The sequence below is a fragment of the Lissotriton vulgaris genome, chromosome 2_1 (assembly GCF_964263255.1).
Source record: "Lissotriton vulgaris chromosome 2_1, aLisVul1.2, whole genome shotgun sequence".
Classification (NCBI taxonomy): Eukaryota; Metazoa; Chordata; class Amphibia; order Caudata; family Salamandridae; genus Lissotriton; species Lissotriton vulgaris.
This window is the reverse complement of record NC_141687.1, coordinates 1,151,668,628-1,151,740,716: the sequence shown is the minus strand read 5'-3', so window position 1 is coordinate 1,151,740,716 and position 72,089 is coordinate 1,151,668,628.

The window sequence follows — 72,089 nt, the reverse complement described above, 5'->3', positions numbered from 1 at the left end:
ATGTTAAGGCTACTGAGTTTGATTGGGTGTGATTTAGTTGTGTGTGATAAGACTTGGAAAGAGCGATCCTCTAAAAAAGAGACCAGCCACTGCAATGCCACACCTACAATTCCTGATGCTTCAAGGCGATCCATCAGAATGGAGTGAAAAACTGCGTTGAAGGCTGCGCTTAAATCCAATGGGATGAGCGCTGCAGTACCACCAAAGTCAAGCTGATGCCTGAGGTCCTCCGTGACCCCAAGCAGATTAGATTCGGTACTATGACCAGGACGAAAACCTGACTGTGACGGATGGAATAACTTGTGCAATGTCACATGTGCCGAGAATTGAGAATTAAAGTGTCTTTCCAGTACTTTGGAAAGGTTGAAAGAAGAGATATGGGCCGGTAATTTGACCAACAAAGAGGATCCAGGCCAGTCTTTTTCAGCAAAGGGAGCACGAGAGCGTGTTTCCAATTTCGGAACACCTGCCCAAGATTTAGAGAGGAATTGAGGAGAGTAAGAATCATGCCACGGACAGACTCATCCAAAACTTTGAGATGGATGGAGGAGCAGTGGGGAGCCGGATTTGATGGTTCCCAGCAGACATTGTGGAGAAATCAAATCAAGTGGGAACCAGGCCTTAACTTGACAGGACTCAGCAGATGAGAGGTCAGGGCGGACAGTATTGACCTGATCAGAGAGTTGAGCGTTCGGGAAAATTAAGTTGTCTTCAAGGGAGGAATCAGAATAAAGATAGCGGTGGATAGACACAACTTTGTTGTGGAAAAACAGTGCAAGTTTGTTACATTTATGTAGTGAAAGAGAAGGGGACGGCAAGAACGTACTTGACGCTGAAAGTTCTGACACAACTATAAAGAGAGTTTTCTGGCGGTTTTGTGCAGTCATAATCCTATCCGTGTAAAAGGAAGCACAAGTTGATCTGCATAGGACATGATAATTTTTCAGTGCCTCTAGACAGGCAACCATAGCCTCTAGCGCGTAGTGGTTTCTCCACTATCTCTCCAAAACTTTACAGTGTTTTTTATCAAAGTCTGAGAGAGTCAGTAAACCACAGGGCAGGGGGAAGCACTTTAGGTTGAGATTTGTTTCTAGAGAGGAAGAGTAGAATCAATAGCCTTCGACAACCAATGCTGTATCTGGGACCAGTTCTTATGTAATAGAGGGACTTGTATTAGTGAGCTGCTTATTAAGAGTCTCCATATCAAGTTGAGACCAGTTCCTCATTTTTGGCAAGACAGAAGGTCAAGGCAAAGGGGCCGGGGAAGGAATAATAGAGAAAGGAACAGCAAAGTGGTCTGAGCAACAGAGTTAAATAGGAGGTGTGGTGTACAAAGTTAGGAGATTTGAAAAAATAGGGTCCAAAAGATGCCCCGCTAAATGGGTGGGTAGGGAATTGATAAGTGAGAGGTTCAGGATCTTCAGATCATCCATGAGGGTTAAAGCTTATTTATTATTAAGATAGTCAAGATGAAAGTTTAACTCACCGAGCACTGAGAAATTTGCCACCCGGAAAACATGGGAGTTAGTGATTCGCCAATAGCAGAACCCCAATTGTTAGATGACCCAGGTGGGCAATAGATAAGAGCACCGGAAAAGGTCAATTTAGGGGAGAAGGAATAGAAAAAAGCAAGGCTTCACAATTAGGAATTATGAGTGCCTGAATTGAATAATTATAGGTTTTTTTTAAACAATGGCAATCCCACCACCAGTTTTCTGTGGTCTGTTGATACCTAGCAGGGCAAAGTTCTTATGAAGCGCCACAATCAGGTCTGGCATGAACCCATCGTGAAGTCAGGTCTACCTTCAAAAAACCACATCCAGATCCATGTCAACAAGGAAATGAAATAGGTGCAACTGATGTTTAGAAAGAGAACGACAATTGAAACTGAAACAGCGAAATACCTTGGGTGAACAAAGAACGGACTTGATGCCTACTGAAGTGTTAGAGGCCTCCATACCAGAGGGAGGGTGGGTGCTAGTCCGAGAATGAGAGGAAAGAATATTATCAAATTGGCAATGAGAACAATGCCTAGCACATGTTTCTGGAGCAAGAACCTGACAGCAAGTGTTAGGAGTGAGTATCATTTTAAAAAGGGCCTGAGAAGAGTAGGTGAGACAGGGTTGCAAAGGAAATTGGGCAGGGGTTCTGACCCCTAGCCCTGGCCGGACGTGGATGGGCACAGACGGACTTGCCTTTGGCACGCCTTCGGCATGCCAGCGGCACGCCTGCTGTGCACATCTGCTGTGCTTTGCCATGGCATGAATTTAAATAGTGTAATGCCGGAAGTGTCATGAAACGCTGGCCTGTCTGGTTTAGTGACGTCCTTGGTACAAATGGCACACAGCCGCGGCGGAACGGGGCAGAGCCAGAAAAAAACGCAGGAAGCTTGAACACAATGCGCAAGGAGGCAAGAAACATAAGTAAATCACACTACACTTATGATCTCCTGAGTCTTACTTAATTTAATGACTTAGAACTGCTACATTTTTCTGTTAAGTTTTCTTATTTCCACTTTCACCGTTTATCTAAAAAATAATTTAGAATAACTTTTGAAATTATACTTTTAAATAGTGTCAGTATTATCATTACTTACAATATTTGATGTTGCTTGTAACTTTTTAATATACCTTTCCAAAATCTTCACTTCTTAGTAGTTACTTTTGGAGTGAGCAGCAAACCTGAAAATTACATGCACTCAAAGCTGCTCAGCAACATGCATAGCAGGACATGGTGAGTTTGAATCCCAGCAAGGTTGTTAGTTTTAAATCCTCCCTAAATCGATAACTTGAGTATCGTTACAATGGGAATGGGAATAGTAAAGTATGTAATTTATAGTGCTTAGAAAAGACAAAACTGTACACATTGTTCTGTATAGAAACATTGATGAAGCACAGGTATCTATATCTCAATCTCTTAGTAAAATCATCAAATATATTTGCTAGTTGGTCGTATGGACCTTTGTAAGTAGACTTGAAGTGTAATAAGGGAGTAAACATCAGAAATAAATTTCAAATTTGTGAAGCTAATGTGAATCCATAATAAGACCAGGAACCAATAAAACCAAATATAAAGGTTTATTTTAGGACATAAATCCAACCAGTATAAAAGCAAAGCAGGAATAAATTCGAAAGATATGGCAATATGGTCTGGAGAATAAAATGTCCCAGTAAGATGATGTAATAAAAACTAACAACCACAATACCAAAAACACAAATAGATGTGATCAGGTGTTCCGTAAAGAAACTTTCCCTCTCTAATCTAAACATGTACTAATGAGGAGTTCTAATGATAATTTCTATATGGAAGCACAGAAGGTATCAGCATAGGTTGAACTTCAAAAGAAGCTGGAAGTAGGGGGGGCGTGGCTTGCGCGCCGCTGTAGCATGGCGTGTCGCGCTTGAGCTCCGGGGAGAGTTGGTCCCGTAGAGCGTTTCTTTCCGCTTCTTCGTGCCCTTTCGACCTGCAACCTCACTCACCAGCGGCGGAACATGCAGTGACCTTCACGACACTGTTTTTACCGCGTTCGCAGCCACCGAAGAGATGTTTCCTGCATTATCCCTCACAGGCGCTCGCATTCCTGAAGTGCGACCGCCATTTTGTCGCGCATGACGTTCCTGTCATCGGACTTCTGAGGCGCCGCCGCGGATACAAACTTGCGGTATTCAGCGCTCGGCTGAGGGTTTCTACACGCGACGGCTGAAATGGTAACATTTATGCTTTTCCTTTAATGTTACTTTCTTGCTTCTTGGCTGGTTTTTTGAGCTGCTCGCTTCTATTTTTTCTCTCGCATTCTTCATGGAGGTGTCCGCTTTATTTTATTGAGGAGATTTCCTGCGCAACTTTGCCCATACTTTACAGCTACTCTTCCTTTGCGTGTTTTGAACGTAAACTGCCACTGTTTGACACTGAGTCTACATATTTTGCGCACCTGTGGTGTTCCAGCCTATTCCAGTGTTTTCTCTTAGGCTCTTACTACGTCACCTGTCAGTATGAATCGCTCATTGAACAGCAAAGACTCCAAGGACCTGGGCGCATCCTTAAAAAGACTTAAGTCAGTCTCTCCGACGCCTGAATCTCCTCAGGCAGACAATGCTTCCACATTGGACACCATTTTGGCGCGCCTGAATGAAGTTCATGACATTGCGCAGTCAACAAAAACTAACACTGACTTATTGCAAGTTGAAGTATCTGCTATCCGAAATGACTTTAAAGCCCTTTCTCTTCGTGTGTCAGCGACAGAAACACGAATAAGTTCTGCAGAGGATGGGATGCAAAAGCAATCTAGGTCCCTCTCTCAACTGGAGCGTTCTATGGTGGCGTTGCGCAGAGACCTCACGGAACAGGAAGACCGTAACAGGAGATCCAATCTTCGTATTTTTGGCCTGCCGGAGGATTCAGAGAAATCTTCCTCCTCTATGATTGAGTTCCTGTCTCATTGGATTCCGGATACACTCCAGCTATCTTTTCACAGAGATTTTGAGATTGAAAGAGCACACCGTGTTCCAACGTTTCGTTCCAAGGCAGCCACCCAGCCAAGAGCAATCATTTTTAAGCCCTTACGACATCAACACACTGAGCTGATTCTGTCTCATATGCGCAAGATTAAACAACTCATCTGGGAGGGTCATCGCATTTCCATTTCTCAGGACTTTGCCAGAGACACAGTCATAAGACGGAAAGGCTTCTTGAACCTTCGGAAACGTCTCACCGAGTTGGGCATTCCTTTTTCCTTTTCAGGTCCATCCAAGTTTCGCATCACTTATAAAGGTCGTCCCAGGATCTTCGATGAACCGGCAGACTTGACAACGTTCTTAGACAACCAAGAGGAGATAGAGATGGAGATTCAAAGAGCAACGACACAGGCTCCGGGGGCCTCAGGGACCTGATTTGTTTATCTCTCTACTTGTGGTTGTGCTGTTTTTCAAGATGAATTCCTCTTCTTTCTTTCTAGTGGTGTTTACACGCTAATTTACTCCTCTGCTATTGTATGTTCTTTCTTTTCTTTCTCTTCTTCATACTACTCTTGATTCTCTTCTTACTTCTCAATTTCGTCCTCTGAGCCTCTTTTTCTGGTCTATCCTTTACATGGTACTTGCCTTGTTGTAGTTCTTGGGTACAGATTTCTTGGTTGTAATTAATATACTATTTCTTTTTTCGCTGGCACTTTTCTTTTTCTCATCTTCACCTTATGCTTGATATCGTTCTAGTTTGGCGGTGTAGAATTCTCCTTACGGGTTCTGCTCCTTTTCCTCTTCCATCTCTGTCTCTGCCTTGTCTCTACATGCTCCTCTCTGACACTTATCTTTTTTCCTTCTACGATTCCACTTTATAGTATAGTTATGTAATTGTTGTTATTATTGATATGTGATTTCGCTGCATATTCGTTATTATATTTAGAAATGTTACATATTGTTTAGGCTCTTTATTGCATAATTAAGTTTCTTTTTGCATTTTTTATTCAATTGTTCTTCATTATATGATCTTGTTCATGTTATGATATTGCTAATCTACCCTGAAGTGTATTATTCCTCTTATAGCGTCTCAGCTCCTCATTTTCAAATGATATGTGTACTGAGTTCTGCTGTTTCTCATATTGTATTATTTATTTTCATGAGATTTTTTCTTTTCTAATATTGGGCTGTTTCTCCTTCCCAATTTTTGCTCTAATACGGGCCCCCTACTCGCCCTTTCCACGTTCTCCCTTGCATGATATGGGTCTCTTTTAGACCTACCCCTCTGCCTCCTCTCTTTTTCTCTTCTTGTCTTTCTTCTCTTCTGCCCTTTCTTCTTTCCTGGTTTTCCCACATGGTCGCTCCCGTAACATCGACTTTGCTTAATAACTGGTCCACTGTTTGTGTGTACTCCGTTCTTTCTCTGTCTTCAATGCTGTCTCCGTTTGTATCCCCCTTTGTTCCATGCCAGGTTTAAATGTATTATCCCTTAATGTTAAGGGATTAAATCATCCAGTGAAACGATCTAAAATCCTGGATTACTGTAAGTCGCTCTCGGCAGACTTAGTCCTCTTTCAAGAATCTAAAATTACCAGTAGAGAAGCCTTATTTTTAAAGAAAGACTGGGTGTCGGATGTGTCTTGTTCTGATGCTTCTGGTAAACGCAATGGTGTGCTTATGTTAGTTTCGAGGAATTCAGGATTATCAATCATTTCTTCTGAGCATGATTCTGAGGGTCGCTGGCTTCTATCTAAATTGTCAGATGGACAACATGACTTGTTTGTTATGAATATATATGCCCCGAATGTTGATAATCCAGCCTTTTGGAAATCCATTTCCAAAAAATTGCATGACACCCCTCATGCTGGCAATCTCATTGTTGGTGGAGATTTTAACTTACCAATGGATCCTTTATTGGATAGGAACTCTGCATTCCAGTTTCGTCCGCCTAAAGCACATAAACAGATGATTAACATGTGTTCCACTGCTCAATTGCATGATATTTGGCGTCTCCATAATCCCACTGGCAGTGACTTTTCTTTCTTTTCTTCCCCTCATTCCTCATTCTCTCGTATTGATTATCTCCTGGTTCACTCCTCTCTTGTCTCTGCTTCTGCCTCTCCGCTGATTCATCCCATTGTCATTTCTGATCATGCCGCGGTCACTTTTACGCTTACGTCCTTTGCGCCGAAACCGCGTGGTCGTTCCTGGAGACTTAATACGGAAGTGTTACATGACTCTGCCCAGGTAGATAAATTCTCCACGGAAATAAACACTTTTTTCCGTGAAAATGAGGACTCTGTATCTTCTCCAATAACTTTATGGGACTCTTTTAAGTGTACTTTTCGGGGCCAAGTTATAGCGTGCATGTCCAAACGTAACTTGGCGATTAAGGGGGAACTTACTGACTTATCCTCTACCATCAAAACTCTGGAGGCCTCCTTTAGACATACCAAAGATCCGACTATTCTACAACAAATTAAGCTCCTAAAATACAAATATAACACTATTGTCACTAAAAGAGCTCATATTGGTTTCCAGGCGCAAAAGTCCAAGAAGTTACTTTTAAAGAATCGCGCTGGGAAACTCTTGGCTGCCACATTAAAATTCCAAGATTCTTCCTATAAGTCCTCCCAGATCTCTTCTATCAAAGATCACACTGGTTCTACTAAATTCCAAACTGAGGAAATTCTTGAAGTCTTTCGCGATTTCTATAACAAATTATACACCCCCTCTAACCAGGCTTCTTTTGACAAGTGCCAAGACTTTTTAAAATCAATTCCGATTCAATCAATCTCAGAAGGAGATCGATCTACTTTGAATGCTCCTATCTCACCGGAGGAAATAGCGGCTGCTATCAAGGCCACCCGCTCGGGGAAAGCTCCTGGTCCAGACGGATACCCGATCTTATTTTATAAAACCTTTCTTCCGCTACTTGTTCCTAAGCTACAAGCTGTCTTTGACACCTTTGTTCGGAATGGTTCTGTTTCTGGTACAGCTGCCGATGCCACGATAGTAGTGATCCCGAAAGAAGGTAAGGATCATTCAGATCCTAAGAACTTCCGCCCTATTTCGCTTCTTAATATGGAAGCGAAGATCTTTGCTAAAATCTTGGCTAAACGTCTAGAATCTTTTATTCCTAATTTAGTCCATCCCTCCCAAACTGGATTTGTTAAGGGTAGACTGGCAAGAGACAATATCCGCACTTTCTGTCATATTATTGGAGCGGCTAAGCGATCCCAACTACCTGCCGCGGCCTTGGCCCTCGATGCGGAAAAGGCCTTCGATAAGGTCTCTTGGCCTTTCCTTCGAGCTGTCTTATGTGCACATAACCTCGGAGACTCTTTTATTAACATGGTAATGTCTTTATACTCCCAACCTAAAGCTAATATTAGGGTTAATGGTGCTACATCCTCTTCCTTTAATCTCTGCCAGGGTACGAGGCAAGGATGTCCCTTATCCCCTCTCTTGTTTTTGTTATCTATTGATCCTCTCCTTCGGCTGATTGATTTGCATCCTGATATCAAAGGTTTTTCTTTTGGTACTCATTGTCTTAAAACCGCTGCCTACGCTGACGATGTTCTCATCTTCTCTGACGATATAGCGTTGGCCATCCCTGCTATCTCTGATACCATTTCTTTGTTCTCTAAAGTATCCGGATACACTCTAAACAGAGATAAGACAGAAATGTTCCCTTTAAATGCCTACTGTTTTCCTGCTCATATGGGTTCGGCTGGCTTTAAGTGGCAATCTACCCATCTCAAATATCTAGGCATCTATTTCTGTTCCACGCTACATACCACGGTTGCCTACAATGAATCTCAAACTCTTACTAAGGTTCGTCGTCTTCTGGATACATGGTCTCCGAAACATATTTCGTGGTGGGGTCGACTACAAACCTTAAAAATGATGATCACGCCGATTATTAATTTTGTCTCATCTATGATTCCGATGAAATTATCCGACTCTTTTTTTCGGGAAATCGATGGTATCACCGCCAAATTTCTTTGGAATGGCAAACGCGCTCGATTAGCATATAAATATTTACGTAGACCCTGTGATATGGGAGGTTGTAATTTCCCAGACTGGGAAAAATACCAGACGGCTTTCTTGGCCTCTCAGGGGGCCTTATGGTTTTCTCCCCCATCCCATCATATTCCTTTATGGCTACTCATAGAACAGGACTTAGTTGCACCTCTACCACTTGCCTCTCTCTGTACTACTTCCACTTTGCACATTCTGTTTTCCCGCTCTATAATTATTGATACAATTACCGCAATTAAGAAAGTGGACAGGAAGCTAGCATTTCCTCTGCACAAAACTAGATGGTCTTCCATTTGGCGTAATTCCAAAATCAAATTTAATATCACTCCCACCCTCATGTCATATTGGGCTACGAAAGGTGTCTCTCTTGTACAACATCTGTATAGTGACTCTGGGGAACCCCTACCTTTTTCTACCCTAGCGCTCAAACACTCTCTAACTAATCTAGACTTCTATACCTTTCTTAAAATCAAGGTTGCCATCTCAAAAACTCGTCTTCACCCCTCCTCCCCTACCATTTCGCTATTTTGTATTTGGCTCAAAGCTGGTCATGTTGCCTCCCACATATATAAGTTTCTATCTTCTACTTCGCTTCCTGACCAGACAGTTGCACAACAAAAATGGATGCGTCATTTCGATCACAATATCACGGATCATTTATCATCTGAAGCTTGGCAATCCATCAGCAAATTTGCGCTTCGTAACAAAATAGCTCCTTCCCTAATACAGTCCAAGTTTTTCTCGATTAACTTACTCCACTGGACACCTGTACGTCTTCATTCTCTCAACCTTAAAGAAGATGATCTCTGTTGGAGTTGTGGCATGGAGGCGGGGGATTTCCCTCATATGTTCTATAATTGTTCCTTACTTAAACCTTTCTGGGCCCTTATTCAGCAACATTTATCTCTTATTTTTGACATTCAGCTCCAGCTCTCTTTCCCTCTAGTCCTATTAGGTCCCTGGGCTGCCCCTACGCCCCTTCCCCTTGATTTGTTACAATTACAGCTGTTAGATCTTCTTTTATCTATTGCGGTCAAGGTTATCCTTATGGATTGGAAATCTTTCTCGTCAGTCTCTTACCATACGTGGTGGGCATGGGTTTCCTTCTTACGTAGTGCTCACACCTCAGTAGATCTAGCACACCTATCGCCCTCCATTTCGAGTGGGGTTTGGGAATCCCTGGATAAATACATGGAACTCTCCTCGCAAGGTGTAGTCCCTCGTTTTCCTGTTGGTTTGTCTACGTAATGTTTGGTCTGCTAATTACGTTGCATTGGGCTATTCATGTGGGATTCCTTCTCTCTTTCTCCCTCTTTCCTGTCCTCTCGTCCCGCCTCTTTCTTTCTACTGCTATTTTTTCCTTTCTTTACTTCCTTCCTCCTTTTGCTCTTGTTTCTTCCCCTGCCCCTACCCTCATCTCAGTGGCTGATATGTTCCATGTTCTACACGATATACCCATTATTGACTTATATTGGTAACTCCGCATTGATTCCCCTCTTTCTAATTTTATTTACATATAATTGAGTTGCTGATCGAATGATATCCATGTTTGTTTTTTCACGTTCTACTCATATTGGAATGTATCACCTCTTTGTATTTTGACTGCTATTATTTGGATCCTTATTTCTTTTAATAAAATCTTGTTGAACTAAAAAAAAAAAAAAAAAAAAAAAAGAAGCTGGAAGTAGGGAAGGAATGTCCAGCGAAAAGTCCTACACTCCGAGAAGTCCAGCAGAGAGAGGTCTGTTCCCTCTCCAAGTAAGGATACTGGGGCAGATTACCAAGGGCAAGTATCGCCGCTTTTTCGGCGAATTGTGCCGAGAAAGCGGTGATACTGCTAGAGCCCTATTAACAAGGGCATTTTAAAGCCTGGCCCAAGCCCACTTTGTATGTCGGCGATAAACATCGCTAATGACACGCAAAGTGGGCGTTCCCACGTCCAACCACATGAAAAATGTGGTTGGAGGCGAGAACACCCTATTACCAAGGCAGGCGTTGGGAGGAAAAGATCTGCGATAAACTCATTTATCGCAGGTCTCCCAACGCCTGCTCTGACCAGGCGTTAGGCATTGATAACATGGGGGTGTGGATAATAAAGCTGAATCCACCCCCCCATATTATCAAGGCCCACATTAGCGCGTGAAAACAACGTTTATTTTCATGCCCTAATGTGCCATATCGCCGACTATCGCCGGATTTCAATTTGCCTACCTGATGCGCATTGATAATTGTGCGCCAAAACGGCAATGAAATCCGGCGATACGGGAATGTGCGTTGTGCGTTTTCCAACACACTCCTTGGTAATATGCCCCTCTGTCTTTTGCTACCTGCGGAACCACGATTTAAATATCCAGCAATAGCTCTCTCCTCCCACGAACAACCAATCAGATCCCTGCATTCGAGGGGAGTCAACACACTCCTCAAGTTCTCCTCGCAGCACCATCAGTAGTGCATCTGTTGTCTGTGAATGTTTCATTCCTCCTGGTACACCATGAACTGGAGGTTTTCTTTCCCAGTCACCATTCCATGTTCGTTGCCAACTTTCTTCCCACGAGCCTCACTATCAATAGCCTAATAAATTCAATAAGCCTTTCTCCAACTAACAAGAAACATGATAACACACCTGCAGAAGAAATAAAACAGCATATTGTCAGTGTGAAGGCAAACAGTTTCAGCTGAAGCATAATGTTTGGCTAAGTTAACACAAGAATTAAATGGATGCACGTTACAATATCATAAATCAGTGAAAGCAAAAAATCATTATTTGTTGTGAATATTCAATAAGCACGATTTTATGAGTCTATTGATCAACCTAATACACTTATATGTGAATTCTTAGTGGCTGCAATGTTTACCTACTTTGAATCCAGTTAAATGCACCACACATGTTAATGAAGTTAAACCACACGAGGAATACAAATGTTGTATATGAGTGCATAAATGTATATACATGATGTAAATATGGTGAAGTTTAAATGATGCAGCTCCCATTCCCCCTCTGATGGCTGGATAGCCATCACAATATGCACATGACTCATCTCTTGAGACCAGTCGAGAGCCTTGTTGTTTTCAACATAATACGCTTTGTATTTTTCAAGTGTCTCATTTCATCATAGAACCTACACTGACTCTCCTCCAGTTCTACATCCCTTCCTTTTCTCTTGATTCGCCTTCCATGTACCACTTCTTTCTTTGGTTCCGAACACATGTACTCTTGAAACATGAACGAACAAGCAAAAAACACAGATTACGATCATTATGATAGGTTACAATATAGCGCCTAAATTCTGAAACCAACTACCTATGTCAGCAACCCTTTCCCAATTGCTTTCCATGCATCTGTAGCTTCCAACTCTACAAAATTCTCCTGCAACTCCGTCACGTTTTCAATGAATGGCTTAACTCCTCACTCTTGTCAGCAATGATGGTACAAAATTGTTGAACCTTCAACAACTTACAGACTCCACCCTTCTTTGCAAGAAGGATATCTAATGCAAAGCAGTCTTTAGGACCATAGACCTAGCAGTTACCATCTTGGTGACCTTTAACGATCCCTCTGTACTAGTAGGTAACTCATTTACTATAGAAGAAAGGTTTTTAATCTTTACATAATTTAAAACTACTCCAACAGCTGGGATCATTGCACCAATAATATCCTCTACTCTTTTTGAAGCACTACTACATTTTGTCCTACTAGGGAATCCATATGGATGATTATCTTAATTATCTGCATAATAGATTTTTGGGAAGACTATAGCTAAATAGCAAGAGCCATGCCAATTTCTATTCAACGAAAAGTATGCATACACACCGCATACTTAATAAATTCCAGGGATAATCAGATCTTTCCCTTCTAAGAGTTGCTTCACGTTTCCTCCAAAATCAACAATGAGCTCACAGTCCCTTCTCTCCATGCGTTGAATATAAATGACAGATTTTACCCTGAGCACACACAGCCTACCCTTATGTTGCCAGTCTAAAATCAATGTGAGTAGAACTCCTGACTCTTTATGTTCCAATCTCCATTTGCCCATCTATTACTCCCTTGGCTTCACCCAGATATTCGTCTTTCATTAGCTTTCCTTCTCCTATCTTATAATTGATCTATACATTTCTTCTCAACATCAGCAAGAAAACAGGCCAAAGTCCACCTATGACCAAAAGCAGCATCAAACTTACTTATGGGCTTGACAACCTTCCAAACAGTGTCTGTCTCCTTAGCATTGGGCTGTGGATTAAAATATTTGGACAAAGTAACTTCTGAAAAAAACCAAATCATAATTTGAAAGATAATACTCGATATGACATTGTCTATATAAAAGACTAAGCAAAATACTGCAGGAAATACCATAAGTAAGAGGAATACGATGTTCGGTAATTCTATCAGCTACTGAAGCAGGCGATTGAGTACAAACATGGTGCTGAAGGCCTAAGAATCGTTGGGACTGGCCTTTTCATCGAAGACATCAGCCAGTGAGCAGTGGGCCGGGTTTGTGGCACCCGGTCCAGTGCCATCAGAGCAACACAGCCAGCTGCGAGTGCGCGGGGGCCACCCTCCCCACCGTGAAGAAGTACAGTACTTGCCTCCCCCTCCCGTCCCGGGGCGAGCACCGGCGACTCCTTGATCACCCCAATTTGGAGGACTTTGCAGGGTTGGGGTGGAGTGATGATCTGACTCTGTGCCCCCAGCCCCTACCTTGGCGCTTGGCAAGCAAGTAATGCTATCCCCTGGAGGCCCTGGTAAGGCATCGACTGGGCAGCGACAATCTCCCTCCCCCACCCAGGCCAAAGGAGGTGAGAGGACTCGGTCAGCACATCTAGCATCAGGTCAGCAGCGGTAGGTGAGCTGGACGGCTGGGAGCTACGAGAATACCCAGAGCCCCCCCCCCATTTTTTTTACAACTAAGCATGAGCCTCAATGACCGGGCTGGCCCCCGAGCTATGGGTACAAGCATAGAGCGCAGAGACTGTTTTCTCCGGGCCTACCCTATCACGAAGAGCGGCAGAGGGGGTGAGTAGGACTGAGTGGTCTCCACCAGGGTGTAGAAACCGTCCGGCACCCAAACCAGTGCAGTGCTCTTAGGAAAGCACTGTTGCACACAGAGTGACAAGGTTTTCTCTCCTCCACCCCCCCCGTCCGGTCTTACCCTACAATAGTGGCTGAAAGACATCATTGAGGAGTTTTCACCTGTGACAGTCCAGGAGACTCCTGAAGAAGCAGCAGGAATACCCTAGGGAACCCTGAGAATACAAATGGTAAAGATAAAGGGGACCGACCGCATGGAACACCAGGGGCAGAATCTCTTGCCTGACCTCAAGATGTCCGCCACAGTGGTCCTTTACCACAATGAGCTACATCTCTCACATTGGTGAGAAGACGCACATGCTTACTCTGAATGGAACACCAAGGGCACCATTTGTTTTGCTGACTGTTGCACTGTACCTGCCATTCACGGCGTTCGGTCCCGAGATGCTGCTTGTACCTGCCTGACTCTAAAACAGTGGCTTCAATTTCCCCATCCGTACCTCGTCTGCACTCACCCCGAGATGGAGGATGAGGTGTACGGCTCCTCCCACTAACACCGGGACTGATGCCTTCTATGGTACTAAGACGATGCCCTACGGGCTGAAACTATAACTGTTTGTACTTACAGCGGAGCCCGAGTACCCTTGGCCACTGCCCGGTTGAGCTGTCCTATGCAGCTATAGCGGAGTCTGGCTCTGGGTCACCCCCTTGACCGTCACCTACCCAGTCGGACATCAGACATTATTTCTCATGGGTCTTCACGGTTTTATCTGTCTCTCTCCTCGACTGCTTTGACTGCTTTGTTCCCCCTGGAGTACTTTCCCCCTTCAGATCTACCTGACTCTGTCTGCTTTCCTCTACTCTGTTTAGCTTTCCCCCACTACCTTCCATTCCCCATATGACATGTGTCTTGGATATGCTACGCGCTAATATCTTATATTATTGTGTAAGCTCACGGTTTTCTCGTAAGCATTTACTGGTAACTGCAACTATACCTATGTAACACTGTTTCTGAAACAATGTCCTATCTCATGTAAAACGCTCTGATACCTCCGGGTCTAGCCAGAGCTATATAAAACTTTTCAAATTAATAAATACATCCTTACTGTCCATAGTATCAATATACTCATAAAGCAATCTAAAATAAGCATTGAAAGAAAAATCTACCTTTAAAGCATCTGTGTGTAGCAACTTGCAATTTAAGGTACAAAAATTTCCTACCACAAAAGCAGGGGTACTATCAATGGGTCTAGGAGTAGACATATCAGGACTTGGATGGGGTGAATGTAGACCTACAAGCAAATTGATTAGCCCTACAACAATCTCTATTAGTACACCAACTATTTAAACCTATGCTTATAATGATGGTTAGTTCCATGACTTTACCACAATCAGACCGTTAAGTAGAAAATAGCATCGAACTGAATTTTTCCATATGTTTCTACTTGCGTGAATGGCAAGATGGAACTCAATGATGAAATGTGATTAACCTATTTACAAGGTCTTTGTGAGTCTTCCCTAGCCCTACTCTGTCTTCTTCTAAAATGATACCCTTGTGCTCCTTCTGAAAACCTTGAGCCTAAGGAATAATCATAAATCTTTTAAACAAAGATTGTTAAAGTGTAACTAGTTAAAATAAATGTCAAAGTTCAGTTCAAAGATCAAAGCAAACACAGTTCTGGTTAGTTCATTCAAAGGTAAGACAGGTTCGTAACAGCACTTCACAACAAGTTCAGATTCAGGGCGGTTCAGTTGGTACTGTACTGTTGTAGTCCAAATCACAAAACACCCTGGGGCATATCATCAAGGACCGGCTATAATTATCGCTAAGCGCACTTAGCGCTAGGATAACTATCAACGGGTAACGTGGAGTTTTATCGCTGAGATAGCATGCTATTAGCAACGCTTATCTCAAAAGCAATAAAATTCCAAGCACTAACTGCCAAATGTGAGATTATCGCTGGAAATCCAGCGATAATCTCACAAAGTTTAGCGTTCGGTTGATGATAGGGCGAGGCATACTTAGCCATGATATCCACCTTACATAGGATATCATGGCTAAGTCAGTCTCGAAGCAGGCATAAGGAAAGTAGCAATAACAGAGGTTATCGCTACTTTGCTTGTCGCTCTGCACATTAGCGTGCCCCTTGTTAATTGGAGAAATGTCGCTTAGAGAGTTCCTCGATCTGGCTCCAGCAAAGTCGGGAAGTCAAACCTGGTTATCAATTACCGCAGCAGCAGCTTAGCTACAGTGAGACTATGATTTCTCCTAGTCAGGTAAGCTTCTACCCAATGTGAGAAAATACACACAATCTCTAGGACATCTCAGCCCGTTAAACACAGGTATCTTGAAAAAATCCAATTGCATTGCGCTAAATGGACATCCTTATCTCCCTATGTGACTCATTGTCACTTGTGCCCTTCTTCCTACATTTATTTGCTGGCACACAATGCATCAGTGAGAAGGACTGAACCTGCATCTCTACAACCCAGAGTCTCTCCAAGGGCTGGCTGACTCACCTCATGTTTTTGGAAGTCTCAGGGACACAAAAGACTTCCAACCAACCTGCTCCTACACCTGGACCCTACCATTTGTGTGTCTGCCCTGCCAGCTGGCACCACCCAGTCCTGGACACTTGGAAGTGAGCCTAAGGTTTTTTTCCCTCTGTGGCCCTCATCAAAACTGACACGAAGACTTGCAAAGCAACGCCGTGCAAACCATGCCCAGGTTTAAGGTAGTGTGTTCAGGGGGCCCAATTGGGTCCCTGTAGCCGGTCCGCACTCCGTTGCAGTCAGCCTGTACTTGTGACGTTGTCTCAGTCCGGTACAACCAGATAGTCACAGTTGGAGCTTTGCGCATTTATGTGCTATTTTCACCTAAATCTTTAAAACTGCATATCTCAGGATCGACTTATTGGATTTTTATCATTCATTTTGGGTGTTATTTATTTATTAAATTAAGTTCTGTTTTACTAACCAATGTACTTTATTAAGTGTTGCAGAAATACTTTACACAGTGCTCCTTAAATTAATCCTGACTCTAGGCCACTGTACCAAAGGGTGAGCACAGGTCAATCAGACTTACCGTGATTAAGATTGTGGTCCCTACTTGGACAGGGTGCAAAACTCTGCTAACTAAAGACCCTATTTCTAACAGTGAGTTACATGGACATTATCTCTTTCAAAATGCCTTGCCGATCCTTGACTCAATCACTGGAGTTATTCCAGCTCTAGTTTCGGTGATAAATTATACTGAGGCATTCAAGGATACTCAGCATTGGGCTTGACACTTATCAGGACCATTTCAACTGCTTTTGTGAGACCTTTCTCCTTTTCTAAAAAGTACCAGCCTTCAGGCTTCTCCGTATCCTTAATAGCCAGTGGTAAATCATCAGTACTCATCAACGAGCCATCCTTTGGCTTGCCAATTGAAAATCAACATTGTCACCATTTGTTTGAAATTCCACATCTTTCAGCATGCAATCGATAGTACAGTTCAGTTTACATAATAAATCACATCCTAAAATGTTTACGGGACTGGAATCACACACCGCAAACTGATGTCTCTCATCAAAGGAACCTCCTTTAATGGGAACCTCTTCAGTAACTGAGTTTGTCATCTGTTTATTAGCAACACCTACAACTTGGATTCTTTTTCCCCAGGGGGAGTACGTCTGAAACTTTCACTATTCTTTCAGTGTAATAGGTAGTGTCTGTGTCAATCAGAAGTGGCACAGGTTGACCATTTACCACACGTTCTACGATTGGATCACTCTGGTCTAAATCTAAGGCACTGCGCCAATTATGCAATCTTCCTCATTCCTCAGACACCGTTATTCTGACTAGACAACATCATAGCCCTCAAATTAGTTCAACATGGGGAACTGTTGAAACAGGTATTGGCCTTGGATATGGTTATGATTACATTTTGGACCCTGATTGTTTTTTAATTGTGAGCCATTCATATTCTGTTGAGACACAGGGGCTTGAGAAACTTGCATCACTGGACCTTGTTGCAGGCTAGGACCCTACTTTCTTGCATTGGAACATTCTTTGGCTGCATGGGATTACAGTTTGATTCTGCACAAACCCTGAATTTTGAACTTGATCATCATTCGCTCCCCTAATGGGATTACGGCAACATTCCTGCTTTCTATGCCCCAACTTGCTACAATAATGACAAGGGTTAGATTTCTTTAATGTTGCCACATCAATTACAGTACTCAGATCAATTTGCATACATCGACCTCGACCCTTTAGAACATCGTTTCCACCCTACATCATAGGTCCTCTCTGTTGGTATGCAATTCCTTGCATGCCACTTACATTTCCTACAGATGGCTGATTCTAACCGCCCAGGACTTATGTTGCAGCTGAGGTGGGACTACGTTCCCCAGCATTCCCTTGTTGTGTCAAGTGGCCAATGGGGACATTGTCGCCTTCCCTAAGTTAGCATGAGCAGGCTGCAGACTGTCCGCTGCTTTGCGCATGTTACTACACAAGTTTATTTTGCAAATGCCTTTTCGATATTATCACATGAGAATCACTGTGCTCACCCTATGCATGTTCTTGGGATTTAGTCTGAACATCATGAACAAGGTCAAACAACAATGTCCCTTGTTATTCTGTTCTGGTCAGGCCCTAGCAATTAGACAAAACATACAGATGCAGCTGTTGTTTATGAATACATACTTTGGTCATATTGGAATACATGGATAGGTAGCAGGGACTTGGAGAGGGACCTTTCCAGGGAGAAGTGCATGAGAGCACATATGATGTAGATCTACCATCTATAGACCGAGGTACAGGGTCTGCAGATCAGGGCTGGAATGGCCATTGCGGGCACCAGGCATTTTCCCGGTGGGCCGCAAGGGTGGCGTCTGGATTTGGGCCCCTGGGGGGCCATTTTTGTTACTGGGGGCTGGCAATATTGGCCGCCCTGTAACAAAACCAGCCTAGCAAACAGCTCGGCAGCACCCCCCTTACCCCCCAGTTAGGATGGCCCAGCAGTTTGCCAGGGCCAGTTGCGGTTCCCAGTCCGGCCCTGCTGCAGATAACACTCAACGGGTGTTCTCAAATATAATCATCCTATCTCTCACTATAACAGCTCCTTTTATGATTTTGGACTACTTCCTATGATGACCATATTTGTGTTATGCATTTTTCTGCTGAATGTGGCACGTCTTCTGCATATTAGAGCACGATACTTAAAATAAATATTTTAAACTTGTGTGTGTCTCTGTCAGATCTTACTGTGGACAGGTACAAGAGTGTGAGCGAAAGGGTGTGTCGTGAAACCGTGATTCCTGAGAGTCGGGAGTGTTGGGTTCTGGGGTGTCTAATCACGTGTTCCTCTGTGAGGGAATAGGAGGGCAGGTGAGACACTATAGCTAGTCGGTCCTGCGCTCATGGGTACTAAGGTGGTAGGATAACTCAGTTCCTATAACTAAGGTCCCATAATCCTACGCATAGTTCTCTGTTTGCGCAGAATCCCTGAAACATAGCACCACCAATGTTTTGGTCTGGTACTTATTCACGAGACCCCTGAGTAGCGCTTGTGCTTGTCCACGATACCCTCTCACCAGTTCACGGAGACGTCCATGGTGGAAGGGCTTTGCCTCCGGCAGTTGTAGGGTATACCTATTTCTGTGGGTTTTTCAAGCTTGAATTTTAAATGGTTTTTGGACCCTTTTTGTTTATTTTTTACTTATGACATGGCATAACCGTTCACTATTCGGACACATAACCGGGTGGCGGTTACACACCATTTGACACAGCATGGGGTCCCCAATGCTGGGGCTACAATTATTTTCGTAGTCAAGGCTGATCCCGCGTACCGCTTCGAGGTGTTTTATTAATGGGTTAACTTTTTAGCAGTTGATGATAATTATACATTTTTTTATGCTTACATTGTAGATTCTCCTCCAGCAGCTTATCATCCTTACACAATGCTTGAAGTTCTGTTGACGTCCTGGGAACATTCTATTTGGTTTAATGGCTCCCTGCCTCACCCTGTCTCTTTTGTTCATATGGGCCCCTTAAGTATAGATGGTGCCGCTTGGCCAGTGTTGGCTGGTTTCACACCGCATCCAAACTATGTGAATGGAATGTTACTCTGGTTGAGCTTTGTTTGCTCTATGAACAAGTAATTCAACCCTATAGACTGGTCATACAATTTGCTTCTCGTTCTTTCTCAGTAGCTCCAGCTGGAGCAGCAACTCTGGCACCTGTACATGGTGGAGGCCTTGTGATAGTCCTGTCATGATTAATTCAGTGATGGGCAAACGTCATCAGGTCCTACCATTTTCGGTCGCTCAGAAAATACAGCAGCTTGATGCTGTTTTCCTACACACTAGTCCTGTGGAGAAACACAGATCCTTACTATGTGTTTGTAGAGTGGCCTGATTCCTCCTTTAGTGGACTGCAACACCTGGGGGCTGGTCTTTGCATCAGTGTATACATTGTGCTTTGGCATCATCCCCATGAGCGTTCTGCTGAGTATTCTGAAACATGTACAAGATGAACATAGGGCTGGTCCAGCCCTGGATATGGGGATGAAATTAGTAGGAATGTTCCCTATTGTCTCAGATATGATTCTGGCTAACATTAAAGGTGAGGCAGTTTGCTTGCAGGTTTGAAAAGGCCTTGTGGCAGTGACGGACACTGATAAGGAGCGACAGTTGCTGATTATTATTACGGATGTCTATTCAGCCCTGGGACGCAATAATTTGGGAGTCAGACCATTTACACAAGTACAGAGTAAACACCCCCCTAATAAGGAGGGGCATCCAGTCTTTCCGAAAAAGGCATGGAACAAAAACATTCAGCAGCAGAAGCCTAGGTCTTTTGCTGGTTCACCACCACCTGATGCTTCTGAGCGTAGATATGATTTACGTGACTTCTCTAAAATTAAAACACCTGAGAGGTTCCAGGTTCCTAATCCCTTTCTCCTCGTTCCTTTCAGGAATCCTCAGATCAACAATTTGGCAGAGGGGAATGACAGGATTGCAGACAGGGTGAGTCCATGCAACAAAGGCGAGACCCGCAGCACCAGTTTGACGTGAAAGTCAAACAGGAGGGACAACCTCAATATCGTGCACTATTTCAGAATTAAAAAGTTGCCGCTTTGACTGCAAAGTATGCCCCAGACAATGAGAGCCCTACTCCTAGACATGAGTTGGGCGGTAACTCTCCTAGACAGCGCAGCAGAAGTTACCATAGTTCGGCTGACACTCCACCAGGATCTGGAGGCGAAAACAACTGACGCTTTTATAGCTGTTGAATCTCAGACACCCACGTTGCCCCACCTGATAGACTCTATGATGTGAAAATCCAAATTGAAGGTGATATTAAACGCACTATAAAGGCAGTCTTTTGGGGCAATGTGACATTTTCCTATGACATTTTGCTTCCGGAGGATGACTGACCTCCACCTTCTGTTTTAGCTTCCTCTAGGGGCTAGGATGTATTCCTATCATGTTTTTCACAATATGTTCGAGAGGAAACTTAAGCTTATGCTTTGGAGTGGGCTCTAGCCTTAGCTCCTGCTCTATATCAAAATCAAGCGGGATGGGATAAACATTCATTGTTGCATGTTATTCCTTTACGATCTACAACCTCAGCGCCAACAGCAATATCCCATTAAACGAAATCTAGAGCATCCGTTAGTGAAATTCTCACCCAAGTGGAATATCAGGGTGTAATTGAACCCTGTGTCTCAGCTACCAATAATACCCTTTTTCCGCTATTGAAACCGGACAGTTCACATTGCATAGTTTTAGACTACAGACATTTGAACAGTCATGTCCGTACCTTTTCAGTAAAAAATACACATAGCTCTGCATTGGTAAATAACACTGTCCGAAAGAAGTTAAAAACTACATTGGATATTTTCAATGGCTTTTTCAGCCACACTTTGGATCCTGAAACCTGTGACTTGACCGCATTCAGCGCTCTCGACAATCAGAGACGCTCTGGAAGATTGCATATGGCGTATAAGATTAGCCCTGGGGTTTTTGCGGCACACATTGTGTCGATTTTACACTACTAACCCGATGCCTTTGCATATTTGAACATATATATTTTGAAACAACAAGGGAGCCCAAAAAAAGTCTACTAGGGAACCTGGGAGTAGAGTTTAGACGATAATAAAATATAGACTCAATCGTAGCTATATTTAAGTAGATACTTCCAGCCGGACAGAGGTCAATTCCTTACTTATAAGTGAAATGTAAAAGGTAGTACAAAACAATACATAAGGTGGGGCACAAGCCTGTGCCCTACTTAGCCAATGGGGTACAAAAGGCAAAGGGCAGAGAGAACAGAAGGGCTTCAGGCAAAGATAAGGTTTGTTACACACACGGGATAAACAGTGTCAAAGAAACAAACAAATCGCAATTTACACCTTTACCACAAAATAGGCGTATAAGGTGTCTACAGTGTCAACGACGTTTCGATCCAGCGAAAGTATGAGCAGATCATCATCAGGACAAGAATTAACATGCCTGTGCAATTAGAGCCTCATATGCCAAGGGGTGATTGTACAACCTGTGTAGGGAACGTAGTGTTGGGCTACGGCCTGCTTAGGATAGATGGGCAAGAATTGAAGGAGACGCCCATGTTCCCAACTTCCAACGCTGAGCAAAAAGTTCTGCCAACCCTGGCCAACTTTTCAAACTCTGCCATGCACCTGTTCCAAGCAACAGTACAACTTAAGCCCTAGCATACCTGTCCCAATCAAAGTGAACCAGAAAAAACTTTGATAAAACAATGCCCCATAACAGCCAATTAAAAATTTGGGGACGGTGGGGGGGGGGGGGGGGGCAATTTTTATCTACTGCGACTCTCTGCTCCCAGCCACCAGGTCACCAAACCTAAAATGGTTGCTGGGAGACAAGCTAGCTGACATTTATACCCTTGGGCTACTTAGCCAGCCCAAAAATTTACAAAATGGAAGACCTCCCCCCCTTCCCTACTTCCCCCCTCAGCCCTGGCCTGCCCCGCCCCTCCCAATCTGGGGGGGGGGGGGGCAGACGTCCCTTCGTTCGGCTGCCACCCCCCAATCTCCATTGTTTTCGTTTGCTTAAAATATACTAATTACAACCAAAAAAAACTTCGCTCAAAGTGCGGTCGCGATGAATCAGAGTATTTGCACGCACTTAAGGGCATATTATCAAGCCTGTGCGCTAAAATTATCGCCGCTTTATCGGCCGAAAACGGCCGATAAAGCGGCGATAATGGGCTTGATAATATGCTCTATGGAATTCCAATCGAAGCACATGTTAGATGTGAAGACATCTAACACGGGCTTCGATTGGAATTCCGCAGAGCATATTATCAAGCCCATTATCGCCGCTTTATCGGCCGTTTTCGGCCGATAAAGCGGCGATAATTTTAGCGCACAGGCTTGATAATATGCCCCTTAATTTTTTTATGTAACATACTGTCCAGGAAAAGAACGTCGGTAAAATCGGCGAATTCACAAGCGAATACCCACCTTACTTTTATTTTTATGATTAAGCACATTGGAAGTGCTTGCGAAGTTTTGCCAGCAGGTGGCAGAAGACGATCAGACAAAATGTCTCGATGACACCATTTTTTTTTCTCAGGAAAGATGAATTTATTGGTGTAAGGCCTAAAACAATGTCTCAGTCTTTAAGTTAAAGTAACAGAAAAACAACATTTTACAATGCATCAGGTATTTGTGTTTAATAAGCATGATATTTTATTTTTTATTGTGTTTACATTTGATATTGGCTAACATATCAGTTTATGCTAATAAAGATGGCAACTGTGCCGTATTGTAATTAATAAATAAACACGGTGCCTTTTTTTGGTACTTCTTACTGCAAGTGATTGACGGTTGGCAAACCTATAACGTAAATACAATAAAAGAACAATAACATACCCATTACACGCAAGCTTCCATCCGATGCTGGGACACATCACAGTAATAGGAACACTCCTCATAAGCCCGTGCTATAATGCATCACTTTTGTTGAAAACATCCAAACAATAACCACGACTATGGCAAGGGCGGCCAACAAAACGACCAAAATAGACCATAATAATCTTCGCCCAATCACACCTTACCTCCATCCAGCTCACCACTATCTCCCTCCAACAAGTTGTTCTCCTAAGACAATAACAATGTTATACCACTGAAGACAAACACGCTCTTCACCCATAGAAAGAGAAACAGAAGATTGAATTTAGTAGTTTAAATGTCAGCAATAGAAACAAAAGAAGAAACATGAAAATACGGCTGCTATGCCCAAACAGGTTCAACAAATCACTCATTTAGAACCATAAAGACTGCATGCACTATTACCAGTCATTTGTTATCCACAGCCAAACGTCCTGCCAAAGGTATGACATTGGATGACAATTCCTCAGTCCAGAATTCACTCCCAAAAACATAGAACCTCAGAGTAGTACCTCAGGAGTGAAACGCACAATCTCTAGCCCTCAGAGCCCTGAAGGAAAAAAAGAAAAGGAACACGCAGACAACAGTCTATCTCTCTCGCCACCTTCAAACAACTCTTTTATTGCCACTTGCAGAATCATTTCCAGACATACTGTTCTGCACAACTGCTGTCCCTGCGCCTCCCTTCAAATCTGAATCCTACTCCTGCTTATTCTCCTTCTACCCTAGTGTCACTCCTCACCTAACCCTACTGAATATGCCCTTGCCCATCTCCTATTGCCCAACTGTCACTCATCAGCTAAGCTGACAGTCTCTCCTAAATTCCTCTCCCTCTACACTGCTACTTCTGTTCACTTTACATGAGCCTTAATTATGAGTGGCTTTGGTGTCTGACATGATTATCTCATCTGAAATATATGACCACTAGGTGTTCACAATTTATTGGATGGAGCAAGATATTCTGAGTTTTGCCCCCAAAAAATCAGACATGGCATGAAGAGTTTGGTTCTTACCAAACCAAAACTGAACGCAAGTGCCAATATTTAACAGGCAATTTCACCAACTGACTTACCAGTAAAACTGGTGGAAAGGAATTTATCGTTCCCAACAATTACCAGGTACAATAAATATCAACCTACTATAGCCAATGCCGAGGGCTATACCGGTTGTTAAAGTACCTGAACCCGAGTTATAGGCCTAAGCTTTATAGCCAGAGGCAGAGGGGCTATAAGGCTATTAGAACATTCCACCCACTAAGGGTAGAACGTTCTAAATTAGAAAAGGGAGAAACATGAAGACAAACATTGAAATGTTGGAGTTCCGGGCTTATACCAGCCATTATAAGCCCAGAGCTACTCCATTATCTTAAATGAGGATGTAGCCTAACGGCTAGAGCGGTCGATCTCAAAGCTGGGGAACTGGGTTTGAGTCTCGGAAGGGACGCTCAACATTCTATGATTCTGGGCAAATCACGTGATCTCCCCGTGCCTCACAAAAATGAATGTGTCCATCTGTAATGTAACTGCTGCTCTTGTAAAGCACTCTGATACCTTTGGGTCAAGTTTGCACTATATAAAACACAACAAAACCATAAAAATGGAGCACCCAACATTCCAATGTTCTAAATATAGTTGCAATTACTCCACAAACAAAAGTTTCCACAGGATCTAAATTTACTGGGCCAATCGTAACAAAGGTGTCATCTTAAACTTCACTTTCGAGTCCTGTCTACCTTCTCAGCTAGCTTCCTCTCACCTACTGCCTATCAATTTTACTCTGCCAATTTGTAATTAGATCATCTTCTAGCTTCCTGTCTCTCAGATGCATAGCACTGATGACATTTGCTCTGAAGCAGGCAGGGCGTGTGAACCCTTCTACGCACTTGGTTGTTAGTTAAAGGTTGCCATGATAAATTTGGAATAAGACCTTCAGTTGCCAGTGCACCTGCTGCACCAATGATAGCCACGCCCCTACAGAATCACAGTGCAGTAGCAAAGACGCCATGGTTCCTAAAGCAAGCAAGGAATATGTGCCTGTGTTCCTGTTTGGTAGGAAAGAACGGCCATAATGAATATGCAGTGGGCCCCTCACACCGTGTGATCCAGGTCCACTGCACCTTATTGAAAAATGAAAGCTTCGTCCGTGGGCTGTACCTTTGATGTCCATGTGCAGGTGTGATGTGTGTGAATGAATGGAAAACGAAAACTGAGAAACGACACCGGAGGAAAACAACTCATGGAAAACCAAATTTAAGAACAGACAATATTAATGAAATAAAAAAACTCAAACATTAAAGGAAAGATAATTTTAAAGAAAAATACAAACTTACATTAAGCATAGATGAAGTTCAGCACTACTGTAGGGTTTTTGGGTTCCGGGATGGGTAATGTTTACGGTGGTGAGGGGTTTTTAGGGGTCAGGAATAATTGGCGTTCAGGCATAGAAAGGGGTTTTTAGGGTTCAGAGATAGGTGAGTGTAGGGGTGGTGAGGGTTTTTAGAGTTCATAGACGAGTGGTGTTTAGGTGTGTGATGTTTTTTATGTTTCAGCGATAGGTGGAGTGTAAGGGTGTAGAGGAGTCTTTTTCAGTCTCTCCGTGTCATCCTCTCCCTCCCTGTCTCTCTAGAATTCCCAGGTCTCCTTGTTTTCACTTTCTATCTTACTAACTGTCTCTCTTCCTCTCTAATTTTTTTCTCTTTCTCTCCATGTCACTTCCTTTCACTGTCTGTCTCTCCTTGTCTTCCTTGCTCACTCTCCATATTTTTTCAGGGGCAGCTCCTCCATTTGAGCGGAGTAGCTTCACCCCAGTTAAATGTCCCAGAAAAGCCCCAGAGACAAAAAATAAAAGGGTAATAACGTTAATTCATTACCATTTTATTTTATATCACCCCGTTCTTACACTAGAAGGGGCGGGCCTGCTGAGTGGTAGAAGTGTTGGACTGCCAGTGCACTAGTTGATAGTGCGCATGTCCCTTTGGCTGTTCGACTTGCGACGGCCAGCCTGACATGAGCACTATAAACCTCTCAACTCAGCTGTCTTAGACAGCTGGGTTGAGAGCCTGCACTGGCCTCTACTGTCCTAAGAGACGCCACTCCCTCCAATCCTGGTGCTTCTTTCACCCTGAGGGGAGCACCAGGATTGGTTAAGTAGGTTAGCTGAGGCCCTGGACATGACAATCGAAAAGAAGAGGACCGGTGTGGAGGACGTGTTTTCACAAGCAGATAAGTGTTTTTTAATTTATTTTATGTATTTATGTTTGTATTTATTTATGACCCCACCCATTTGCCCACCCTTCTATATTGGTGTATCTGCCAGCTGCCACTGTATTTTTTCCTGTATCTCTATCTTTCTCCCTCCGCATTATTCTCACTTTCTCTCTCCCGCTGTCTCCTTCTCCCCATCTCTCCCTGTCTTTCTCTGACTCTTTCTGTCTCTCTTCATCTGTTTTTCTATCTTTATCCATCTTGAACTCCCTCCCTCTCTCCTTCTCTCTCTTTTAATCTCTGTCTGTGTTTCTCTGTTGCTTCTGGTATTTCTCTGCCTCTCTCTCTCATTAACTTTCTCAGTCTTTCTTTCTCTGTGCATCTCTAAGACTTTTTCTGCCTTTGACTCCACTGTCTCTCTCGTCTTTCTCTCCCATCTCTTCGTATTTCTGTCTTTCTGTCTCTTTTCTCTGTCTATTTCGCTCTCTCTCTGTTCTCACTGTCTTAGACTAGTCTGTCTCTCACCCCCTCTCCGTTTCTCCCAATTTCTCTTTCTCTACCATTCTCTGTCTATTTTTCTCTGCCTGTCACTGCCTTTATCTGTCTCTTTCCATGTCCTTCTCTCTCGTCGTCCATATATTTCTTTCTGTTTCTCTCCAACTAGTCTCTCACTGACTGTTCCTCTCACCATGTCTTTCCCTGCCTTTTTCCCCTGTCTATCTCTTGCTGTTCCTCTCTCTCCTTCTCTCCCTCTCTTTGGGAGTGAGGGGTGCGGCCATGACACAGACCACTTACTTTGTGTGAAAAAGGCTGCTCTATTGAAACAGGTGCACATCACAACAAAATAACCTGGTAACTGCCTTATAAAACAGAACCTAACTATACATCCATTAAACTCCCATTTACCCGCACCCTTATGATCCCCCAACATGCCCACCTCGCAATTAACACATTAAAAACATTACAATGCATTGCATTTCGACATTTCCAACTCTCAAACCCTACAACCTATGGCTGTAAATAACGAATCGTCCTAAACTGAACTTTGAACTCTGTCTACCCTTTCCTTGCACATGGTTTCTAACTGTCAATGCCAAGCAACCTTCTGCCAACTCCTGGCAAACTTTGCATGCCCGGCTAAGCACCTTTTCCAAGTTACAGCGTACAAATTACCCCAGCGCACCTGCCTCCACCAAACCGTCCCTAGAATAGAAGCTACTGAGAAATATAACCCCACCCAACACCCAAGCCAAATTAAAGGAAAACAGGGTGGGCAAAGATTTTTCCTAAACTCTCCCTGCCAACAGATCACCAAACCTAAAATGGAGGCAGGGAGCCCAAAAACACCTGCTAAATTTCCCCTGGGCTTTGTTGGGCCACACAGAAGCAGCCCAAATTTAAAATCTAAAATGGCAGTCCCCCTGGACTGCACCACCCTCCCAATCTGCTCGGGTGGCAGACATCCCTGCGGTCGGCTGCCCCACAAACTCCTTTTGGGAGTGAGGGGTGCAGCCATGACACAGACCACTTACTTTGTAAGAAAAGGCTACTTTATTGCAAAAGGTGCACACCACAACAAAATAACCTTGCAACTGCCTTACAAATCTAAAATTGCATTACACATCAATGAAACTACCATTTGTCCCCGCCCCTACAGTGCGCACAACATGCCCACCATGCGATTAGCACATTACCAACATTACAATGTATTGCATTTTGACATTTCCAACTTTCTATTAATCCTACATCCTATGACTTCATGTATGAAACTGTAAATAACCAAACATCCTAAACTGAACCTTGAACTACCTGTCTACCCTTTCATTGCACATGGCTCACTAACTGTGAATGCCAACCAAACTTCTCCCACCTCCTGGCAAACTTTGCATTCACCTGCTACCCAGAAACAGGGGGAGTGGCAACACAACCTTTTTCTGCCCCACCCACCAACTAAGCTGGTTCATGCTCCACTAATGACGAACCGCTGCACATTTACAATCCTGGCCAACAGATCTCTGATTTCCAACAGATAGAGATCTATACCCTTCCTTGACAAGTGGACTCTGTCGCCCCAAAAAAATATTCAACTGCATCAAACTTTATATCGAAATGGCAAATTGTGGCAAAATCACAACACTTGCAAAAACGAGCCACCTCTCTTTTCACTTTCCTCTAAGCTCCATCTATTGCCCCAGGCTACAACGCCCTTCTCCAAGCCCTCCTAGACACAATTTCCGTCCAGAGGACAAAACACCCTGCCCACTTCTCTTTTATGAACAAAACAGGTGATGGACCGAATGTGGATCAATGTCACACATTCATCCCAGTCCAAAGATCTGGGCCACTTCTCTTTTATGAGCGCAGGATCCTGCTTAATACTGCACATCAAAACAACCCCCTTTTCCTTAACCAGATCATTCTCTCCCAAATGCAAGATCAGTACATCTGGGCCCCTGCTGCCCTCCATCATGCCATTCAAACAATGAAGCAGTTCTTTCCAGCACATAACCCCTTTTCCCGTCCAAGTGATTTTAAAAAGACATTTGTTAAAACCTAAGTTATGGTCAAGATTTCTTCGACGCGCCTAAAACTCGAACCATTTTACAAATGCGTGGCCCCCCACCCATATGGCCACCTGCTCAGCCACTGGTCCAGTCAATGAACCTGAAAGAAACAAGCAAGTAGTACATTTTTACATAGCAACCTCCTCTGCATGGATATCATCCCCCAGGCCACGCCAAAGCGCCGGTAAGACTGCGATGACCAACAGCCTAACTGCACGATTTAATCTTTTTCATATGATGCCCAACCCCTGCGGCCGGTTTCTGATGCTAAGCCAATTTGAAAAGAGTGTGTACCATACTCTGCCACTGTTGGTACACAGACAAAATATCGATATGCAAAAATATCGAAGTTTAAATATCGAAATACAAAAATATCGGAGGTAAGTAATATCGACAGTCTAAATATCGATATTGGTATGATATCAGTAATATCGAAGTTGTAAATATCGATATTAATAATATCGAAATTAATAACTTTGATGTTACTAATATCAATTTTGAAATAAATTTAGTGTATATTATATTGTATTTATTATGTTTTATTATTTATTTTTAATGTTATTTTATTAAATATTGTCTTTTACTACTGTAGCGGGTTGTGGGTTTATAGGGGAATAGGGTGGGAAGTAATTTAATTATGTTAAATTAATTATGAATTAGTAGGAATTATTAATTAATTAATTGAGAATGAATTTTTTATTATTTTTAATTAATGTATTAATTGATAAATATGTTCTGTAGCGGGTTATGGGTTTATAGGGGAATAGGGTGGGAAGTAATTTAATAATAATTAATTAATTGATATATGTTTGTACATATTTTAATTAATAATTAATTGGTAATTAATTTCTATTAATTAGTTAATTAATTATTATAATTTTTACATATTTATAGTTATTAATTAGTTGGTAATTAATTATTATTAATTATTTAATTACATTAATTATAGTAATTTTTTTATATATAATTTATTGTAATTCTTAATTAATTAATTGTGCAAAATAATATCAATTATTAAATTAAATTAATTACAGCAAATGTGCTAATATATTTACTTTATTGTTATTGTTAATTAATAATTAATTGGTAATTAAATAATATTAATTAATTTTGGGTACAGGGGTATTTTTAGGGTTCAGGGTCAGTTTTCAGTTCATGGGTACAGGGGTATTTTTAGGGTTCAGGGTCAGTTTTCAAGTTCATGGGTAAAGGGGTATTTTTAGGGTTCAGGGTCAGTTTTCAGTTTTTGGGTAAAGGGGTATTTTTAGGGTTCAGGGTCAGTTTTCAGTTCATGGGTACAGGGGTATTTTTAGGGTTCAGGGTCAGTTTTCAGTTCATGGGTAAAGGGGTATTTTTAGGGTTCAGGGTCAGTTTTCAGTTCATGGGTAAAGGGGTATTTTTAGGGTTCAGGGTCAGTTTTCAGTTTTTGGGTAAAGGGGTATTTTTAGGGTTTAGGGTCAGTTTTGGGTTTTTGGGGTACAGGGATATTTTTAGGGTTCAGGGTCAGTTTTGGGTTTTTGGGTAAAGGGGTATTTTTAGGGTTCAGGGTCAGTTTTGGGTTTTTGGGGTACAGTCGTACAGGGTAAAAATAAAATAAATTTAAATTAAATCAATTAAATGAAATAAAAAAATATAAATGTACATTAAATTATTAAGTTTTTAATTTATTTTAAATGTATATGTATTAGTTTTAATTTTTTAATTATGTTTTAATATTTTTATTTAATATTTGTAACATTATATATATTTTATAATTATTTTAACATTATTATTAATACATTTAAAAAACGATATTTTTAATTTCGATATTTTTGTACTACGATATTATTTTTTCGATATTTTTGTACTTACCTTGTTAGGGATAGGATTCCTATATTTTTTACTTCGATATTTTTGTTCCGATATTTTTGTATTTCGATATTTTTGATTTCGATATTATGTCAGACATTCGCCACTGTTCCCCCAAATGCCTCAGAGCCTTTTGCAAGAGCACTAACAGCTGATAGGCTGTTACCCGTTCACCCGATCTATGACGAAAACCGCCCACGGCCAATCCACAACAGCGCAACCACTGAGAAGTCCACCAAACCAGGCGGGGCCTGGCGTCTACACCACATGTAATTTGACCTGTCTGTCCTTACCCCGCTAATCTGTTTTGATCGGTTAAGCCATATATATCTCCAGCCTACCCTCCCACCCATAAACATCCCCCCAGTGTACCCCACCCAATCTCTTCTGTCCCAACAACTCTGACACCTGAAAAGCCCCAAAAACTTCCAGAACATCAATGTGGAAAAAAGGTGGGCCTCCCATTCGCCACTACACACTTTGGTCAACCTGGCTATAACCTTGCACAATAGCCATGAAGGGTTCCCCGACAGTGTCAGGCATGCCGTGCTGGGCCCAGCCCTCTCTTCACCTCTGCACAAATGAGCCTGTCCCAGCTCTGCTAAGCCAGCTGCCCTGCGCCGCTCCTCTACCTGAGATGAAAATGCCCAGACTGGTGTGCTGGTCCCCTGACTTTTGCCTGAATCCTCCACTGACCTCTTCCTACCCTTTCCCCAATCTCCTTGCCTACCTACAAATTCTTAAGTCACCTCCACAGACTGCCCACCTTCCCCCTCTCCGCCATCTTCCTCACCACTCCATTCTAGCATTGGTGCTATAAACGCAAAAGCTGGCCCCTGCACCAGCACTAACGGCCCACTTACCTGCCTGACCTGTCCATGAACCTGTCCACTTTGCCCCATCCTACTGGCAGATAAGGCATTGGATCTATTGTGTTCCACTGTAGGGACACCCCTTATGCCATAGAGGCATCCAGTTGCGTCACTAGGTCTCCCCCTCGAAGCTTTTCCTCCCAAAAGCTGAATGTATCCAAGCTCTTCCAAGAGCCAAGGCCCCAACCCAGTCCAGGGGATCTAGGCAGCTCATCTTCCTCTTCAGTGAATTCACCGAGACCTTGCTCCACCAACTCTCCCTCCACTCCCCCTTGCTGCACCCTGCAGATCTTCCCGACCACGCCCCCCACCTCCTGACCTACCCAAACCTCTGCCTCACTTGTTCTAAAGGTCTCCTTACGTAACCACCAAACCTTCCCTTCTCCTGACTCCTCCTCAGAGGTGCCTGCCACCTCTCCAGGCTGCTCTGACACCCTGCTCGCTTCCGGTGGCAGCCTGTCCCACCCTCCCTCTTTTGCTGACCACTGCATGCCCTCCCCAGCCCAGGGGAGCGGCTCTCTCAATACCTCCCACCGGGCCTTGCCCGCCTTTTCTCTATCCCTGAGCTCTAAAGCTGAGGCCATTCTGGACAGCCCTCGTCTCTCTCGCGCAGCCCCATAGATGCACACATCGCTTCATGGGGCTGTGCTCACTCTTCCCTCACTCATGCTGTCATCACCATGCCCCCACAAAATAGCACAACTGCACCCGAGTCTCTAGACATGTGGCCGGAGCTGCAAAATGTGACCCAGCTCCCTCTTGCTGCACACCTCGAGGGGCCACTCTCTTGGTTTTAGCACAGCCCCTCGCACTTATCCCAACTTAGTCTTTGCCAGCTGCCACCCTCCATTTACTCAGTGGGGAGCATGCCGCCACAGCCACTGCTGATGCCTACTGCACCCAGTGGGTCACCCCCATGGCCTCCACCCCTACCACAAGGTCCAAGCAACCGGCCTCCCACTGGAGAAGCATTGCCTTGAGTACTTGTTCGTCCTCCATCCTGCACAGTAAGAACAAAAGCTAATCTCCTTCTCACTAAGTACTACCTAAACTATCTCCTGACCACCAAAAGTGCTTCTAAAAACAATTTTCCTAAGCTCCCCCTGCTATTAGCCACCAGGTCACTAAACCTAAAATGGCGACAAAGAACGCAAAAAACCTGCAAAATATCCCATGGCCTATATTAGGCTGCACAGATGCAGCTCAAATTTAAAATCTAAAATGGCAGTCCATTGGACTGCACTAACCTCCGAATCTGCCCGGTGGGCAGACCTCCCTGCAGTCGGCTGCCCCCAAGCCTCTTTTCTGCCCATCACTACCTATTTACATTCCATAGACCAGGGGTCTCCAAAACGGTCCTGGAGGGCCGGATCCATGCCAGAATTTTTGGATATCCCCATTGAGATACATGTAGTTATTTTAAAAATCTGGCATGGATCCGGCCCTCCAGGACCGGTTTGGAGACCCCTGCCATAGACCATTCTGAAGTGCAGGCATTAATTGGAACCTCAAGGGGACTGCGACTAACTCACCCTGTGGGTGGCAACATATGGGCTGCAGCTGTGAGGCTGATGGGAACATGCTCCAAATGGCCCTTGTCTTTCAAAGCGCCCTATTGGGGCCAAAGAGCAGGGTTATCACACAGCCAAAAGGGGGATTTGCGAGGGGGCCCCCCTCATTGTTTTCACGATCGTTGTTGAAATGTATATCGTTTGGTAGTATACACATATATTCCAACCACCTCTTCATTGTAATCAACTATTACAAATAGATACTGACACTGTATTCTTGTTGCAGGTGAGCAGTGATGTATTTTCCTGGTTTTAAATACAAATGGTGTAGGTTCTTAACACAATACATTTCTCTTAAAATAGACTTATGGGGTCATCTGCTTATTAAAGGGGATTTTTTTTGTCTATAATTTTCCTATTAGAGTAGCATAGTTATGTTAGCTTTCAACTAAAATAAACTAATGATGGCCTTTTTTTTGTACAGATGAGTTGTGAGGTATATTTGTACTGCATTTGCAAGTGTTGCCATTTCCTATTAGAGTTAAGTAGTGTTGTGTTAGTCTTATTACAGTAGCGATGTTGCATTACTTTTACTGTTGAACAGTAAGGCTGGTTCCTTAGTGCCGTAGATTAGTGGTGTTATATTCCTCTTAAGGGTGACTGGTGATGAGGTTTTCTTATTACAGTCGTACAGCGAGATACTATTAATAACAGGTGAATAGTGCGGTCAAAACGATATTGTAACTAAACATTAGAACCAAGTTTTAATACAGTGAGTAACAAGTAACAAGAAAAGGAGAGACAGACGTTTACGCAAAGACTGTAGGAGTCCATGAATTAAATCATGCAATTCACAATAATCCACAGGGGTATTCTTCACACTTCCTCATAGCTATACTGCCAACAAAGTTCCATTTAAGCTGGTCCAATGCTGGCATTCACATAGCGGAAAAGCTTACCTCAAGCCCCGGGTGAATAATTTTGTCGCTACGGGAAAGGAAAAGCTTCATTTTTTTGGTACATGCCAGACAGGCTCTGGATTACTCAATACTTGCCACCTGAAGATTTGTTAGCAGGACAGGAGGGCAAAAATGCAAGCCCAAGTGGGTTCCCCGCCAGCTTTCACAGCTCAAACAAGGGCAGCTTTCTCTTGGTTGAATATACTTCCCACCATGGAAAAGTCCACATCACATCTGTTTTTCCTCTTCCACTATAAATTAAGTCATACAGTAAATGGAAACTTAATGTAATAGTCAAAGGCAAAAATATCACTTATTCTCAACTACATCTATATTTATTTTGCACTGGGAAAAGTATATAGGCAATGAGTCCTGTACACTCGGCTCTGTGTGACAAGTGGTTGATCAAACAACGACCAAGATGGCGTCTGCGGCTCACCTCTTCTTCCAGATGAATGTGTTAAAAGGACATTTGAACAATTTGATGGTAAAAAAGTGGAAAAAAAACTACATGTAGCTCTTTGCAGGTCTGAAACCGCCATTATGGCATTCAAAGAACAGCGCATAATGCATAATCTAGCACAGTATAGGATAACATAAAAACAGTTTAAAAAACATACTTTTATAACCAGAGACAATCTGTCCCGCCTATCCTTTCTTCTTCTACAGGGTCCGTGCTACCAGTTGGTGAGGACAAAATAATGGAAAGGGCTGAAAAAATGGCCTATTTATTATGGGACCAAAAGCCAGCCACAGAGCAAAGAAATGTCCACATCCAGGAGAGTTGGAGATGGCCGACGCAAATTAGGAACTCAGTACTGACTAATTGTGTAGGGTTTTGTATTCACCAGGAGTAATATCATGACGTGCATTATACATCTCAGAAAGAGGCAAAGCCTGCTTGCTCTAATGAGCTGTATTGTCTGAAATGAAGCACCAACTCGACGGACTGGTCCTAGCGGGCATCAGGCGTTTCTCCGGGAGGCTGGAAGGGTGGGGTCGATTTTGCAGCAGTGAGGGCCGTTTTTAGGTCTCGGCCTGCGTAGGCTGCGCTTGCGCAGTCTCGCTGGCGAGATTTTATGTCTTCTAGTATCGAAGCGAGCCAGCTCTTCTCCATTGGCTGGCTACCTAAACGGCGGCCAGCCATTGGAGAAGAGTTTTGTCTGTCACTTTAAGCCCCGTCCGTTTCGGATTGAGTGGCATGTTTTTTGCTGTCCTTTCTCTCTGTGACGTCTTCAGTCCCTCAACAAAAAACACGCCCCCAGTCCGAAAAGGACGGGGCTAAGTGACTGACAAATGGCGAGCGGAAGGAGCCGTAAGTCCCGCGCACGCCCTGGCAGCCGAGGAAGCCTTCGAGGGAGGAGGTCGGGAGCCCACCCGCCTCCTCGAGTGCCGGGAGTATTCCGGGGGCTCCCATGCGCTGGAGGGACCCCCGGAAGAAGAGCCCCACCGCCTATTGCTGCGGAGGGGCGTGAGGCACACTGCCGGTGCCTGCCACCGCCGCTTAGAGAGCCCTGCCGCCTATTTCACTGCATGACAATACACTTTGGATATCTCCCTGTTTTTGGGCGTCCACGTTTCCGCCTGTGATCCTGAAAATAGGAAAAGACGGCCAACGAACGGTGTTTGCTGCTGAATGGCTGACGGCGGACTGGCCTGGACCTGGCCCCTGGACACCCCCACCCCCACCCTACCTGATCGGGGAGCCCCTCCCTCCAAGCCCCGCCAGCAGCACCCGGCAGGCTCTGAGCCCCTCCGAACAGTGCCCGCACCGGAGGTGGCCTGGCCCCTGGGGCCCGCAGCCACGCAGCTCTCCAGGAAGCAGGACGGCCGAGCCCCGGCCGGAGGCCCTGGCTGCCCTCCCCAGGAGGCCCGCCTCCCCTGGGCCCGAGATAAGGCCATGGTAGTCAGCAGCTGGCGAGACCTGCAGGAGGACATAGCCCCCAACCCCAGCACGCAGCCGGCGTTGGGGGAGCCAGGCACTCCAGGCACCCCGCAGACCCCCGGGCGGTGTGCCCTCCACGCCCGGGGCGCTGGGCGGCACGGCCGAGAAGCAGGGCTCCGGGGGCGGACAGCAGCAGCACATCGAGTGCGTGGTGTGCGGGGACAAGTCCAAGGGCAAACACTACGGACAGTTCACCTGCAAGGGCTGCAAAAGTTTCTTCAAGAGGAGCGTCTGCAGGAACCAGTCCTACACTTGCCGGGCCAACCGCAACTGCCCCATCGACCAGCACCACCACAACCAGTGCCAGTACTGCTACCTGAAGAAGTGCCTCAAGGTGGGTATGCGGCGAGAAGGTGAATGTTTCTTGTACTGCACTAGCGCCTGCGTGCGCGAGCGAGCTTGGGTGTGCCAGGGGGTCCTACATTATCTCGTGGGGTCTGAATGTGCTAAAAAGTGTGGCAATGTGTGGTGTGTGTTTCTTGGGTTGTTGGGGCGGGAGTCGCTATATATATATATATATATATATATATATATATATATATATATATATATATATATATATATATATATATATATATATATTACCTACTGGCGATAGCCAGTAGGTATATATAGTTAGGATTTTTTTCCTATGGGACTTTTGAAAATTCTATGTCTAATAACTTTGGCGTTTGTGGACGGAATCGGCTGAAATTTTCAGGAAAATGGCACATTTTGTTTCTGAGCAGCTCCTGAAACTTTGGGGGGGGTTCGTCAAGGGGGGGCCGAGAAAAAAGGGGGGTCCCAAAACGCGTTTTTCCCATGTTAATTTCCATAGGGCGGTTGGACTCACTTTTAGCCCGAACGGCTGAATGGATTTCCACGAAACTTGGCAAAATTGTAGGGACTGTTAGCCCGATGTGCCTTTGCTAGGTCTCAATATATGTGCTTCAGTGGATTTTGAGAAATTAACGTTTAAATCAAGATATATATCTGTAACAGCGCTCCGGGCAGCGCTCCGGTTCGCGAACTTTTCGCGTATCGGAACTTTGCAAAGCGAAGCTGATTGGCTCTCCGGTGTCTGTCAACATTCTAAACAGTCCGGTGCGGCCGCCATCTTGTCTCTCGGTAGGATCGAGAGACAAGAGGAGGCCAAAACAAAGGGGGAAATGAAGGAAAGGGGGCAAGGTAGACCCCTCCTGACCCCCTGGGATTGATGAGGGGGATATTATAGAGCCACGCCGGGCCCAAAAAAAAAAAAAAAAAAATCCGATTTTTTCGCCGTAGAGACGCGTCTTGGTTCGCGAACCGGGCAGCTAACCGGGCAGCTAACCGGGAAGCTAACCGTCAGTGTAACCAAAAAAAAAAAAAAATCCGATTTTTTCGCCGTAGAGACGCGTCTTGGTTCGCGAACCGGGCAGCTAACCGGGCAGCTAACCGGGAAGCTAACCGGCAGTGTAACCCAAAAAAAAAATCCGATTTTTTCGCCGTAGAGACGCGTCTTGGTACGCGAACCGGGCAGCTAACCGGGCAGCTAACCGGGAAGCTAACCGGCAGTGTAACGGGAGTCTGAGGAGTAGCTGATTGGCTGTCAATATTGTAAACAGTCCGGAGCGGCCGCCATCTTGTCTCTCGGTAGGATCGAGAGACAAGAGGAGGCCAAAACAAAGGGGGAAATGAAGGAAAGAGGGCAAGGTAGACCCCTTCTGACCCCCTAGGATTTATGAGGGGGATATTATAAAACCACGTGGGGCCAAAAAAAAACAAACAAAAAAATCCGATTTTTTCGCCGTAGAGACGCGTCTTGGTACGCGAACTGGGCAGCTAACCGGGCAGCTACCGGGAAGCTACCGGGAAGCTAATCGGCAGTGTAACGGGAGTCTGAGGAGAAGCTGATTGGCTGTTATCATTGTAAACAGTCTGGAGCGGCCGCCATCTTGTCTCTCTGTGGGATCGAGAGACAAGAGGTGGAAAAAAAAAAGGTGTAAATGAATGAAAGGGGTAAGGCAGACCCCTCCTGAACCCCTAGGATTGATGAGGGGGCTATTAAAGTTCCCTGGGGGGTGAAAAAAAAAAATTTGCGATTTTCGCGGTAAAGGTGCTTCCTGGTACGTTAACCGGGCAGCTAACCGGCAGCGTAACGGGAGTCCGACATATTGTGTTTTTTGAACGTTTGTGATATGTGCACGTGTGGATTTTGTCTAATTAAGGTTAAAAAATATATATATATCTTTAAGCGTGTTCTGGCGCGCTTACGTTTTGGGTTTGGTTTGCGCTGCAGAGACGATACGTCACGGTTATGCGATGCATCATGAGGCGTCTCACGGGCTACGTGATACGTCACTTAATAAAGAATATATTTTACAGCTATAGATATTAGCTTTTAAAAAACCAATGAAATTCACAGAAAAAACCATAGGTTATAGACCATATATAGTTAGGAATTTGCATTTACAAAACCTTGAAAATTCACTGAAAAAACCATAGGTTATAGACCATATATAGTTAGGGATTAGCATTTAAAAAACCTTATTTTATTTGCACAAAACCATTGAAATTCCATATATAGTTAGTTGCACTAACTATATATCGCGGACCCGCAATCCACTGCTAATGATGTCACATATTACATCATTCATGACATGGTCAGTGACATCACTGATGACATCACTGATGACATCTCAAATGACATCACTGATGACATCACTGATGACAACACCCAGTGACTGTATGTTTCTGTAAAGTTAAAATATGTCTTACATATTGAAGAATGAGTGGATGTATAAGTGTCTGGATGAAGGATTTAGTAGGTGCATGACTGACTGTATGAGAGAATGATTAAATGTGTCTCACTGAGTGCATGGGTTAGTGATTAAAGTGTCTTAATTTGGCAATCAATATTTATGTTCTTCTGTAAACTGCTGCATGTTTAAATCAGTAGCTATATCAGTAACTATATGGGTTATTGAATGGTTGCCCAAGTATTTGTATGGGAGACTGAGTGTGTGTGTGGGTGGCTGGGAGGTGTATAACTCTGTGCATAGATGTGTGAGCGGTTGATTCCCTAGGTGTATGGGTTCAAAAGTGCATGTAGAAACAGCTGTATGGACAGTTGACTGTGTGCATGAGTATATTGGTGAGTGAATGGATATCTCAGTTCTACATGTCAAAGTAAATACATATGTAAAGCACACTCCATGTGAGAGTTGACATATATAAATAACTGAACATAAGAGTCAGTGAATGTGAGAGTGGCTGTATGAATCATTGTGAACTTGTATCAAGGATTGTATAAGAGAGTAAATATGTGTTAGTATATGTTTGAATAAGTAAGGTGTGTATAACTGTATAGTTAAGGAAATGGAGATGTGATTGATTCTTTGCATGACTGAATAGGTGTGTGAGTAACTCCATGGATGTGTGACAGTCTGTGAGTGCCTGTTTACACTGAGTGTATCAAAGGTTATATTAGAGTCTGAAGATGTATTATCACATAAATGATATCATCAGTGATGTAATCAGTAATGTCAAATGAGATGTCAGTGATGTCATCAGTGATGTCATTTGAGATGTCATCAGTGATGTCATCAGTGATGTCATTTGAGATGTCATCAGTGATGTCATCAGTGATGTCACTGACCATGTCATGAATGATGTAATATGTGACATCATTAGCAGTGGATTGCGGGTCCGCGATATATAGTTAGTGCAACTAACTATATATGGAATTTCAATGGTTTTGTGCAAATAAAATAAGGTTTTTTAAATGCTAATCCCTAACTATATATGGTCTATAACCTATGGTTTTTTCAGTGAATTTTCAAGGTTTTGTAAATGCAAATTCCTAACTATATATGGTCTATAACCTATGGTTTTTTCTGTGAATATATATATATATAAAACCTCCAAATTGCCACCAAACTGCGCCGGACTCTCTCGGGGTGGGTGCTCAAAGAGGCGCTCGTGGCTGCACCCCATACTATTGTCTCTCACGTCCCTCACCACTGCAGAGGGAACAGAGCACCACGGCAACACAGGTGAGATGTCAAATTCCTTTATTTCAGGCGTTGTGCATGACGCGTTTCGTTGTATGTAAAAACTTCCTCAGATGCCGCCAGGAATCTTGCAAGTGCATCTCCTGCCCACATTTAAAAGCAAATTGTCCCGCTACGATTGGTCAGAACACTGCTGGTCACGACGTGCTGGGTAGCCACAAACACCAGAACCTGGATTCGCGTGGAGCAGACACTTCGAGTTAGTACAAACCGAAGTGGGCGTGGTCTGCTCACTTCTCCCCAGCGTTGACCTTTGTTCTTTTGGATGGGCGATGTGACAGCTCTCCGTGTGCCTCACCCCACCGCTGAAAATCCCAGAGAGCCCGTACATACCGCCTATGTAAGAAGTATGTCCACACGAAGTCATAGTCCACTGTGAAGCGGTTGGGCTGGTCTCGGGCATGCGGCGTGTCCTGGCGCTTCTACAAAAACCTCCAAATTGCGGCGCAGGTGGCAATTTGGAGGTTTTTGTAGAAGCGCCAGGACACGCCGCTTTTTAACTACGTGCAGACACACATAGATGTCTTCAAATTCATCCGCAAACTAAAATTGAGGAAGCATTTCAAACTAAATAATGCTCAGGTTCGGGCTACAAACATCACTAACCAAACCCAACCTTCAAAAATGTTTCAGATCTCGGATGTGAACGCTCTGAAAGTGGCAAATGAACTGGCGCAAAATGTGGAGTTTGAACCAGGCTCCACCCAGGAGAATCTTTCCAGGGCTGGGATTTCAATGAACCAACCATGTGTGACATCCTTCAAGCCTCCTTCCACTTTCTGTCCTATCATGCCGAAAGACAACATCGATGCTTTCTGTGACATAGTTGTGGAGGATTTGAAAGGATTAGTAATGAGCACTACACGTAGAAAGAAAAGAATTAAGTACATGGAAAGACAATACCAAAGATTAATGAAGAAGTTAAGGAGTGATTCGAATCTTATAATTAACAAATCCGACAAGGGTGGCAACACTGTCATCTGGCCAAGGGATTTGTACATGGCGGAAGCGGATAAACATTTAAGTGACACCACCTGTTACAGAAAAGGTAGCTTTAATGATATCAAGAGCTTAAAAGAGAAGACCCACAAAGAATTGAATCAGTGGAAGCATCTTGGTTTATTGAGCAAGCAAGAGCATGCCTTTTTGAAAAACGATTTCCCTATCACTCCTTTCTTTTATTTAATTCCTAAAATTCACAAACAAACATTGCCGGTCCCTGGGCGTCCAATCATCTCCGCCCAAGGGAGTTTACTGGAGTCTATTTCAAGATATGTCGATCAATTCCTTCACGAATATGTGGAAAGTTTACCATCCTTCATAAAAGACACTGGCCATTTCCTCTCTAAAATTAACAGTATCAAGTGGGAAAATGACTTTATTTTGATTGCTTTAGACATTAATTCGCTATACACTAGCATCTCGCATAAGGACGGTTTAAATGCAGTAAGATACTATTTAAACAAACGCAGCATATCTTACAGTCAACATAGCAATATGTTAATGAGTATGCTTGAATTATGTCTGAACAACAATTACTTCCTTTATAACCGGGAGGTTTACCAGCAGCTGAGAGGGGTGGCTATGGGGGCATGCTTCTCTCCCACCTACGCATGTTTGCATGTGGGGTGGTGGGAGGAGCATGTCCTCCAGAAAACACTCGCTGATTGTTTTCCCAATTGCTTGGTACATCTCTGGCGATTCATTGACGACATATGTATGATTTGGAGAGGGTCGTTGGAGTCAGCTAATGAATTTGTCAATATGATAAATGTTAATGACCTCAATTTAGGTTTCACCTCACAGATCAGTACACACCTCATCCAATTTCTTGATGTGGAGATTTACATTGAGAATGGGAGATTACACACTCGCCTGCATAGGAAAGCTACAGCGGGCAACGCTATACTGCACGCAAGTAGCTCCCATCCTAACCATTTGATTAGAAGCATCCCTTATGGTGAGTTTCTTAGGATGAGGAGGATCTGCAGTACCCCATCAGATTTGGAAAGATGTCAGAATGAGGCGTTAGAAAGATTCTGTGCCCGAGGGTATGATGTAGCCCTTTTAGTAGAGGCGAAAGACAGAGCCAACCAACTGGACAGGGACAATTATCTAGCCTCCATTAATGTGGATGTTACTCCTAGTCCAGTTGAAAGGGAGGTTGAGACTCAGGCTAACAACATCAGTCTGATAACCACATTCAATGAAGATCACAAAAAAGTGAGAGGAATTTTGAAAAAGCATTGGCCCCTGTTAAAGACAGATATTACTCTAGCCCCCCTTATACCAGCTGAACCAGGGGTGGTGTTTAGAAGAGCTCCGTCCATGAGGGACATGTTGGTTAAATCCAGTCCGGAGGTAATAATGAAACCTCATCGAATTTCCAACAAATGCGGTTTTTTCAAATGTATATCTTGCAGGGCCTGCAAATTTGGTGTAAACACCAGTGAGTACTGCTCTGCTTTTGACCCTAATCCTATCAAGATCAGGGATCATTTCACCTGCCGCACGGACTTTGCAGTATACGTGCTCCAATGTACCTGTGGTCTCAGGTACGTTGGCAGCACAAAACTGCAGGCTTTTAACCGCATTTTGCAACACCTACGAGCGGTGGTCAATTCGGATGGTAATTATCCGGTAGCCCGGCATTTCGAATTGGTCCACAATAAGAACCTAAATGAATTAAGATATTTTATCATTGATGCGGTGCCGAAAAACATCAGAGGGGGAAACAGGGAGAAAGCGTTAAGGCAGCTTGAGAGTAAATACATCGTATTACTCGATACCAGAATCCCAAACGGATTAAATACGGGGGAGGACCTTTACTGCTTCCTCTAGAGGTAGTAGCACAGTGAGCTATGTTAGTCATTCTACCATAGCACCCACGAACAAGTATCCGTTTGGATGGAGCCAGGGGTAGAAGAGTTTTGTCACACAATACACCAAGGGGACAAAAATGGCTATCCTGTCAAATTTACTTTGGGCACCCCAATTAATAACCGCACTCCTTCAAGCTGTCCACTTAGCAGTGAAAAGGGCACTATGCCATAATATTCACTGGAGAGTGTATATACCTGTTTGGCCCCGTACCTCCCGTTGCGAGCTTTTTTATCAGGCATTGGGCACTATGCCATGATGTTCCCGTTGTGCCACATCACATGTGTTGTCTAATAATGGTTTTTCAGCGTTACTGTGACTGTTACACACATTTACTTCTGTTAGTGGGTGGCATGTAACTCTTCATCAATAGAGATTCATTTAACGTGCCACCACCAATGCACTCCCTAAAAACATTTGAGTATAACACACGGTTTTAATAAGCACAATTTTGCACATTAGCACTATTTTGCACTTTCTAAAAACATATTTTGCACGTTCCCTATATTTGAGACTTCCTGCAGATTTGGAATTTATGTACATGAATTGGAGTGAATCATGAATTTGATGGGCAATGCACTTTATTCCATAGGCATCAGTATGAAATGATATATTTATTTGTAAATAATGTGTAAATATATTAATTGGTCTTATCAAGTGTTTTCAGTTATACATATTAATATGAAATGAACTTGCCTTTTGCACATGGACCATTGTACATTGTTAATGGGATTTTAGATAGTAGCTCCGTTTACGAAGTATTTCTTTCATGTTCATTTTGCACCTGAGTCTCATTGGGGACATTCACAGTATATAAGCACACTTATTGGTTCTTTTAAGTCATGTGATCAAGGCTGCCTTGCTGCAGCCGAAACGCGTCATGCTGGGGACAGAAGAACAATAAACCACCCTTGAATTGAAATTAAGCGCAGTGTTTGTGGTCTGTACCTACATTGAGAAGTCGGTACCTTTGCCGAGGAGTAGGAGTTGGAACGGATATATATATATACATATATATATTACTTACTGGCGGTCGCCAGTAGGTAGTTATAGTTAGGATTTTTTTCAATGTTAAATCTCAAAATTCTATTTGGAATAACTTTGGCGCCGGTTGAAGAATCTGCCTGAAACTTTCCTCAAAATGGCCTCGCGGCGCCCCGGTCCTTCCCTGAAAGTTTGGGGGGGATTTATCAAGCGGGCCCGAGATAAAAGGGGGGTCCCAAAACTTGTTTTCCCCATGTTAATTTCCATAGGGCGGTCGACCTCACTTTTAGCCCGAACGGCTGCATGGTTTTCCACCAAACTTGGCAAAATTGTAGGGACTGGTAGCCCGATGTGCCTTTGCTATGTCTCAAGATATGTGCTTCAGTGGATTTTGAGTAATTTAGGTTAAAAAAAATATATATATCTATAGGCGCGCCCCGGTGCGCGCACCGGGGAGCGCACCGGGCGCGACACGGGACTTGCGCGCGGAAAGCTGATTGGCTCCCGGGTGTGTGTAAACATTCTAAACAGTCCGGTGTGGCCGCCATCTTGTCTCTCGGTAAAATCGAGACACAAGAGGTGGCAAAAATAAAGGGGGGAATTGACCATAAGGGGGCAGGGTAGACCCCCCTGACCCACTAGGTTTGATGTGGGGGCCATAAAAGCCCCCCCCCCGGGGCAATACTTTTTTTTCCCGATTTGCGCGGGGGGAGCGCCCGGTACGCGCACCGGGGAGCGGACCGGGGAGCATATCATGGGAAAAAAAGAATGACAGAGTTTTCAAAAAATGTAGCATTTTTTTATAAATTGGAGGTAGTTCTAAAAAAACTGTTTTTTTGCTTCTTTTTTAGTTTTTGAATTTTTTTTACTTTTTCCGAACGTTTTTAAATTTTTTGGGTATTTTTTTCAGAACAAAAACAAAACTAGGGAATGCAAAACTGCTCAACAGGAGCAAAAAAAAAAGGGGAAAAATTAGGGCTGAGGGGCGCAGTGGTGTTCCTCCCTCTTTCTAACAATCAGGTCAACGCTCTGCTCCCCATAACATAGCAGTTGGTCACACTGCTTACAACGAAATGTAATATCTGCAAAAACAGGCTGAATATTTGGGGTCATCACTGCTGGTCTTCCTCTCACCGATAATGTTGAAGCTCCGGTGGAAGTGGAGGGGCAATCGGGTGGTGGATTGCGAGCCTGGGCCCTGGTGCTCTCCCGTGCAAAATTCATTGGGTGCTTCCTCTCAACATGCCTGAGTAATGTTGCATTGCCAAAACTATATTTCCGGGTGGGATTTCCACGTGAGAGAACAGTGTCACAAATTTTACACGTGACTTTTGCTGCATTGCATTTTTTCTCCCCCTCTGGGAAAGAGAAAAACTTCCAAATGAAGTGGTCCTTCACTTTTCTCTGTGGGGGGACCTCAGGCAGGAATCCATCTGAAGAGTCTGAGGACTGGTCCTGGGAAGGGTTCTGGGAACCAGACATGGTTGAATTTGTTTTTTTTGCAGGAACAGACAAGAGGTGTTGTCTCAGCAAAAGCAAACAGGTTGTGAGGGATATGGGTGGGGTGTTTCCCTACTTGTGAAAAAAAACTGTTATTTACCAATGAAAAGTGTTATTTTCAGGTCACATGACCCGACGCGCTTACGCTACGTGCCCCGGGGCGCGTCGCGTAAGCGCGTTGCGCGATCATATTCGCTCAAGTGCTTCCGAGTGCGCTTACGCCGTGCGTATCACGCGGACGCGGCTACGCGATACGTCACGATCATGATATTGGCGCTTATGGGACGCTCCCTGGTGCGCGCCCCGGGACGCTTCATAGAACTACGCTTTCCGGGAGCGCTCCAAGGCAAAAAAAAAATGAAAAAAAAATATACAAAAAAAAATGTAGCCAAAATTGTAGGGACTGGTAGCTTGATCTGCCTTTGCTATGTCTCAAGATATATGCACAAGTGGTTTTTACGAAAATTAACTTTGAAAAAAATATATATTGGCCTACATTGGGCTATATATATGTTAGAGCCCAAATGTAGCCAAATGTAGCCCAATGTAGCCCAATGTAGCCCAAAGATGGCCTCCAGAGACAAAAAAACAAATGTAGCCCAAATATCAGCCAGATGTAGCCCAAATATAGCCCAATGACAGAATGTCCCAGAGTGTTCTAAAGAACAACTAGAGCGCTAGCAGTCTTACATATAAACTGAGACTTATAGTTAGGAATTAGCATTTAAAAAACCTTTGAAATTCACTGAAAAAACCATAGGTTTCACACCAGTTATAGTTAGGAATTAGCATTTAAAAAACCTATTAAATTCACAGAAAAAACCAGAGGTTTCACACCAGTTATAGTTAGCTGGAAATTTTACTGACATAAAACCATTGAAATTCCCACGTTATAGTTAGTTGGACTCACTATAACTAGCGCGTGTAATGCACTGCTGATGACATCACATATTACATCACTCATGACATGGTCAGTGACATCACTCATGACATCACTGATGACACCATCCAGTGAATGTGTGTCTTTCTGAAAAATAAACATGTTTTATATATGTATATGTAAAGGTCGATGGAAAAATAAATGTTTCAATAAGTGTCTTAATGGATGTTTTTAAAAAAAGAAATTGATTGGTTAACTGGCTTATTAAGTTTATCATAGTGAATACATATATTTGCGAGTATTGTTTAAATATTTAAATGTTTGTATCAGTGTTTCACTTTGTGTATAAGTGGGTGCATGGGTTGGTGAGTAGCTAAATGTGTGTGTATATGGGTTATTAGATGTTTTTTTTAGTATCAGTATAAGTGTCTGTATGATTTGGTGGGGGTGTTACTTAGCACATAGATGCATCAATGACTGACTCACTGTTTGTATGTGTTTTGAAGACAGCATATGTGACGGACTGTATGGGTGAATGAGTGTGTTTATGTATGTGTTAGTAATTGAATGACTGTCTTACTAGTGTCTTTATCAGTAACTACATATGTTTTAATCTAGTATATGTGAGTATTGATGTATATAAGTGAGTATATGTGAGAGTGAGAGATTGAAAGAGTTCTTGTTTTAATAAGTATGTGTTTCTATAAGTGATTGTTTAAGAGAGTAAGTATGTGTAAGTTTCCTTAGAAGTAAGGTGGTAGTGTGTGTATAGCTGTATATGCAAAAAAATGGATGTTCAATTGTTTATTTGCATGTGTGAGTATGTGTGTGAGCAACTTTTGGAAGACTGTCGATGTGTAACAGGATGTATAGGTGTATCACTACATATGATGAGTGAATATATGTATAAGTGACTATATAGAACTGTTGGTGAATGAGTGGATGTGTATATAAATGGTGGAATTACTGAATTGGTTGTTGTAACTGGTATAGGTATCTCCACTTTTTTGAAAATGTTAGTTTCTATTTTTGAATATGTGTTTCAAGGGTTACTTTACAGTGAAAGGAGGTCAGTCACTCTGTCACAAGGATGGTGTCTTCAGTGATGTCATGAGTGATGTCACTGACCATGTCATGAGTGATGTAATATGTGATGTCATCAGCAGTGCATTACACGCGCAAGTTATAGTGAGTCCAACTAACTATAACGTGGGAATTTCAATGGTTTTATGTCAGTAAAATTTCCAGCTAACTATAACTGGTGTGAAACCTCTGTTTTTTTCTGTGAATATATATATATATTGTTAGACCTGACATCATTGGCTTGAGTCTCTCCTCCATTTTTTTCTGTTTGCCTCTACTGTTTTACGATGTTTTGCTGGTATATGCTTTCGGCGCCGTGTCACTGCTGATCAGTGCCATAGCGCAAGTGCTCCCGATGTTAAATTGATGTATCTATTGTATCCATGTTTGGCCTATTTTGGTTTACTGTCAGTCCCTAGTCTAGTGCACCAGGCGTGCCGGGGCTTGTAAATACAAATGCCGCTCGTGGGCTTGCAGCACGTGTTGTGCCACCCACAGGAGCGGCCTCGTAAAAGAATGTCTACGGGTCGGTCATTGCGAGACCCACGTGCAGTCTTGTACTGTCACGCAGGCTGCGCAGGTATACCTACTTGCCAGCCCCTCCAACCTTCCCTTGACTTCATGTTAGTCACCCCTATGGTAGGCCCACGGGCAGGGTGCATTGTACGTCTAAGGTAGGACACGCCTGACCAAGTTGGCATGTCCTGATAGTTAAGTACCGCCATCTTCGTGCTTCACTATTGCGAGGTAGCCTGCTCTCCGTTGGATAGAATGGGCCGCCGGGATTGTTAACGCTATGATCCTAGCTGGCTCGGGGAGCATGGTGCAATGTCGAGTTTGGTATCCCTGAACTCGGGGTTTAATTACGCATCCGTTGGTGTGGATGGTTTTTGGACTCTGGGTTCGAAAATAGTACTTTTAGAAAGTGTCTATTGTCTTGTCTAATCATATCTGGTTTCTGCTGGTCTTGCGTGTGTGTGACAGGAGCTGGGTGGCTCCACAGGTCTGGATGAGTCAGTGTGGGATGAGTGGGACATTTACGTTGAGAGTAGGGGGAGAGTAGTTGTTGATAGCCTGCCTTGCCTGATACAATGCTGGCTCCACCTCCTGCTAAGCGACTGAGGGCTCTGTGCCTGCCATGGACGATCCTAGCCCCACCTCCTGCCAGGAGGGCGATAGCTCTGCTCCTGCCAGTATCAATGTTGGCTCCACCTCCTGCTGGGCGTCTGAGGACCCAGCCCTGCTCAATGAATAGGCCAGGTGCTACTGCCTAGCTCCACCCACCACAGACCCAGGATGTTGGGAAATCCCCGGCATAGACAAAGGGATCAAAGACGAGAAAGGGTATAAGAGAAGGACCCCTGAACTAGGAAATCAGATCACTTCTGACAAGGAACCCTGTAACCAAGGACAAGAGGCCTGCTGATCTAAGGACTGCCTACCCCTTCTGCCAGTGTGCTGTTGTTGGGGGAATCCTGCAGTGCTTCTTTATTTTTGCCAAGGAACCAGGAGAGAGGAACTGTGTGTGTACTCTCACGCTTGCTAAGAAAATCTTCAAGGACTGGAAGAGTGCCAGTCTCCTGCTGAAGTCACAGGGCTAAAGGACTTCATCTGCTAAGGTGCTATTTGCTGGAAGTGTGAATCCAGCGCCTCTGAAAGAACCAGCAATCACGACGACCAGACGCCGGGCCCGACCGACGCCAGCAGCAACGCCAGTGAGTGGGAGTACGGCTCTAGCTCCAGAGGACCTTGTGTCTGCACCGCTGCTGATCGCATCAACCGTGTGCCCACCGACGCCGTGAGCGCTGCTCACTCTGTGCAACCGCATCATCGACGACGCCTGCTGAGGCCTGCTTGACACCGAAGGCGCGACGCCGGATCGTTCGACGCCGCTGATCATCGTGTGCTCCATTTTCCAAGGTACTGTGTTGTTGGGGGTCCGTGTGACTCCGGGCTCGACGTAGCGCTCCTCGCGGTCGACGCCGAACCCTTGGATTAACTTTGCCTCCACGTCGTGTAGCCCCCGTGTGGGTTACCCTGTTGCTAAGAACTGTATTGCCAAGAAGAAGATTGCTTGATACTAAAGACTTTTCGTGCTGAAGAAGAAACTACCTTTGAACTATCCCTTTTTCCTTCCCAGAGTATTTATTCCGATTGTGTACAGTCTTGTCGTTATTTGGTCTTGTGCTAAGCCTTATATGAAAATACTTATTTTTATAATACTACTGTGCCGTGTCCATTTGTAGTGTATTCACTGTATTACTGTATGTGGTCATAATTTCTTAACACACAGCCTCTGAGATAAGCCTGTTCTGCTCTGCCAAGCTACCAAGGGGGTGAGCAGGGGTTATCGAAGGGTGTGATCCCCTTGCCCTGACTAGAAAAGGAGTGTCCCTATTTGTCAGAAGTGCATACCTCTGCCAACTAGAGACAGCCGGTTCTAACATTGGATGCAGCGGTGAGGATTTGGACCTTGCATTTATGACCCATGTACAGTGATTAGTGTGCGCTACGTAGTGAAAGCAGACCATAACGCAGTCACAATCTAATTCGGAAGGATCCTATTTTTGTTCTCCGCTTTCCTGAAACTTGATTTTTTGAACACTGCCAGTTTTAACCATGAGTGACAACGGAGTCACTGCCCCTGCTGTCGTTGTTGTGGAGGAGTTCGAGAGGAACAAGCTTAAGAAATACAAGAAAGATGAGCTGAAACACTTTTGCGACCAGTTTAAAGTTCCTACCACAGGCCTCTCGAGAAAAGATGATTTTCGTAAAGCATTACAGGCCTGGTGGGAGTCCAGAAATCCCTCTAATGTGGTGGTGGTACCCACAGAGGAAGGGGATGAGGAGGTGCCAGTGAATGGACCTGTGCCCTCTCCCGGAAGCAGTGTTTCCTCCATAGGTCTTTCCCCTGAAGAAAGAGAAGAAAGGGCGAAAGAGCGAGCTTACAACATGGAGATGGCAAGGCTAAAAATAAATGGGCAGTTGGAGTTAGAAAATGCAAGAGGTAGAAGGGAAGCTGATTTAGAGATCAAAAAGTTGGAGGTTGAACGAGAGAAGTTAGCTTTGGAGCGTGAAGCCAGGTTGAGGGAACTGGATATCCAAGCTAAGAAGTTAGAGTTGAATCCCTCTGGTGGCAGCATTCCATCCGAGCCTGCAGAAAGTAAGTTTTACTTCCCGAAAGATGTGATCAAAGATTACAATAGGAATGAAGATATTGGTCAATGGTTTAAAGCATATGAGTTAGCATTGTTGGCCCACCAGGTCCCTGAGAAGAATTGGGGAGCGGGGTTGTGGGGTCGCTTTGTGAATGAGGGAAGAGATACCCTGTTAGACATGCCTGTTGCGGATAGGATGTCGTATGCTCATATGAAAGATGCTTTAATGTTGCGATATGGCTTAACCCCCGAGAAGTACAGACAAGCTTTTAGAGAATGTAAGAAGTTGCCTGGTACGACGTGGGTGGAATATGTGTCTTATTTTTGCAGAGCCATGGATGGTTGGGTAAAGGGCAGCAAAGTGGAAAGTTATGACGCTCTTTATGATTTGTTTGCTTGGGAGTACTTGTCTAATAACTGTTTTCCAGAGCTGCGCCAGCACCTGATTGATAGCAAGATCTCTAACCCTAGAAAACTTGCTGAGGAGGCGGACCACTGGGTCAGTACCAGGGTCCACAAGGGTCCAGTGGGAGACTCAGCCAAAGGTGGGCAGGGTCCCCAGCAGAAGAGTGGGGGGGACAAGGGTAAACAGAAGGAGTCTCAGAAAGGGCCCCAAAGTAATCCCCAAGGGAACCAAGGGAAAGGTTCCCAGCCTCCCCCTGAGAAGAAGCCAGGGGCCCCGACGGGTAAACCTGTTTATAGGGGCCCCCTAACCTGCTACGGTTGTGGGCAGGTGGGACACCGGTTTTATGACCCCCAGTGTCCCAAAAAGGATTCGAATGCACCGCCGCGTGCACCCCCTCGTCAGTTGGCGAGTGTAGCCTTGGGAGGGGAGGAGATGGTTGTCCATGGTGGGAGGGGTCCCGCAGAAATGTCCCTGGTCTCGCTAGGAGATATGCAAATGGTCCCTCCACCCCCTCTGCCTAGTAACACTAGTAAATATAGGCAGTGGGTGACCATTAATGGCCATAGAGTGGAAGCTCTCAGAGACACCGGAGCGAGTGTGACAGCTGTCAAGTGTCACTTAGTGTCCAGAGAGCAGGTGGTTCCCCACGCATTCTTCCCCGTGATAGCTGCCGATAACTCCCAGAAAGAGTGTGAGGTGGCTCAGGTTTCCTTTGAATGGGGGGGAGTTTCAGGTACTCTTCAGGTTGCTGTGAGGCCCGCCATGCCTGTCGATTGTCTCCTGGGCAATGATTTAGAAGACTCCCCTTGGGCTAAGGTGGAGAGAGCGGCGCACTTGAAAATGTTGGGTGTGCCAGAGTGGGTGTGTGCAACCACTCGATCCATGACAGCGAGTAAGGGTGTTGATGGGGTCCCGGAGCCTGAAAGTACGGCCCAGGACCCAGCTGTGAAGAGAAGAGGCAGGAGGCGCGGGAAACCGGCCCCCGTAGTTCCCGTGGTCCAGGAGGAGGTAGACCCTGAGGGGGATGCCCTGGAGCCCACAGGTGAACAAATTGCCGAACTGGGGGACTTGTCCGAGCTGACCCACTGGCAGCAGGATGGTGGTCCCTCCAGGGAGGAATTCTGTGCGGAACAGAAGGAGTGCTCTTCTCTTGTGGGCATGAGGCACCAGGCCTCAGCCCAATCCTCAGGTGATCAGTCAGGATCACATTTTGTGTACTGGGAGAACGACCTCCTGTATAGCGAGCCTAAGGCTGCTGAGCCTGGGTCAGCCCGTGTGCTGGTGGTACCCCAGCGCTTCAGAGCCTTCCTACTGGGTTTGGCTCATGACGTACCTTTAGCTGGACATCTGGGGCAGGACAAGACCTATGACAGGCTTGTCACCCATTTTTATTGGCCTCAGATGCGTAGGGATGTAGACATCCATTGCAAGACTTGTCGCACTTGCCAGGCAAGTGGGAAAAGCGGAAGGAAGCAGAAGGCTCCTCTCCAACCTTTTCCAGTGGTCAACACCCCCTTTGACCGGGTGGGTATTGACATTGTTGGGCCCCTGGACCCCAAGACAGCCCTGGGCAACAGGTTCATCCTGGTCTTGGTGGACCATGCCATGAGGTACCCGGAAGCCATCCCTCTCAGAACAGTGACGGCCCCCGTGGTGGGACGGGCACTGATGGGTGTTTTCTCCCGGATGGGGTTCCCCAGAGAGGTGGTGTCCGACCGGGGCACCAACTTCATTTCGAACTACATGAAGTCTCTGTGGAAGGAGTGTGGGGTAACCTACAAGTTCACCACTCCTTACCACCCGCAAGGAAACGGGCTGGTTGAGAGATTCAACCGGACCCTAAAAGGCATGATTATGGGTCTTGAAGAACCAATGAGGCGGAAATGGGACGTCCTCTTGCCATGCCTGTTTGCTTACTGTGAGGTGCCGCAGAAGTCTCTAGGGTTCAGCCCCTTTGAGCTCTTATACGGTCACCCGGTAAGAGGGCCTTTGAGTCTGGTCAAAGAAGGCTGGGAGCAATCTCCCAGGAAACCTCCCCAGGATGTATACAGCTACATGCTGGCCTTTCGAAACCAAACTCGGTGCTTCAGAGAACTTGCTCAGGCAAATCTGGAGGCCAGCCAGGAGGAGATGAAGCGTTGGTACGACCGGAATGCCACTCTGGTAGAGCTTCAGCCTGGTCAGGAAGTGTGGGTCATGTCCCCTGTGGAACCTTGTGCGCTCAAGGACAGGTGGACTGGACCGTTTAAGGTTGTGGAGAAGAAGAGCGATGTCACCTACCTGGTGGACTTGAAATCTCCCAGGAACCCCTTGCGGGTCCTGCATGTCAACCGTTTGAAGCCCCACTTAGAAAGGTCCGAAGTGGGCATGCTCCTAGCTACAGATGATGGAATGGAGGAGGAGAGTGAGCCTCTTCCTGACCTCCTGTGTGCTAAAGAGCAAGACGGGTCAGTGGATGGTGTGGTCCTCTCTGACACACTGACTCTTGAACAGACACAGGATTGTCGCCACCTGTTGGGACAATTCCCGGATCTGTTTTCCTTGGTTCCGGGTGTCACGCATTGGTGTGTCCATGACGTTGACACCGGAGACAGCCCTCCTGTGAAGCACAAGGCTTACAGGGTGACTGACAAGGTCAGGGCGTACATTAAGGAGGAGGTCTCCAAAATGTTCGCGTTAGGGGTGATTGAGTCCTCTAGCAGTCCTTGGGCCAGCCCAGTGGTCTTGGTCCCGAAGGCTGCAGCGCCTGGTGCTTCACCAGAACTACGGTTCTGCGTGGATTACCGAGGACTCAATTCGGTCACGAAGACTGACGCGCACCCCATCCCCAGAGCTGATGAGCTCATAGATCGGTTGGGGGCTGCCCGGTACCTTAGTACGTTCGATTTAACGTCTGGGTACTGGCAGATCGCCTTGACTGATGGGGCAAAGGAGAGGTCAGCATTCTCCACACCAGATGGGCTGTACCAGTTCCGGGTGATGCCCTTTGGGATGAAGAATGCCCCTGCCACCTTCCAGAGGTTGGTCAACCGGGTCTTGGCTGGACTGGAGGATTTCAGTGCCGCCTACCTGGACGACATCGCAGTGTTCAGCGCCAGCTGGGAGGAACACTTGCGCCACCTCCAGGAAGTGTTGTTGGCCCTGCGCGGAGCAGGCCTCACAATCAAAGCCAGTAAGTGCCAGATTGGGCAGGGTTCTGTGGTGTACTTGGGGCACCAAGTAGGGAGCGGTAAGGTGGCCCCCCTACAACCCAAGATTGATACCATCCTGGCTTGGGCACCGCCCAAAACCCAAACTCAGGTAAGAGCCTTCTTAGGTCTCACGGGTTACTACAGGAGGTTTGTCAAGGATTATGGTAACATTGTGCACCCCTTGACTTCGCTGACTTCCAGGAAGCAGCCGCGAAATGTGATCTGGACTGATGCCTGTCAAACGGCCTTTGACACCCTGAAAACTGCAATGTGTACAGCACCCATTCTCCAGGCACCCGACTTTTCGAAAGAATTTATTGTTCAGACGGACGCTTCAGAGCATGGCGTGGGGGCTGTTCTAGCTCAGGTGAATGAAGAGGGCCGAGACTTACCTGTAGCCTTCATCAGTAGGAGGTTACTTCCCAGGGAAACGAGGTGGAGTGCGATAGAGAGAGAAGCATTTGCTGTGGTCTGGGCACTGAAGAAGCTAAGACCCTACCTGTTTGGGACTCACTTCCGGGTTCAGACAGACCACAGGCCCCTCAGATGGTTGATGCAGATGAGGGGTGAGAATCCAAAACTGTTGAGGTGGTACATTTCCCTACAGGGGATGGACTTTACGGTGGAACACCGCCCTGGTACAGATCACGCCAATGCTGATGGTCTGTCCAGATTTTTCCGCCTTAGTGCTGAGGACTCCCTAGGTCAAGGGTAGTTCTCCCCACATTTCAGCTGGAGGGGACACGTGTTAGACCTGACATCATTGGCTTGAGTCTCTCCTCCATTTTTTCTGTTTGCCTCTACTGTTTTACGATGTTTTGCTGGTATATGCTTTGGGCGCCGTGTCACTGCTGATCAGTGCCATAGCGCAAGTGCTCCCGATGTTAAATTGATGTATCTATTGTATCCATGTTTGGCCTATTTTGGTTTACTGTCAGTCCCTAGTCTAGTGCACCAGGCGTGCCGGGGCTTGTAAATACAAATGACGCTCGTGGGCTTGCAGCACGTGTTGTGCCACCCACAGGAGCGGCCTCGTAAAAGAATGTCTACGGGTCGGTCATTGCGAGACCCACGTGCAGTCTTGTACTGTCACGCAGGCTGCGCAGGTATACCTACTTGCCAGCCCCTCCAACCTTCCCTTGACTTCATGTTAGTCACCCCTATGGTAGGCCCACGGGCAGGGTGCATTGTACGTCTAAGGTAGGACACGCCTGATCAAGTTGGCATGTCCTGATAGTGAAGTACCGCCATCTTCGTGCTTCACTATTGCGAGGTAGCCTGCTCTCCGTTGAATAGAATGGGCCGCCGGGATTGTTAACGCTATGATCCTAGCTGGCTCGGGGAGCATGGTGCAATGTCGAGTTTGGTATCCCTGAACTCGGGGTTTAATTACGCATCCGTTGGTGTGGATGGTTTTTGGACTCTGGGTTCGAAAATAGTACTTTTAGAAAGTGTCTATTTTCTTGTCTAATCATATCTGGTTTCTGCTGGTCTTGCGTGTGTGTGACAGGAGCTGGGTGGCTCCACAGGTCTGGATGAGTCAGTGTGGGATGAGTGGGACATTTACGTTGAGAGTAGGGGGAGAGTAGTTGTTGATAGCCTGCCTTGCCTGATACAATGCTGGCTCCACCTCCTGCTAAGCGACTGAGGGCTCTGTGCCTGCCATGGACGATCCTAGCCCCACCTCCTGCCAGGAGGGCGATAGCTCTGCTCCTGCCAGTATCAATGTTGGCTCCACCTCCTGCTGGGCGTCTGAGGACCCAGCCCTGCTCAATGAATAGGCCAGGTGCTACTGCCTAGCTCCACCCACCACAGACCCAGGATGTTGGGAAATCCCCGGCATAGACAAAGGGATCAAAGACGAGAAGGAGTATAAGAGAAGGACCCCTGAACTAGGAAATCAGATCACTTCTGACAAGGAACCCTGTAACCAAGGACAAGAGGCCTGCTGATCTAAGGACTGCCTACCCCTTCTGCCAGTGTGCTGTTGTTGGGGGAATCCTGCAGTGCTTCTTTATTTTTGCCAAGGAACCAGGAGAGAGGAACTGTGTGTGTACTCTCACGCTTGCTAAGAAAATCTCCAAGGACTGGAAGAGTGCCAGTCTCCTGCTGAAGTCACAGGGCTAAAGGACTTCATCTGCTAAGGTGCTATTTGCTGGAAGTGTGAATCCAGCGCCTCTGAAAGAACCAGCAATCTCGACGACCGGACGCCGGGCCCGACCGACGCCAGCAGCAACGCCAGTGAGTGGGAGTACGGCTCTAGCTCCAGAGGACCTCGTGTCTGCACCGCTGCTGATCGCATCAACCGTGTGCCCACCGACGCCGTGAGCGCTGCTCACTCTGTGCAAGCGCATCATCGACGACGCCTGCTGAGGCCTGCTTGACACCGAAGGCGCGACGCCGGATCGTTCGACGCCGCTGATCATCGTGTGCTTCATTTTCCAAGGTACTGTGTTGTTGGGGGTGCGTGTGACTCCGGGCTCGACGTAGCGCTCCTCGCGGTCGACGCCGAACCCTTGGATTAACTTTGCCTCCACGTCGTGTAGCCCCCGTGTGGGTTACCCTGTTGCTAAGAACTGTATTGCCAAGAAGAAGATTGCTTGATACTAAAGACTTTTCGTGCTGAAGAAGAAACTACCTTTGAACTATCCCTTTTTCCTTCCCAGAGTATTTATTCCGATTGTGTACAGTCTTGTCGTTATTTGGTCTTGTGCTAAGCCTTATATAAAAATACTTATTTTTATAATACTACTGTGCCGTGTCCATTTGTAGTGTATTCACTGTATTACTGTATGTGGTCATAATTGCTTAACACACAGCCTCTGAGATAAGCCTGTTCAGCTCTGCCAAGCTACCAAGGGGGTGAGCAGGGGTTATTGAAGGGTGTGATCCCCTTGCCCTGACTAGAAAAGGAGTGTCCCTATTTGTCAGAAGTGCATACCTCTGCCAACTAGAGACAGCCGGTTCAAACATATATATATATTTATAAATCTTTTATGCTCCGTCCTTCATCAGCATTGGTGCAAGAGACGGAGACGGACCACTTAGATTGTGCCAAATTAATTTATTAGATGTTGCCTGGTCGGTCCTGACGCGTTTCGGCTCGGGGTGAGCCTTTGCACGGTACAACAACCTTTTTTCCTTTTTAAAGTGCAAGTGCGGATAATAGTGCTCACGTGCTGCTACATAACAATAGACATAGTAGACATATTTGTAAATCATGGCGGTAATGTTTCCGATATGTGCAATACATTGAATACACTGCAATACATTGTTTAAATATGTAAACTATAGTTATAATACAAGGACATATCACTTGCTTCAACATATAAATAATTAAAACCACATAGCATAATAACATTTCTGATAATCGATTATTATGTTGTATGGTCCTCCCTCCAGGCTAATATTACTAATTGATATAGTGTGTGGAAAATAAAATAAAATAAAATAAAAGTGATGTGTAGAATAAAATACATGAATGTAAAGTGACAATGCATATATAGTAAATAATGTCATATTATCTAATATAATGTGTAGATATTCAAGAATCTTGATCATATGTCCATGAATTGTAATATTGTATCTCCAACTGCACATAGGCATCCGACCACTAGATAAAGAAATGTGTTGTTTCTCGTGGGTATAGACATGATTGGATCCCGGTAACATACCCAAGGAGCCTCAAGTATTGAAATGAAATGAATTCAATATTTGATTTTTCTGCATAGTGCAAAGGCACATTCATAAAAGGTATATATATAAATATATATATATATATATATATATATATATATATATATATATATATATATATATATATATATATATCCTAAAAATAAAGGTTATATATAAATGATGTATGTATGCTTCAATATAAATAATACATTATAAAATACATATATAAGCAATAAATATTTAAATATAATATAATATCTATAAAAGACCACATGTCAAAAACCCAATAACAAATATCATATTTCATGGTCATCTATGTGCAAATGTACAAATACATTCTCATTCAGTATGGACAAAATCCCTTATGCCAAAAAGTGCTATACCTGAGGCTATCTAACGGCCCCTCGCGGTGGGATGCCTGGCTTTCACCTTGTGGATACCCTGTCGGGGTTATCTCACAGGGGAATACCAGGACGGGTTCCCTAAGCAAACGCTTAGATACTGGGTCGGTGATTTGCGCTATATAAATACATGTACATGTACATTTACATTTACTTCATTTAAAGGACATAGAGCCCAAACGTTAGAGCGATGAATATATGTATATGTTTAGATGGAAGTATACAGATTTCTGAATAGAGCCAATCATATTTATAGACAAGTATGTAAGTCTTCTGTGACATTCAGGCCATTTGGTTGTTAGCTGTTAAATTCCAAAATGTACCTTGTCTCTAGTAACCTCAATGCACTCTCCCTGTCCCCTCCTCTCCTACTCGGGGAAATAGTATCAATTACATCAAATGTAAGATCCTTATTGCTAGCTGAGTGTCTTTCCTTAAAATGTCGGGCTACAGGGTAAGTGTTGTCTTGGTTACTATATATATATATAGGGCCTCTCTTGTTTGTTATATGTATATGAATGTATGTCTCTGTGTTTTACAATTAGCAGAAGTCTGTTTCTTTTCCTATGCTAGTTGTATGGTGTGTATTTCTTTCATATGCCTCTGTGTGTTTGGTGTACGTGTGTGAACATGCAGACGATTGGATAATTTTGCTTGTCCTGTAGTTCAGTAGACCTGTTTGCAACTATGGGTTTTCTGGACTGTGCATGTGCACATAGTGCTCTTTATTTATGTAGGCCTCTTAATTGGTGGCTGTGGTGTGCACATGTGTTTGTGTGTATTGTCAGTGTTGCTGTGTGTTCATGTGTGTATCACTGTTTTGTGTTCTTTTTTGTACTGTTTTGTGTTCCTTTTTGTATCTGCGTCTGCCTGTGTGGACTGGTGCATATGTTGGTGTTTACGCGTCTATGTCGGTGTTTTGTGTCCCTCTTTGTATGTGTGTGACTATGCATCTGTGGGTGCCTGTGTGGATTGGTGCATATGTTGGTATTCATGTGTGTATGTCTGTGTTTTGTGTTCCTCTCTCTATTACTGTTTGTCTGTGGGCGCCTGTGTAGACTGGTGCTTTTGTTGGTGTTCACATGTGTATTTCTGTGTTTGTTGAGTCTCTTTGTATGTATTTGTCTGTGAGTGCCTGTGTGGACTGGTGTGTATGCTGGTGTTCACGCGTATGTTTTCTAATAGTGGCTGAAGCCAGCTCCTCTTCTCCTTGGTTTGTTTTTTTATTTTATGCACTTCGTCCGTGCCCCTGTTGTCTACTTCTTATGCCCCTCATTCAACTATACCCTCTGTGCCTCTCTTTTACCCTTGTGGAGTCTCTCATTTAACTACAGCTTCGGGCCCGTCTGCTCTACCTTTGCCAAAGCTTTCATTACAGTACAAATTTGATCGTGGCTGCTCTACCCCGTTAAAGCCTGCCATAACACTATAATTCCAAGCCTTACTGTTTTCCCCTCGTCATCATTTCTATCACTCTGCCATCTCGTGCCTCTTGGTTTAAATTGCGTTAAGTCTACTTTAATATTTCAATCATTCCTTTCACTCTCTCATTAGTATGATTCACAGTATACTACAGCTCTGTGCTTTCGAGTTTCCCTGCAAGTGCGCAGACAACTCCAACGTTGGGGGCAAGTGTGTGTGTGTCTGTATGTGTGTGTGTGTGTGTGTGGCTCTGGCTCTGTGTGTAGCTCTGAGCGTGTGTGTAGCTCTGAGAGTTGTGTGTGTAGCACTGAGTGTTGTGTGTATAGCTCTGAGTGTGTGTGTAGCTCTGAATGTGTGTGTGTGTGGCTCTGAGTGTGTGTGTGGCTCTGAGTGTGTGTGGCTCTGAGTGTATGTGTGTGTGGCTCTGAGTGTGTGTGTGTGGCTCTGAGTGTGTGTGGATCTGAGTGTGTGTGTGTATGTGTGTGGATCTGAGTGTGTGTGTGTGTGGCTCTGAGTGTGTGTGTGGCTCTGAGTGTGTGTGTGTGTGTGGCTCTGAGTGTGTGTGTGTGTGTGCAACAGAGTGTGTGTGTGTGGCTCTAAATGTGTGTGTGTGTGGCTCTGAGTGTGTGTGTGTGTGTGGCTCTGAGTGTGTGTGGCTGAGTGTGTGTGCATGTGTGTGTGGCTCTGAGTGTGTGTGTGTGGCTCTGAGTGTGTGTGCGTGTGGCTCTGAGTGTGTGTGTGTGTGGCTCTGAGTATGTTTGTGTGTGCTCTGAGTGTGTGTGTGTGTGGCTCTGAGTGTGTGTGTGGCTCTGAGTGTGTGTGTGTGGCTCTGAGCGTGTGTGTGTGGCTCTGAGTGAGTGTGTGTGTGTGTGTGGCTCTGAGTGTGTGTGTGTGGCTCTGAGTGTGTGTGGGGGGGCTCTGAGTGTGTGTGTGTGTGTGGCTCTGTGTGTGTGGGGGGGCTGTGTGGGTGGGGGGTGGGGCTCTGTGAGTGTGGGGGGGCTGTGTGTGGGGGGGGCTCTGTGTGTGGGGGGCTCTGTGTGTGTGTGTGGGGAGGCTCTGTGTGTGTGGGGGGTTCTATGTGTGTGTGTGTGTGTGCGGCTGTGTGTGTGGGGCTCTGTGTGTGTGGGGGGGATCTGTGTGTGTGTGTTTGGGGCTCTCTATGTGGGGGGCTCTGTGTATGTGGGGGGGCTCTGTGTGTGTGGGGGGGCTGTGTGTGGGGGGGGCTCTGCGTGTGTGTGTGGGGGGCTCTGTGTGTGTGTGTGGGGGGCTCTGAGTGTGTGTGGGTGGGGGGCTCTGAGTGTGTGTGTGTGTGTGTGCAGCTCTGAGTGTGTGTGTGTGGCTCTGAGTGTGTGTGTGTGTGGCTCTGAGTGTGTGTGTCTGTGTGTGGCTCTGTGTTTGTGTGTGTGTGTGGCTCTGAGTGTGTGTATGTGGCTCTGAGTGTGTGTGTGTGGCTCTGAGTGTATGTGTGTGTGGCTCTGAGTGTGTGTGTGTGGCTCCGAGTGTGTGTGGATCTGAGTGTGTGTGTATGTGTGTGGATCTGAGTGTGTGTGTGGGTGGCTCTGAGTGTGTGTGTGGCTCTGAGTGTGTGTGTGTGTGGCTCTGAGTGTGTGTGTGTGTGTGTGTGTGTGTGTGTGTGTGTGTGTGTGTGTGTGTGTGTGTGTGTGTGTGTGCAACAGAGTGTGTGTGTCTGGCTCTAAATGTGTGTGTGTGTGGCTCTGAGTGTGTGTGTGTGTGTGGCTCTGAGTGTGTGTGTGGCTGAGTGTGTGTGCGTGTGTGTGTGGCTCTGAGTGTGTGTGTGTGTGTGGCTCTGAGTGTGTGTGCATGTGGCACTGAGTGTGTGTGTGTGTGTGTGTGGCTCTGAGTATGTTTGTGTGTGCGTAGCTCTGACTGTGTGTGTGTGTGGCTCTGAGTGTGTGCGGCTCTGAGTGTGTGTGTGTGGCTCTGAGTGTGTGTGTGGCTCTGAGTGTGTGTGTGGCTCTGAGTGTGTGTGTGGCTCTGAGTGTGTGTGTGTGTGTGTGTGGCTCTGAGTGTGTGTGGGGGGGCTCTGAGTGTGTGTGTGTGTGTGTCTCTAGTAACCTCAATGCACTCTCCCTGTCCCCTCCTCTCCTACTCGGGGAAATAGTATCAATTACATCAAATGTAAGATCCTTATTGCTAGCTGAGTGTCTTTCCTTAAAATGTCGGGCTACAGGGTAAGTGTTGTCTTGGTTACTATATATATATATAGGGCCTCTCTTGTTTGTTATATGTATATGAATGTATGTCTCTGTGTTTTACAATTAGCAGAAGTCTGTTTCTTTTCCTATGCTAGTTGTATGGTGTGTATTTCTTTCATATGCCTCTGTGTGTTTGGTGTACGTGTGTGAACATGCAGACGATTGGATAATTTTGCTTGTCCTGTAGTTCAGTAGACCTGTTTGCAACTATGGGTTTTCTGGACTGTGCATGTGCACATAGTGCTCTTTATTTATGTAGGCCTCTTAATTGGTGGCTGTGGTGTGCACATGTGTTTGTGTGTATTGTCAGTGTTGCTGTGTGTTCATGTGTGTATCACTGTTTTGTGTTCTTTTTTGTACTGTTTTGTGTTCCTTTTTGTATCTGCGTCTGCCTGTGTGGACTGGTGCATATGTTGGTGTTTACGCGTCTATGTCGGTGTTTTGTGTCCCTCTTTGTATGTGTGTGACTATGCATCTGTGGGTGCCTGTGTGGATTGGTGCATATGTTGGTATTCATGTGTGTATGTCTGTGTTTTGTGTTCCTCTCTCTATTACTGTTTGTCTGTGGGCGCCTGTGTAGACTGGTGCTTTTGTTGGTGTTCACATGTGTATTTCTGTGTTTGTTGAGTCTCTTTGTATGTATTTGTCTGTGAGTGCCTGTGTGGACTGGTGTGTATGCTGGTGTTCACGCGTATGTTTTCTAATAGTGGCTGAAGCCAGCTCCTCTTCTCCTTGGTTTGTTTTTTTATTTTATGCACTTCGTCCGTGCCCCTGTTGTCTACTTCTTATGCCCCTCATTCAACTATACCCTCTGTGCCTCTCTTTTACCCTTGTGGAGTCTCTCATTTAACTACAGCTTCGGGCCCGTCTGCTCTACCTTTGCCAAAGCTTTCATTACAGTACAAATTTGATCGTGGCTGCTCTACCCCGTTAAAGCCTGCCATAACACTATAATTCCAAGCCTTACTGTTTTCCCCTCGTCATCATTTCTATCACTCTGCCATCTCGTGCCTCTTGGTTTAAATTGCGTTAAGTCTACTTTAATATTTCAATCATTCCTTTCACTCTCTCATTAGTATGATTCACAGTATACTACAGCTCTGTGCTTTCGAGTTTCCCTGCAAGTGCGCAGACAACTCCAACGTTGGGGGCAAGTGTGTGTGTGTCTGTATGTGTGTGTGTGTGTGTGTGGCTCTGGCTCTGTGTGTAGCTCTGAGCGTGTGTGTAGCTCTGAGAGTTGTGTGTGTAGCACTGAGTGTTGTGTGTATAGCTCTGAGTGTGTGTGTAGCTCTGAATGTGTGTGTGTGTGGCTCTGAGTGTGTGTGTGGCTCTGAGTGTGTGTGGCTCTGAGTGTGTGTGTGTGGCTCTGAGTGTGTGTTTGTGTGGCTCTGAGTGTGTGTGGCTCTGAGTGTGTGTGTGTGTGTGTGGCTCTGAGTGTGTGTGTGTGTGTGCTGCTCTGAGTGTGTGTGTGGCTCTGAGTGTGTGTGTGTGTGTGGCTCTGAGTGTGTGTGGCTCTGAGTGTATGTGTGTGTGGCTCTGAGTGTGTGTGTGTGGCTCTGAGTGTGTGTGGATCTGAGTGTGTGTGTGTATGTGTGTGGATCTGAGTGTGTGTGTGTGTGGCTCTGAGTGTGTGTGTGGCTCTGAGTGTGTGTGTGTGTGTGTGTGGCTCTGAGTGTGTGTGTGTGTGCAACAGAGTGTGTGTGTGTGTGGCTCTAAATGTGTGTGTGTGTGGCTCTGAGTGTGTGTGTGTGTGTGGCTCTGAGTGTGTGTGGCTGAGTGTGTGTGCATGTGTGTGTGGCTCTGAGTGTGTGTGTGTGGCTCTGAGTGTGTGTGCGTGTGGCTCTGAGTGTGTGTGTGTGTGGCTCTGAGTATGTTTGTGTGTGCTCTGAGTGTGTGTGTGTGTGGCTCTGAGTGTGTGTGTGGCTCTGAGTGTGTGTGTGTGTGTGGCTCTGAGCGTGTGTGTGTGGCTCTGAGTGAGTGTGTGTGTGTGTGTGGCTCTGAGTGTGTGTGTGTGGCTCTGAGTGTGTGTGGGGGGGCTCTGAGTGTGTGTGTGTGTGTGGCTCTGTGTGTGTGGGGGGGCTGTGTGGGTGGGGGGTGGGGCTCTGTGAGTGTGGGGGGGCTGTGTGTGGGGGGGGCTCTGTGTGTGGGGGGCTCTGTGTGTGTGTGTGGGTCTGTGTGTGTGTGTGGGGGGGCTCTGTGTGTGTGGGGGGGTTCTATGTGTGTGTGTGTGTGTGCGGCTGTGTGTGTGGGGCTCTGTGTGTGTGGGGGGGATCTGTGTGTGTGTGTTTGGGGCTCTCTATGTGGGGGGCTCTGTGTATGTGGGGGGGCTCTGTGTGTGTGGGGGGGCTGTGTGTGGGGGGGGCTCTGCGTGTGTGTGTGGGGGGCTCTGTGTGTGTGTGTGGGGGGCTCTGAGTGTGTGTGGGTGGGGGGCTCTGAGTGTGTGTGTGTGTGTGTGCAGCTCTGAGTGTGTGTGTGGCTCTGAGTGTGTGTGTCTGTGTGTGGCTCTGTGTTTGTGTGTGTGTGTGGCTCTGAGTGTGTGTATGTGGCTCTGAGTGTGTGTGTGTGGCTCTGAGTGTATGTGTGTGTGGCTCTGAGTGTGTGTGTGTGGCTCCGAGTGTGTGTGGATCTGAGTGTGTGTGTATGTGTGTGGATCTGAGTGTGTGTGTGGGTGGCTCTGAGTGTGTGTGTGGCTCTGAGTGTGTGTGTGTGTGGCTCTGAGTGTGTGTGTGTGTGTGTGTGTGTGTGTGCAACAGAGTGTGTGTGTCTGGCTCTAAATGTGTGTGTGTGTGGCTCTGAGTGTGTGTGTGTGTGTGGCTCTGAGTGTGTGTGTGGCTGAGTGTGTGTGCGTGTGTGTGTGGCTCTGAGTGTGTGTGTGTGTGTGGCTCTGAGTGTGTGTGCATGTGGCACTGAGTGTGTGTGTGTGTGTGTGTGGCTCTGAGTATGTTTGTGTGTGCGTAGCTCTGACTGTGTGTGTGTGTGGCTCTGAGTGTGTGCGGCTCTGAGTGTGTGTGTGTGGCTCTGAGTGTGTGTGTGGCTCTGAGTGTGTGTGTGGCTCTGAGTGTGTGTGTGGCTCTGAGTGTGTGTGTGTGTGTGTGTGGCTCTGAGTGTGTGTGGGGGGGCTCTGAGTGTGTGTGTGTGGCTCTGTGTGTGGGGGGGGGCTGTGTGTGGGGGGTGGGGCTCTGTGAGTGTGGGGGGGCTGTGTGTGGGGGGGCTCTGTGTGTGTGTGTGGGTCTCTGTGTGTGTGTGGGGGGGCTCTGTGTGTGTGGGGGGTTCTATGTGTGTGTGTGTGTGTGTGCGGCTGTGTGTGTGGGGCTCTGTGTGTGGGGGGGGGATCTGTGTGTGTGTGTTTGGGGCTCTGTATGTGGGGGGCTCTGGGTATGTGGGGGGGCTCTGTGTGTGTGGGGGGGCTGTGTGTGTGGGGGGGGGGCTCTGCGTGTGTGTGTGGGGGGCTCTGAGTGTTTGTGGGTGGGGGGCTCTGAGTGTGTGTGTGTGTGTGTGTGCAGCTCTGAGTGTGTGTGTGTGGCTCTGAGTGTGTGTGTGTGTGGCTCTGTGTGTGTGTGTCTGTGTGTGGCTCTGGGTTTGTGTGTGTGTGTGTGGCTCTGAGTGTGTGTGGCTCTGAGTGTATGTGTGTGTGGCTCTGAGTGTGTGTGTGTGGCTCTGAGTGTGTGTGTGTGTGGCTCTGAGTGTGTGTGTGTGGCTTTGAGTGTGTGGGTGTGTGTGTGGCTCTGTGTGTGTGTGTGTGTGGCTCTGAGTGTGTGTGGCTCCAAGTGTGTGTGTGTGGCTCTGAGTGTGTGTGTGTGTGGCTCTGAGTGTGTGTGTGTGGCTCTGAGTGTGTTTAGCTCTGAGTGTGTGTGTGTGGCTCTGAGTGTGTGTGTGTGGCTCTGAGTGTGTGTGTGTGTGGCTCTGAGTGTGTGTGTGTGTTGCTCTGAGTGTGTGTGTGGCTCTGAGGGTGTGTGTGTGTGGCTCTGTGTGTGTGTGGGGGGATCTGTGTGTGTGTGTGTGTGTGGGGGGCTCTGTGTGTGTGTGGAGCTGTGTGTGTGTGTGGGGGGGCTCTGTGTGTGTGGGGGGCTCTGTGTGTGGGGGGGGGCTCTGTGTGTGTGGTGGGGCTCTGTGTATGTGTGTGTGTGGGGGGCTGCGTGTGTGGGGGGCTCTGTGTGTGGGGAGGCTCTGTGTGTATGTGGGGGGCTCTGTGTGTGTATGGAGGGGCTGTGTGTGTGTGTGTGTGTGGCTCTGTGTGTGTGTGTGGGGGGGGCTCTGTGTGTGGGGGGTGGGGCTCTGTGTGTGTGGGGGGGCTCTGTGTGTGTGGGGGGGCTCTGTGTGTGTGTGTGCTGCTCTGAGTGTGTGTGCGTGTGTGGGGGGGCTCTGTGTGTGTGTGTGGCTCTTTGTGTGTGGGGGGGGCTCTGTGTGTGTGTGTGTGTGTGTAGCTGTGTGTGTGGGGGGGCTCTGTGTGTGTGTGGGGGGGCTCTGTGTGTGTGTGGGGGGGGCTCTGTGTGTGTGGGGGGGGGGCTCTGTGTGTGTGGGGGGGGCTCTGTGTGTGTGTGTGTGCTGCTCTGAGTGTGTGTGCGTGTGTGGGGGGGCTCTGTGTGTGTGTGGCTCTTTGTGTGTGGGGGGGCTCTGTGTGTGTGTGTGTGTGTGTGTGTGTGTAGCTGTGTGTGTGGGGGGGGCTCTGTGTGTGTGTGGGGGGGGCTCTGTATGTGTGTGGGGGGCTGTGTGTGTGGGGGGGCTCTGTGTGTGCGGGGGGGCTCTGTGTATGTGTGGGGGGGGCTCTGTGTGTGTGTTTGGGCGGGGGCTGTGTGTGTGTGTGAGGCTGTGTGTGTGTGAGGGACTCTGTGTGTGTTGGGCTCTGTGTGGGTGGGTGCATGGGTGCAAATGCTATAGGTCTCACATTTGCAAGAGATTAAGCTATTGGCATTGTAAATGACAATGCCATTTATTTATATGTTTTAAAAACAAAAATAATGTCATGAGCAATGCCAATAGCTCTAACTTTAATGAAGACGAGACCACTGCATTGTAAATGCTTGTTGTTACTGTGGGCCAGTTTCGCAGTGGTGCTGCTTTATCGGCCTCCCGGTAACAAAAGAAGAAGAGGGGCTGGTCTGTCAACATTGCCAGGGCTGCTTTGGGATCCCAGTCTAGCCCTGGCTAACTCAGAGAAATATCTGGCTAAAGGAATTCACTTTTTGCACTGCAGGCACATAATAACTGGAGCTCAGCTCTTCACTGAGACAGCGCAGCCTGTTATGATATGGCCTCAGGTGCACAGTTTCCAACCCATTGTTCTTTATGAATGGAGAAAAATGCATGTAACTGTAACAAACTATAAAGTGGCAATATAGTAATAAATCTTAAGTTACTGTTAAAATAAAATCCGAAATTCACTGGAAAAAACAAAGATGATAGAATCATTATAGTAAGGTGTTGAAATACACCAATAATACAAAACCAATTTTTAAAAAATCACAAATTTTAGTTTACTGAGCTAACAATATCTTGCGCCCCTGCAAAGCATTGCTATGAACTCATATATTCCATCATTCATGATGTGTTTAACAATATTGCAAACATCACAGATGCCATCTCACATAACATGTGATGACATCACTGAAAACACTATCCAATGAATGGGACACTTTGTTGTATACACTTTTCATACTGGAATGTATGCTGCGAGGTACATCTAGATCCAATTGTCTATTTCCAGTAGAAAGGAAGTGAACATACATTGTCAGGAGAAAAAGCACAACGCTAACGTGGATTCATTAAGTTACAACTGATGAACTTGAGATAAATTCAGATCACAGACTCAATTTACAAATCTAAAGGTAGTTTTCTATATGGAAATGTTTATTACAGTGCAGGTTTTTTCGTATATCTATTAAATAGCTTTCATTTATATTTCAGCTCTGAGATGTCGCTAAGTTTCACCCAACTAGAGGGAGACGGTTATGCAGAGGTTTTCACAAATTATATCATTTGTCAAATTAGCAATATTGGAATGCAATTCCAATGAGGGAATACTAAACGAGTTATTTTTTGTTTTAGATAGCAGAGCTTCTGCAGTGTAGCTGCAAGAAAAGGCAAAGTGAAGATATTCAGGGGTATATGTACAAGCCCCTATTGCCGCGGGAACGTCACTTTTTGTGACATTTCCGTGGTGATAGTGGCTTCGCCTTTTTTGCAAGGCAGCGTTAAGCCACTTTATGTGGCTTAAAGCTGTCTTGTAAATAAAGCCCACCTACATGCTATGCTTAGCGTGAAAGGGGTTGGCAGTGGGTGTTGCAGCGGGCGTTCCACCACAACACTCATTGATTTTGACGCTGCCCCTATTTACAAGGGCAGCGTAAATAGGCGGAAGCGCAAAAATTAAGACCGGGGAAAACCTGGTCTTAACTTGGCGAAATGAGGAAAAATGCTTTATTTCTCCTCGTTTTTGCTTCTTCCATGTGTGCTACCTTGTGCAGCACACATGGAAAAAGGAAAGCTCCTTGAATGTTTATGGTCAGGAAGGTGACCCCTCCTGCACATAAACAATCCTTTAAAAAAATCCTCCCCTCCATGCAGATACCCTTGCACTACGGTGCAATCTGTGTTGGTGCTAAACTTCTAAGTGTAGTACCAGCGCAGGGGGAAACGCAAGGCTGCACCATATCCTTGTAAATATGGTGCAGTCTTTCATTTCTGAAGTGGCGGAGTGAGGCGTTGAACCATGACGGTTAACACCTCACTCCGCCACTTCTTTGTTAATATCCCCCTCAGTGTCTTTGTTCTCTCTTGTCCCATTCTTCTTTCGCTGGGTCTACTGTTGACCAGCATACATATCCTTTGTGTGGCTGGAAATTGAGTTCAAGGAAGAGTGGATATTAGCATTGCTGCTCCTGGATACCGATTACTAGGGTAGTGCAATCTTAACGATCAGTTATTCAGAGATAGGTTGTCAGTGGTGACAGTAATCAATGATACCACTTCTGATGTAAGTAAATATGATTTCATCTGTCTTGTCATCAATGACACACATCAGTGATGTCATATGCAAAATCATATGCAACATATGGGGGGGCATGGATTATGGATTTCTGGGGGTTTGAGATTTTTTACCAGAAGCATCGCTTGACATAAAATGTGTTTTATTCAGTAAATTACTGGAATGTTTAATGATTCCCATTTTGCATTAAGTACAGTTCTTTTCTGTGAAAATTATTGTTCTTTTTTTAACCCTTCAACTCGTCAGTCACAAGTTGTACAACATTTTTCCTGGTATACTTTTCCGTGCTGTACTTTCCCATATCTCTTTGACCTTCATTCACTTGTTTTCTTATGCCTCCTCATTTTTTCCTGAGTAGAATCAGAAATTTGCCAATTAACATCATGCATATTTTCTAGGCAATATGTTTGCCATTTCTTATACTTTAGTTTGCCGTTTAAATTTGTCAAACTTTTTTAGACAATTACATACTTTTTCTTATTTCTAACGGTTGTAACCTTACGTTAAACCTAACGTTTAACCCTGGCATTACAAATAGGTCTAATCTTGTTATCACTACTAATGAATCTATGTGTGGAGGGATAGCCCTTAAGATAAAAAAGAAAAAATGTACGTTGACAAGCGTTGCTATTAGCAATGACAGACAATGTAACTTATCAACGATACGGTGTACCTTACATGTTTCTGTTTTTCCCATGCTGTACTACTGTTTTCTTTGTTTTACTCTTCTCCTTATACCTTTCTACCTAAAATCACTGTTCTTCTGCTTCATGTTTTGGTGATTTGTGGTTTACCTTACTGTATGATTTATATAGTACTTCATATGTTATTCGTTTATATCAGTATAACAAAGTACAATTTTCCCTCTATGGCTCTGAGTTACATTACTTAACATTTCACTTTGGTATCATTGCAGTCTGTAGATTGTATCTCATTCTTCTAGAAAGAGAGTGAAGTGCTATCAACTTAACTGATGTTCTTTATGGTAAATTAAGCCATTTTTTAAAATAAGGTTTACTATTCAAAGTCAAAGTTCAAAGTTCAAAGTCTTTTATTCGATTAATCATTTTGATAATCATAAAAAGTACATCGTAAAATTAAATACATCATCATAAAATCACATTATTACATTACAAGTTAAAAGTATAAAAAGGAGTACTCTTTAAGTCATATACAAAATTAATACAGGTAATCAAAAATTCAGCTAGACGTTATTTCTATGGCTTTACGGATTGTTAAACATGATTTCAAAAACATCGCTACATTCTTTGCCACATATTGTGTTTCTAGCTGTTGCAGTGCTAGAAATGCCGGGCGACAGGTCCTCAGCCCCATCTGGCGCAACAATGGTATAATCCAACGCTTACGCGTTTCAACATAATAGCGACAAAACAACACTACATGTATAGTCGTTTGAGGGGAGACCTGATCACATGGACATTTTACTAAGTCGTGAGACCAGTTTAACATTGTTGGAAAGGTGACTAGTCGAAAAAACAGATTGAAACGGAACCTGGTTAATAGGTATTTTTCATGGTTCGATATATAAAATGTAAGGTAAGGCTGGATACCTGGGGACACTTGGACCATCAATATTTGAACATTTGATTGTTTAGCTACTTCGCCAGACAGACGCAATTCTCTTAAATGATTAAGGCATAGGTGTTTCAAAGCTTTTCTGCTTATCTCAATAATAGATGATGGCTCAGTAACATAATGAATAAGGTCCAGGTCTTTCAGGAAATTGACAACATACACCAACCATGGGATATTTTTCCAAGATGTCAATTCTAAGCATTCTGAGATCAGGGCACGTGTTAAATGGCATTGTGGCTTAGTCCAGATACGGTGCCATAGGAGTATTGGTTGACATTTAATGTAGTCAGCAAGGTAGTCAATTCCAAGCTCGATGTGACAAGCGTATGTAGGGGCGCTCTGTGGGAGTGCCAGTAGGTATTTGGCAAAGCCATTTTGGATTTTTTGCAAATCTACCATGTTTACGTAGCCCCATACACCTGCTCCATATGTTGCGATGCTGTGGAATTTTGCTTGATGAATTTTAAGCAGTACAGAAGGAGTGGGTTTGCCCAGTTTTCTGGAAAAAGAGACAAGGGCGGAGGTCGCTCTCTGGTAGAGCAGTTTTCTGGTTACCAACGCCCTTTTCCAGGTTAGCTGGTCATCTATTAAGATACCCAGATAAGGGTATTCCCTAACTCGCTCCAGTTTGGATTGCTCAATACAAAGATGTTTAGAACTTTTTACCTTAGGCCCTGTTTGCATGACGAAGGTCTTACTGTTATTCACTTTTAACCCAAGTGAAAGCATGAAATTACAATATTTATCCAACTGATTTTGGAGCTGTATTAGGGTCCTAGCTAAAATTACGGAGTCGTCAGCATAAAGTAATGCTGGGATAGGGCGATGGTTGATGGTAGGTAAATCCTGGCTCCCTTCTAACATGGCTGCTTCCAGGCCGTTAGTATATAGGTTAAACAAGAAGGGAGCCAGGACACAGCCCTGTCTAACTCCTCGGGTTATAGGAAAAGAGGATGTTAATTCTCCACCTAAGCCGTATCTTACGCAAGCCGAGGCATCTGAGTAAAGCTCACGTAAAAGCTTGATGAGAGGAGGATCGACACCCAACTCCTCCAAAATGGACCACAGCTTGGCGTGGATCACACAATCAAATGCCGCAATGAGGTCAACGTAGACCAAGAATAGGTTACCCCGTTTTGCTCCCACATACTTTCCTTTTAAGAGGGTTAGATTTAAGGCCTGTTCAACAGTACCCAGTCCCTCCCGGAAACCATACTGGAGGTCGGTGATGATGTTCTTCTCTGCCGCCCAGTCCTGGAGACGATCCAGGATTAGGCGACCCGCCACTTTCCCCAGTGAATCCAGGAGGGAGATGGGCCTGTAG